Below are 72,089 nucleotides of genomic sequence, written 5' to 3'. Positions count from 1 at the left end.
CAAACAGTACCGATTTAACATAAGATTAATTTTCTACTGCAGTAATGTAATCTCTACAGCTCTGCAGCATGTTGCTTCCTTGTCTTGTCTAATGATGGAGCCCATACGTATTTTCAAGCATTGCATACTTCTGCATCTGGGATAAGGTTAGAAACCTCAAAAATGTCGCAGAAGTATGAAATTGACGATCACTGAGAACATTAATTTAAAAATACTGTTCAAAAAGTACGTATTAAGCTTTTAATGGAAGAAATTAAACCAAAACCAGTCGTCTGCCAGTATCTAAATCTTCTGCTAAATTAATTACCAGTGCTGAGATAAAGTATTGATAGTTTTGGAGTAAGAAATGGAGTGTCCACAGTGCCGACTTAACATTGAATTAATTTTCTACTGTAATAATGTAATCTTTGCAGCAAATGTTGCTTCCTTGTCCTGTCTGATGATGGAACCCATACGTACAGTATTTTCAAACATTGCATGATGATTCATCTGGGACAAAATGAAATCCCCCACAAATCTCGCAAAAGCACCAAATTGACGATCAATAAGAACACTGATTTAAAAATAGTGTTCAAAAAATACATATGAAGCTTTTAATGGAAGAAATGAAACCAGAACCAATCGTCTACCAGTATCTAACTTCTCTACTAAATTAATTACCAGTGCTCAGATAAAATATTGTTAGCTTTGGAGTAAATCATGCAGTGTCCACAGTGCTGGCTTCACATTTCATTAATTTTCTACTGTAGTAATGTAATCTTTGCAGCAAATGTAGCTTCCTTGTCTTGTCTGATGATGGAACCCATACGTATTTTCGAACATTGCATAATTCTTCGTCTGGGACAAGATGAAAACCCCCAAAAATCTCGCAAAAAACACCAAATTGACGATGAATAAGGACACCAGTTTAAAAATAGTGTTCAAAAAGTACATGTGAAGCTTATAATGGAAGAAATGAAACCAGAACCAGTCGTCTACCAGTATCTAACTCCTCTACTAAATTAATTACCAGTGCTCAGATAAAATATTGTTAGCTTTGGAGTAAATCATGCAGTGTCCACAGTGCTGACTTCATATTGAATTAATTTTCTACTGTAGTAATGTAATCTCTGCAGCAAATGTTGCTTACTTTTCTTGTCTGATGATAGAGTCAAAAGGTATTTTGAAACATTGCATTAGTCTTCATCTGGAAGAAAATAAAAATCCTCAAAAATTTCGCAGAAGTATGGAATTGTCGATCAGTAAGAACATTAATTTAATAATACTGTTCAATATGTGCTATGAAGCTTTTAATGGAAGAAATGAAACCAAAACCAGTCGTCTGCCAGTTTTTAGCTCCTCTGCTAAATTAATTACCAGTGCTGAGCTAAAATGTTGCTAGCTGTGACGTAAGTCTTGCAGTGTCCACAGTGCTGGCTTCATATTGAATTACTTTTCTACTATAGTAATGTAATCTTTGCAACAAATGTTGCTTTCTTGTCTTGTCTGATGATGGAACCCAAACGTATTTTCAAACATTGCATGATTCTTCGTCTGGGACAAGATGAAAACCCCCAAAAATTTCGCAGAAACAGCAAATTGACGATCAATAAGGACACCAGTTTAAAAATAGTGTTCAAAAAGTACATGTGAAGCTTATAATGGAAGAAATGAAACCAGAACCCATCGTCTACCAGTATCTAACTCCTCTACTAAATTAATTACCAGTGCTCAGATAAAATATTGATAGCTTTGGAGTAAGTCATGCAGTGTCCACAGTGCTGACTTCATATTGAATTAATTTTGTACTGTAGTAATGTAATATTTGCAGCTCTTCAGCAAATGTTGCTTACTTTTCTGGTCTGATGATAGAGTCAAAAGGTATATTGGAACATTGCATGATTCTTCATCTGCAAGAAAATAAAAAAAACCCAAAAATTTCGCAGAAGTATGAAAATGTCGGTCAGTAAGAACATTAATTTAATAATACTGTTCATTATATGCTATGAAGCTTTTAATGGAAGAAATGAAACCAAAACCAGTCGTCTGACAGTATCTAACTCCTCTGCTAAATTAATTTCCAGTGCTGAGATAAAATGTTGATAGCTTTGAAGTAAGTCTTGCAGTGTTCATATTGAATTACTTTTCTACTATATAATGTAGTCTTTGCAACAAATGTTGCTTTTTTGTCTTGTCTGATGATGGAACCCATACGTATTTTCAAACATTTCGTGATTCTTCATCTGGGACAAGATGAAAACCCACAAAAAGTCTCGCAGAAACTTGACGATCAATAAGGACACTAATTTAAAAATAGTGTTCAAAAAGTAGGTATGAAGCTTTTAATGGAAAAAATGAAACCAGAACCAGTAGTCTACCAGGATCTAACTCCTCTGCTAAATTAATTATCAGTGCTCATATAAAATATTGATAGCTTTAGAGTAAGTCTTGCAGTGTCCATAGTGCTGACTTCATATTGAATTAATTTTCTACTGTAGTAATGCAATCTTTGCAGCAAATGTTGCTTCCTTGTCTTGTCTGATGATGAAACCCATACGAATTTTAAAAAATTGCATGATTCTTCATCTGGGACAAGGTGGAAACCCCACATAACCTCTCAGACGTACCAAATTAGCTATTAGTAAGAACATTAATACTGTTCAAAAAGTACAAATGAAGCATTTAATGGAAGAAGTAAAATCAAAACCAGTCGTATAGTAGTATGTAGCTCCTCTGCTAAATTATTTACCAGTGCTCATATAAAATATTGATAGCTTTAGACTAAGTCATGCAGTGTCCACAGTGCTGACTTCATATTGAATTGATTTTCTATTGTATTAATGTAATCTTTGCTGCAAATGTAGCTTCCTTGTCTTGTCTGATGATAGAACCCATGCGTATTTTCAAAAGTTGCATGATTCTTCATCTGGGACAAGGTGAAAACCCCACATAACCTCTCAGAAGTACCAATTGGCTATTAGTCAGAACATTAATACTTTTCAAAAAGTCCAAATGAAGCATTTAATGGAAGAAGTAAAATCAAAACTAGTCGTATAGTAGTATCTAGCTCCTCTGCTAAATTAATTACCAGTGCTCATATAAAATATTGATAGCTTTAGAGTAAGCCATGCAGTGTCCACAGTGCCGACTTCACATTGCATTAATTTTCTACTATAGTAATGTAATCTCTGTAGCACTGTAGCTAATGTTGCTTCGTTTCATGAGAGTTGGCGGCCCCTTTCTCCCGGAGCTAAACTTGTGATTTAATTATTCTGGTACAATCCAATTAGGCCTATGAATCGGGGGATGCTTCATTAAATAAAGATTAAATTAGTGTTGTAGTGGGAACATGTAAGTGACAAGGAGACACAGGAACTATCTTCTAAGTTAAGTAGTGTCAAATGTATGCTTGCACTGAAACACATTACGGGGATGAGAGTCTCCCTTAGTGTTGATTTTATCTGACAACTCATTTCGAAAGCCTTTATAGTAACTGAAAAGTCGCTTTTACAGCGAGGAAGTGTTCACTGATAGTAGCAACAGTAGTAGTGTTTTATTTAACGATGCTATCAATTGCAGAGAGTATTCAGCGTCAAGTATTATCATGGGCAAAAAATGGTCAATGATGTTTTCCTCGAGCCCTTTACCACAGCCAATATTCTTTTATGTGTCAAAATCTATGTCACGCCACCCACAGCTTTACTTCTCTATAAAATTCATGCTCGTCGCCCGGGTTTGAATCCACGAATCTTGGATGTAACGGCCAGCTTGGAAATCGCTACTGATGTTGATATATTCGAAGAAATAACTTGCAGTTCTTTGTATTCTTTTGTCAAATCATTTATTTACTAGCGTTCAATAGCCTAGGTTAGAAGGTTTAATTGCAGTCAATTTTACTAAAATATTTGTAGTTTTTATTCAACTATTCTCTTCACCTGTATTATTCATAATCGAACAGTATCATTGCTACATGCTCTTATAAATATAACACCAGCAGCCAATGTCACCTCCCGTTTCCTGCAACATTGCGGAATACGCTCAATTATTGGTAGACCATCGGACCAATCACAGGAGGAAAACCAATCAACCAGCGATCGACAGGAACATAGACAGCGTATTCCGAATCTCACCGGACCGGTAGACAACAATGAGGTCACACTTCAGCGAAATAGGAACAAAGCTGCTATAAGGTTCGATGACTGTCATGGCGGCTGTACAAGTTGTTGTTTGTGCTACACCAGCAAGATTTTGCGAAATTTCCGTACTGTCATCTCGTTCAAAGAAAAGAAAGCATAAACAATTTATTTCCTGAACCAGTAGTAATAACTGGTCCGTTGACATGTTCGCTCATAAGCCATTAACATATTGTTTTTTACGTTTTGCTCATTACAAACAATACAGCAGAACACACTGCCATGACACAACAGTGCACGATGTCATTCGTCTGCTAATTCCCGCCCTATACAAGAACCAACCAGATTCACCGATGGCGGCTGATGGAGACTGCCATCACCTCTGCAAGCTGATGGAACCGGTGCGACACCGGTGGAGCATCAGTGACGTCATCGTTGAAATTCGGAACACCGTGATGCCACCAAATTGCTCAGCGCTGAGATTCCGAATACGCTCAGAAGAAACTATAAAACATCACGCCAACGGTCAACAGTGTTGTCAATTCCGCGGTTTTCCCGCTAGATCTGGCATTTTTCTGTGTTTGTTTAGCGGGTAAAATTGATTAAATTTGTATTGCTGATACTGGAATTTAGCGGACACTTGTAACACTCACAGCGGCAAAAGAAATTAATTTTACATTGACAATATAGCAATTTAGCGGTTTCTAAACTGACTCAAAGCGGTTTTTTATGGATCTAATTGGCAACTCTGAGTCAGTCAATAAAGTGTACAGCTCTAGAGATGATCCTAGTATGTTCGTCGAAACGTCAGCTTCTAGAAACAATGACAATGCGACAAGAACCCAGAAACCTATCAGCCATATGTATGTATGTATGTATGTATGTATGTATGTATGTATGTATGTATGTATGTATGTATGTATGTATGTATGTACCATATACATAGTGTTTTGCCAAATAGCAGGTATTTTACTGCAAACCCAGCATTCTGCAATCTTTCCTATTTTCTGCCTTCCTCATTGTCTCCGCACATCATACTTATTATCTTAATGTCATCTATCATCTGATATCTTCTTTTGCCACGAACTGTTCTCTTAGTAAGCAGTTTCTTCTCAGCCAATTACCTAAGCAATTTCTTTTTCTCTTCCGGATCAGTTTCAGCAACATTCTTCCTTCAGTCTCTCTTTCCAACAAAGCTTTATTATTCTGTCTGTCCATTTCACAGGCTGTATTTTTCTCCATATCCATATTTCAAATACCTCTACTTGCTTCTCTTCTTCTTCGTAATGTCTACGTTTCTGCTTTATACAATGCCACAATCTACATAGAGCACTTCACTAGTCTCTTTCTTAGTTCTTTCTCCAGACATCCACAGAAGATGCTCCTTTTTCTATTAAAAGCTTCCTTTGTCATTGCTATCCTCCTTTTGACTTCCTGGCAGCAGCTCATGTTATTTATAGTACACCCCAAGTATTTGCAGGTGTCTACTTGCTCTACTGCCTCATTTAGTATTCGCACGTTTACCGTCATTTTTGTTCCGCCAAAACTAACGCTCTTATTGCATCCAGCTCCTCAATTGCATCCAGCCCTTCAAACCAAAGGAGGTTTTTGGTCTCATTTACAACCTTCTTCCATTCTACTTCTGAAACTCGCTCATTTAACATAATGATTATTTACTTGCTATCATATACAATGCTGGAGCCTCAGCTTTAATTCTCCTTCCGAAAGAAACCATTTTAAGGATTTCTGTAGGCTTTAAAGGCCCCTATGCTGGATTTGAAACCATGAACCCCAGACCCATTGTTAAATATGGTAATCACTAGACACTGGAAAGAAGGTCATGTTGGTTTCTTTCTGTTTAGATTCTAATCCATTTCATTCATAAGCTCACCGATCCATCGTAACTTAATTAAGACTCGGAGTGTATTACACCTGGTGACTGCTGGTTGTTTTTACAAGAGCCCTAGTAAACCATAGTTAGAGATAACGTTGATAAAAGAAACGCCCCAAATATGCGTAAATGATGCTATATTAGTTAGGTCTCACACCACTTGTAATAAAACATAGTTAAATTTGATAAAGAAACATATTCCATTAGCTATGTGTGAAATGAAACTATACGGCGTAAAAATTTGTTTGTAGACTGTACAGCATGAGGGCTTAAAACTACACCTTAAGTACGAGTATCTTCTGTAATATTACTGGTATCAATGAGCTGTTTTTGCTAGATATAAGGTCATATAACAGCTTACAAATCTAGCCTGTAGAGAATAAGTAAAAAAGAATATTTTCAGTACAAGGTTTATTTTTTAATGGAACAATAGCCATAAGTGTATCAGAAATTACGCTAAATAAAATTAAGATAATATGGCTTTTTCAATAGAAATAGTTAACGAAATGGATTTTTTATATCAATGGTTGAAAGGAGAGAAACTGAAAAATGCTGAAAATCCTTATTTTATGGAGGACTTCAAAAGTTAAATAGGCTAATTAATTTTTTAGATAGTCCTTCCGTAATGACTTTTCAATTTTCATTTCAGTATTGAAAAGTCATTGATTTCCGCATTCATAAATCAGCGTGCTTAGCCTAAAAGTAAATTTCTGTGCCTAAAAGTACTTTTAAGCACGCTAATTAGATATAATCACAGTCTAGTATATACAGTCACGAAGCTTGAGTTGTGAGGGTGCTAGGAGCAATAGATTGTACCAGTACTATTTTGCATTGTCTGTAATAAGACAATATTAGCGATCCTAGTGGTTAGCAACTATCTATGGATGCATATTTACTACGTATTGAGCTTCATGACTGTATATACTAGACTTTGATATAATGAAAACATAAATTTCAGATATTTATTTATTATAAAATGTTCACAACACAATTCATTTAAATTGGAAATTACAACATTTGGAGATTTGATACGTACATTATTTTCTTCTCGCAGGACACAGTTATGTTCTGTAGCAGAATATTGAATGTCATTATTGTCATTATTTATCACTTTCGTTGTAATAATTGTATATTCCCACCACCTCCGTGGTGTAGGGGTCAGCATGTTGGTCTCTTACACAGAGGGCCCAGGTTCGATTCCCGGTCGAGTTGAATTTCCTGGTTGAGCTTTTTCAGGGTTTTCCCTCAACCGTAAGGCAAATGCCAAGAAATTCGGGCCATAACATCCCTCATCAGTAATATATCTACAGACGCTATCTAGTTCACAACAATAGAATCAGTCTCAATAATAGTACACAGGCCTTCGGAATTCACCGAAAAAGATTAACTCGCGATATGACCAGAGATGTTAAAGCAAGTATAAATTCCAGCAAAAGAAATTGTATATTCCAAAATTACATGACAAGCAGAACTCCACTCAAACAACTTCCAAGCAACCAGCAAAACAATCACCATAGCTTACTACAGTGGTCGTCAGCACTCGCTGAAATGGATAGAGTGCATGGAGGGTAAGGAACTCTGCTCCGTCGTGCACAAGGGATAGAGAGACAGCATACCCGCCAGTAGCCACGAATGCACCCTAGGGCAGTGTCTTGTCCGCGGGTAAGAGATGCTAGCTCGAGCGTGCAGTGTTTTGATGGCCGCTGGCTTACTACATATCCGAAGGCCGTGAAATCTACCTCTTTCCATACGAATTTAATACCCTTTTGTCTTTAACATCAGAAGTTCGAATCAACAATTTTATTCTCTTTAAAATATAAATACATTAGAGATTCTCGAGCGACTGTCTAAAAAATCTTATATGAAACACGTGCGAAACTTGCGTTTTAAGCACTCGCCGTGTTGTCCATCTACCCTTTTTTATTTTTTCCTCCTTTTCGTTTCTCTTTTTCTGTTTTCCGCTTTCTTAAACTAGGCGGGACTCGAACCCACAACATTTCGGACCAAGCGATTGAGCCATCCAGGCCGGCTTCTCCCCTTCGGGTGGTGGACAATCTTCACTTCTCATGCTTAAAAGCTTTCATTTCGCAACTTGTTACATACATAGCTGTTGAAACAACATCGTGCACAGTCTCACAAAAAGTGAAGTGATGTATTTTGAAACCACATTATGCACGAATTCCAGAAAGTGAAGTAATTACTGTAATTCTGAAACCATATTATGACCTTTTTCCAAAAAAAATGAAGTAATCCATATTTTGGAGCCATCTTATGCACGGTTTTCCAAAGAAGTGTGCTGACAGTATTTAAGTAATTTATTCTTCAATCAAGAAAGTTGTAATAGCACTATTATTTCCATTCATTGTAGAAATGTATATTATTACCTATTTTACTTTTATTACATATACTTTAATGTGAACACCCCTTGTCACTCTGCACACATAGAGCATATACTGGGTGTTCATTTCAAAGTGTGTCATGACGTCACTGTTGTGAGTCAGCCATTTGAAGCGAGTTTCAGCTTTTATGTCAGAGAATTTGACTATTAATCAAGGCGTTCAATCTGAACTTGAACGTATAACTTGAACGTCGTAACAACAAATGGCGGTCTGTACGGTCTGTGTGCTACCATAACCTCTTTCGAACTGTGTTTTGCGCGGGCAAGTCGTACGCAGGGTATTTGTTATCATCGGTTGCGTACGGCAACATTCCACAATACAAATCAAATGCTCCGTGTCCATGTTGACCGTCGAAGTTAATGTCAACAAATACGTAAGGAATCGTCTTGACTTTCTCCACATATCCCGGCAGTAAGAAAAAAACTCACCTCAGTACGTGTTTCCAAACAGTTCACATTCCTGCCACTAGAGATGTTACCGTACGTATCGGTAAGTACTCTTCAGAATGAACGCCGTACTTGCTAGGCAACTTCTCTGGCAGATAAGTAATTCGCCTCTGTGGAAGTATAGGAAGATTGAATTCTCAGGCTCAACGACTAGCCTTATGATGGCATACAGCGAGCCATGACACACTTTGAACTGAACACCCAGTAGTCTACCGAAGAGTGCCGATAGCTCGCAAGCCAAAATTATACAGCGCTTCTATTATGTGCTAACCGCTGGCGCGGTATTTTATACAAATTGAAAATGGGTCACAGTTCTGCCATCTGATCGCAATATGCGGAACCCAAATCACATAAGTGAAGTGGGTAGGCATTAGATACATACGTACAGTACATACTTGGGAGGAAGGGACGCTGAATCATACATCCAGCGCAACCATTTACCAATGTCAGTGCTACTTTTTATATTCATGTGTTGTAATGTAGCGTTGTAATCCATTGCTAACGAAGAAGACACACGAGGAATAGTCACGTGTAGAAACAGGACGCCATTTTATGTGCTCGCAACAAAAGATAAAGGATATCAGTATTATAACAAGTTACTTTATTTTATGTTGCCACACACATAGGCCTAACTTAGAGTTGCCAACTTTTTTTTTTTTTTTTGAAGAAAATACGGGAGACTAAGGAATCGACAAAATTTCACGTAGTAAATAGACAAAATATTCGGTTCAGTTACTGAAAAACAACTTTATTCTACATTTTGGCAGCTAGGCTTAAATTAAGAGTATTTTGAGACAAATTTTGTCTCGCATTATAGTTGAAGTCTACAGCAGTTTGCAGCTCTGATTTGATTAAATGTGTCGTGTTCATGTTTGGAACATCTGTCCTATTATTGTTCACAGATGAAACACCCTCTTTGTATAAGCATTGCTACTTGGTATGCTTAGAACAAAACTAGTCTGTTTTTCTAAATTTATAACATCAACACTGTTCGATTTTAAACGGGTGACCACTGAAACCCATTCTTAGCAAGCATTACGTTCTATAAAGACTGCACATTTTAATGCATCTCTTGAACAACAAAACGTATCACATAAATAATCATCATTCACGGCAAAATAAAATGTTTAGAATAATAATTATTACATTATGCAAAAATAAGGGAGAAAAATGCTCGAAGAGAAGAATAATACGGGAGCTGGGAGATTGTTAAAAATTAGGGGCAAATACGGCAGATCCCAGGAAATACGGGAGGGTTGGCAACCCTAGCCTAACATTAAATTATTTTCCTTGCGCGCAGATGACCTCTTTACATTATCGGCTTTCCCGCGCAGTTAGTAAAAAAAGTAATCCTTTCGCACCCAACCGAATCTTTCTATTGCTATACTTACCCAAATATATCTGTACTAACAATTTCTTCCACACCACAGATCCTTTGCTTCAGTACTTTCTGACTTTATAATATTTCATCTTGTATGTAACCTCAAAAGAGTAAGTTCAAGGGACTTAAAGCAGGTCAGCGAGAAGGCTAGTTCCTGGCCTTCCTCTACAAATCCATCTACCAAGAAAATACTCATTTAGGTTGTCGCGTATGACGTTAGACGAATGTGCTGGTTCCCCATCAAGTTGATCGATAATGTTTTCGTTGTATTCGAATTGTGGAAGACAATAAATTTCCAGCATAGCCAGAAATGAACTACTCGTTACCGTTTCCTGAGCAGAGAGAAATGATCCGATTACTGCTGGAAGGCAAATACTTGACGAGGCTCTCAGAGATCATTTATTTTCCTTTATCCACTTCTGTATCGTAATAATTTTGAACAATTTGTCTTTGACTTTCTTTATCGTACTGAATTACAGAGAGAGTAGGAAATTTTTCGTAGGTGTTCAACGATAGTAGAACACACAGTTTAAAGTGTGACCACAGTCTAGTATATACAGTCACGAAGCTTGAGTTGTGAGGGTGCTAGGAACAATAGACTGTGCCGGTACTATTTCGCATTGTCTATAATGAGGCGATATTAGCGATCCTAGTGGTTAGCAACTATCTATGGATGCATATGAGTACGTATTGAGCTTCGTGACTGTATATACTAGACGGTGGTGTGACTGTGACTTTTTTGCATTGACGACCGACGTCAGATTTTTTTTAAAGGAGATTTGGGTGATCACAACTTAATCAAGATAGCCGCCTTTTAATGAAATTGTGAAAGATTTTGCAAGCCCCACAACACGAAGGAGGCTTTTATTAGAAAAGTTGTTAAATTTCCAACATGATGTAATATAATTTATTGTATCTACATACTATACTATGAGTCCCAGCGAACATTGCCGATATTTCTGTCGGCTGACCAACAGCAGATGCCCCCGCTACCCACTCTGAAAATAAATTTATCTTATTTAGCTTTACTTACAGAAACAGAAATAATACACAACAAATTTCATAGCCACAGCTTAACACACCATACAAGCAGACTTATCTTTTGATTGGAAAACTCGAGCATTACGTGTTCCGTTATTAATTCCACACTGTTACATCTCGCCCATTCTTAAAAAATGAAATTCCTTAATTTATCGTCCTTTAGATTGTCTAGATATTCATTTATACAGGAACATCATTTTATTTTTACTAACATTTCTAATATTAACCTGGCTCTACTTTTGGATTAACTGTTGAGAGCCCTGTTTCTTACCCCCTTTTACGACCGGTGTTTGATGATACTGGAGTAGAATATAGACAAATCACTCTACTAGGTATAGGAGGGAAGAAAAGTAGTTTGTTAATTTCCATTAGGTTTTCTTTAATCAAAATACAGTACAGTATTAACAATAAGTGTTTTCCTCACGAACTGAGCTATCCATGCGGACGTATTCATTATGCAAATTCTACAGCACATTAGCGTACAATAAGTGTTATTGAAATCAGGATAAAATCAGTGAAATGTGTCGTAGTTTCAGTGCAGTGAGTGAGTTGACAGCGAAATGAGTGTAGTGCTGAAAGGTACGTGTGCAGGTATGAACATATCATACTCGTGGATTTTAGTTCGAACTTAGGATTAAGATACAAATTAGATTTAGTTTGAATGTTATTTTAAGTGATCGTGCTTCATTTAATTTAGGATACTCTCTGTTTTTATTATTATTGTAATTATTTATTATTATTATTATTATTATTATTATTATTATTATTAATTGTATTTTTTATTAATTGTGTTTATTGTTAATTGTTATTATTAAGTGTAATTAGTTACCATTGCCATCGGGTCTATACCCATTTGAAGCGTGAATAAATACATACACATACAATATAGAGAGTGAATTTAAATTGAAAAATAATCATAATATGAGTATTTAAATACATTTTTGAAAATGATGGTTGTTCATTTCGATACAGGCTTCAGTTCGTTTGTGCATATTATCGCACTGTAGCTTATTGTACCTTATTCCAATTACCAGTTTCGTCCTTCGTACCAGTAACTCATGTTGAAATATTTCTGTACCTACTCTATAAAAAAAAGTACGTATCTTTACGTACTGTAAATTCAATCTTCACTTCTGCCCGTCGGAAAAAATTAAATTACTCAGACATGCTATCTACTGTCCGTCCAAGTGGTTTTGTCGCAGAGTCGTAGAAAGGAAAGAAATCACGAGACATTGCTCTCTTAAATTGAAGGAGCATATCGGGAATTAAATCAGTGGTTTTCCCAAAACAAGCTATCAAACAGTTTTTATCTCGAAAAGGAAACAAAGCGAACAAAATTGTATTAAACTTTTTGTTTTAAATATCTCAAGGTATAATCCCCTGAAACTAATGACATTTCTTACCTTTCACTCTGTACAGTTGAACGTAAACACATGCAGTTTGGGCTATTTTAGGCTCTCAGAAATTTGCTATTTATAAAAACGGAAAATCGTAATTTTACCAAAAATGACAAAATTTTATCTGCGTGTAACCTTAAAAAAGTTTAAATTTATTAGCAATAAAGTGATATGGTAACATGAGGACTAAGTGGATTGGAGAGCTGACGGTGTCACAATGTTTTAAGCAGCTGGTGAGGACGCAACCAAACCAAGTTCCGCCGGTGTTTAGCGGCGTACACAAGGATTTATTTACCTTTCCCACTAAACTACATTATTATGAAGAACTAAAAGAGAATAACTGAAATTTGTAATGAAATGTAGCCCACTTTAACTTGTGATTAAACTTAACTACTTGTTCCCCCGAAACAGCTTGCGATTGTCGGATGTTTTCTTTCGGCGGCGTCTTGAGCAGCTGGCGCTTGGGTGTGACAACTTGTACGTGTCGAGTCCTCCTAACGACAGAGGAGGAAGCTAGGAAGCATCAAGAATGGAAACTTGGCACCGTATCAGAACCGGGAGCCCTGCCAACCCACCCTCCGACCCCAGCTGCACATGGCAACAGCTGGCCCTTCCAAAATCTGCCCCCACTCACTCCACGCCCAGTCCCTCTCCCCTGTGTGTGTGTGTCTACACGTGAAGTGATCTACCAAAATCCTCTTCCATTAATATTACGGATCCCGAAAGAGGGGGAGAACAGGGAAAAACTGGGTCAGTTACACCAATGCATCATCATATCATGGAAAATTTTTGAAATTGTTCTAGGGCTGACCCAGTGCGAGGTATTCTTTAAATACATTGCATTGCACTGTTGGTAGGATTTATGGCGGGATATGCCATAAGAGGATCACTAGAGTCAATGCTATATATAATTTGAGTGGACCGCTTTCACTGACATGAGGTAGTAGAGGACTTCTTCCAGGATAATTTGAGTAGAAATTGTTGTTAGTCAACTGTTAAAAGACAGGTCTGGACCTCACAAATAATACCAACATGGCGCCACTGATGAGGCAACTAGGCCAGGAGATATTGGGGTAGGTTGGCCAGTTCTTTTCACCTAATTTCAGTTAAATCTTAATAATTCTTTGATAACTTTCCGCTCAAACATTGCTGTATATAGATGACCAGATTATTCTACCAAAATAAGACAATTTGCAAAGAGCAGTATATACATTATTTAACTAGCAAAAAAATATATACAGGATGAATCAAAAGTCTGGAACCATTTATAAATATCTTCCATATGCTTGATTTTCGATTCCTATAGGTGTTACCAGTATTTGTAAGACAAAATGCTCTACCAGTTACACATTCGATTCTAGCCCTCAGCTATCTTGAAAGCCGCCATTTTTGATGCAACTTTGAATTTTTAAGTTGAAAGGGGGTCATGTAAATACTCAAAATCATGTGAAATTCCCCCCCCCAAAAAAAAAAACAAAAAAAAAAAAACAAAACAAACAAACAATGGTCCAATCTGTTTTGAGATATCTCTAATCGTTTTTAAGTTATTTAAAGATAACTGTCATAATGACACAACATTAGTTACTGCATCTACGGATATTTTGTAATATGGTACAGTACTAAGGAGGCTTTGGAAAAGGTATTTTTATGCAATTCTGGTAATTAACTTTAGGCCTTTTTGCAGGGATTTTTTTCATAAGAATTGAGCGGATTATATCTGTAGTGCTCGGAGAAAGTGACATAAGTCAGTTTCCACAAACCTTTTTCGATAATTTATTGACAACTTACACTGGTTTATGTCGATTTGATGTTTTTCTGTATGAATTATTGTAATGGGAGAAATACTTGTGTATTTTTTTCCAAGAGAGCAGATGTTCCGTAGGTTGTCAATAAATTATCAAAAAAGGTTTGTGGAAACTGACTTATGTCACTTTTCCCAAGCACTGCACATATATATACATATATATATATATATATATATATATATATATATATCTCGAAAGGAACAATAGAAGACATTAAAACACATTAAGATTATTATGCGTTTTGTAATTAAGTAATCTACACGTGCTACATACCCTGCCCATCTGAAACGTCTGGATTTAATTTTTCTAATTATGTTTGGTGACGAATACAATACGTGCAATTCTGCGTTGTGTAACTTTCTCAATTCTTCCGTAACTTCATCCCTCTTAGCCCTAAATATTTTCCTATGTACCTTATTCTCGATCACCCTTAACCCCTGTTCCTCTCTCAAAGTGAGAGTCCAAGTTTCGCAACCATACAGAACAACCGGTAACACAACTGCTTTATAAATTCTAACTTTCAGCTTTGTTGAGAGCAGACTGGATGACGAAAGCTTCTCAATCGAATAATAGCAGGCATTTCCAATAATTATTCTGCCTTTAATATCCTTTCGAGTGCCATTTATGTTTGTTACTGTTGCTCCAAGGTATTTGAATTTTTCCACCTTTTCAAAGGATAAATTTCCTTTTTTATGTTTCCATTTCGTACTATATTCTGGTCACGAGACATAATCATATGCTTTGTTTTTTTTGGGGGATTTACTTTCAAATAAAGAGTGGTGGCAAAAAATGGGCTAGTCTTGTTGACTAGTCAGAGATACTTCCTGATCATCCCCATAAAGAGACTGTAGCTGCCATAAGGATTGCCACAGGACACGACTGCCTGGCGGAATATTTATATAAACTGGGTATTTTACCATCACCTCAGTGTGTCATTTGTAATGAGGAAAATTCTGTTATGAATTGGGAACATTTAAATGTTTGTAAAAAAACTTGTACATCTTAAATCCTCTACGGGGACTTTGCACTGGTCTGACAGAAACCAAATGGTGTTGAATCAATCTGGTTGAGCATTAAATACATACATACATACAGGGTGCGTCAGAAAGAACGGATGGATTTCACATGGCAAGAAAATTGTAAAGATTCATCAAATCAAAAATTTATTGTTATCAACATATTCACCAATACATGCAGTTTATTTATGGAAAACAACATTATCCATATGATGTCCTTGGCTTTCAATACAGGCATCGAGGCGTTTTCTGATGTTCGCCATCACTTTCACAGTCATAGCTGGTGCAATTGCCACGATTTCTTCACGAATCGCTGTCTTCAGTTCGTCCAGTGTATGTGATCGATGTTTACAAACTTACGCCTTCAAATGGTCCTAAAGAAAGAAGTCGCAGGACGCGAGACCTTACCGTAGCCTCGGACAATCTCAGTGCAATAGAATTTCGTCCAGGTGATTTCTTCTTTAATGTTGAACCTGTGATACGAAATGAAGCCACCCACCGCAAAATTGTATTCCGAGTTGGAATCCTAGCGTGACATCCGATGTCGAAATGAGTCCTGAGTGGCGATCACAGACTCTTCATTTTTCAAAAATGTCTCTACGATGAAAGCACGTTGTACACCAGACCAACACCATATTCTCAACTGAAACTGCATTCTATGGCTGACCCAACAGTCATGGTCCCCCTCACTATATCTCTCTCCTCGTTGCGTATCGATAGTTTGAAATCCATCCGTTCTTTCTGACGCATCCTTTACATACATACATACATACATACATACATACATACATACATACATACATACATACATACATACATACATACTTTCAAACATATCTCTTTACTAAGCTTCAAGTAAAATTCCTGTTTTTTTTCTAATCTCTTTGAATTTTCTGCTAACATGCACAGTTATATTACGTCCACTAATTAGGCCTACGTGAAATCCGGCCTGTAGTAATAAGTCTCCATGATTTTGGAAAGTGTTCCTGGAAACTGTCGTTACTTGTGTTTGGTGGCAATCTACAGCGGTTCTAGATATTATCTGACGCATTTCCCTGCGTCGAGCGTGATAATGTGCGAACTGACTGTGTGACGTTGAGTTGTATAGAATGCTGTCGCACGCCGTGGGGGAAGTTTTGAAACTCAATGAGTGTCTTAGCGGTCGCTCATCATGCGTGTAATTCGTCGTGACTCGGGTAATGTGCCGACGTGACTCCGCGCCAAACTGACTGCTCCGATACATCAGCGAATGTACTGCGTTCCAGGGTTGCCACAATCGCTGCACACGGAAGGAAAGTGACAGAAGATTAATCGAATCCCTATAATAATTATTTTTTTATATAATGTGGTGAAGTTAAGGCCATCAGGCCTTCTCTACAATACCACTGGAATACAAAAAATTCAAATTATGGTTTTATTTAACGACACTCGCAACTGCCGAGGCTATATCAGCGTAGCCGGTGTGCCGGAATTTTGTCCCGCGTGAGTTCTTTTACATGCCAGTAAATCTGGATCTGCTAACATGAGCCTTGTACAATAATGAAAATTCGTATGTATCAGGGAACGGATTTATATGGACTAAAAATATATGAAATATGTAAATATATATGTAGTTATTTTTACCAAAATATGGAATTAAATATGGATTTTTACCAAAATATGGAATTAAATATGGACTTAAAATTATAAAAAAATGACTATGTACGTTAAATATTGGTACATTTTAATCAAACTAAACAAAAAATATAATGGACGTACCTTATCTTCCAATGTAGTTTCAACAAAACACAATTTTTATTGTCTGTTACCATAACAATAGGTTACAAACATTTCTTTCAAGTGCTGAAAAGTGAATCTTCTTCTATTGTCTCTGAGGATAGATTTATACTGACTAAAAGAGCGTTCGACGTCACAAGAAGTAACTGGTACATAATTCAATTTCACAATGTCTGCTGGGGATAAGTCCAAGTTAATCTTCACTGTTGATTCACCACTCATCACAGCAACAACCTTTTGTAGTTCTTCATATCCAGGGTTTTTTGAAAGTACAGTGTCCACCTTAGCTCTTACTGCATCTGCAACTTTACCTCTACCACGATTCAGTTGTTCCACAGTACTATTTATAATTTCAAAACTTTCAGATAGTGAAAGGTGCCTATTTTGGAGACTTTTGAGCGTTTTTATGATGCATGAAAATGTATGCTGAATGTGAGCTAAGTCATTCTTCACACTTATGTCACAGGTAACTGTTTTCGCAGTATCAATTGAGACTGCATCTTCAGAGTCTAATGCAAGGAGAACATTGTTAATAGAGTCTATATGTTCGGCATAATATTCAACTGCTTCTAGCCATGTATCCCATCTAGTTAAAATTGGCTTTGGTGGCAATGGAATTTCAGGGTACATTTCTTTCAACACGTTAACTCTACTGGGAGCTTTGAGAAATACTTTTTTCACTGATGAAATCAACAAATCTACTTTAGGGAAATTGTCTCTGACCACTTCTGCCACACGATGAAATGCATGCGCCACACAAGTAAAATGAGTCAATTTAGGATATACAACAGATAATGCTTGTCCAGCTTTGACCATATAAGGGGCAGCATCGCTAATAAAGAATAACACATTATCGTACATAATACCCTTTGGCCACAGCATACCCATAGCTTCGTTGAACAGTTTAACTATAGTTTTGTTATTGCACTTTTCTAGAACATCACAATGTAAAAGAATTCGTTCAGAATATTGTTCACTTAACAAACCGATAACTACATTACCAACAAGTCTACCTTCTTTGTCGGGAGTCTCATCAATGGAAACCCAAATTGAACTATCTTTAATTTCATCTCTTATCTTCTGTATTGTCTCATCGTAGATGGATGGAGCATACGTCTTCCTAAGTGTTGACTCATCCGGGATTGTATGTTGAGTATATTTTTCAAGGAATTCCCTGAAGACCTTATTCTTTAGTTTGTAGAGAGGAATATCAGCAGAGATGAGAGAACGGCACAGGTCGATGTTAAACTCAGATCTTACATTCGATGTTGTTGGTTGTGTTAAAAACAATTGTCTCTGCTTGGAATTTAGTTGTTTGTTGGCCTGATGTTTACTAGTTGTAATGTGTTGTTGCACCAGGAACTTTTGTGTAGATGATACTGCACACTGACACAAATTACAAAATAATATTTTATTGTCAGTTGATAAACCATCTTCTTTAAATTCTGAAATGTAACTTGTTAGTTTTGATTTTAAATTGACTGAATGACGTACTTTTGGCATATTTACCGTCTTTATAGTATGATTTACAAAACTGAACCTATGTGTACTCTGACTGGCATTTAACTGTTGAGCTGCACAACTGAAGTCTGTTAAAAATTTTAAATTAAATTAATACAGTTTTGTAACTTACTTTCCCATTGTTGATAGGACTGCTAATTTTCAAATAACTCTGATGTTAAAGGGATTACTGAACATGTGTTTAAATCTCTATTGTTGAAATGTATTTTTAAAAGTTAATGGAATTTTGTTTTGTTTTATTGTTAAACCTAATATAATATGGACTGTTTTATATGAAATATGGAAAATATATGGAAATTAACGAAAATATGTACTAAACTCTAAAATATGGAAAAATATGGAAAATAAAAGTAGGATTTTTCAACCCTACACATTGTGAAACATAAAGATAATGCAAAATATAAATTATATTAGCTTTATAAGTAAATATGTATTTACATATAAATCCTTTCCCTGGTATGTATAAAACACTGTACTTCTACTAGGCCTGTATGAAAAAAAAAATATATATATTTTACAATTTAAAAAAATATATATATATATATATATATATATATATATATATAATTTAAAGTAGTGTTATTCACTGTGCAGTTATGAAGCTTTTCCCTCATAACTCATAAACGTTTTAACTTTTTCATGTTCTCTATCTTTTATTTCATTGATGAAACTCGTGTTTACAATATCATGCTCTTTCAACTCAATAAATATATTTTTTTTATTTTGTGTTAAAAGAAAATACTGATATGTGACCATTTTTTAAAATGAATTTATATTTTTTCAGACTATCTATCAAACGTAGGGAAGTGATTTTGCATCAAATTGTAGATATGGCATGCATAAATACACACAAAAAATTTCATCACAGAATGCTGGATAGTTTTTCAGTTATGAGGGAAACTCTCCATCACTGCACAGTGAACTGCCACCATTTTGAATTTTGAAAAAAATAAAATAAAATAATTTTTTATATCGTAAAAATATATATATATATATATATATATATATATATATATATATATATATATATTTTCATATAGCAGAAGGACAGTGTTTTACACATACTAATTTTTATTATTGTACAAGATACAGTAACAGAGGGGGGAAATGTTGAATATTTCCAAAATTTTACTGATATAAGCTGTACCTAATCCCTTAAGCACACTTAAAAAATGTCATCGACCTAGGTCGGATCGAACCCGCAACCTCGAGCACGGAAGACCAGCACTATACCACTAAAATACAAATAAACAAAAAAGAATGTAGAGAGAATAGTAAATAAGAAAAGGAAATAAAAGTTCAAATACAAAAAACAGAAATGCAAAAAAGAGAGGAGGAAAAATAATACAAGTACAAAGATAAAATAAAAAAAAATACAAAAATACTAATATAAGACGAGTATCTCAATTGCCTAATATATTTAGTAAATAAAGCAAATGACTATACATATATGTAGGCAACTGATTTAAAGAGAAAGAAAACAGTAACAAGTCATATGTAGGGCTAGGATTTTGATGAAATTGCATCTTTTTTCTAGTAAGCCAGAAACATAGCTGCTTTAGTATTTATATGTTATGTGATAAACTAAGTGTTTTAAGACATATTTGTTAGGGCATATTGTGTATTTTTTGCCTGTTTCAACTCATAAAATCATTTTTTGTTTTATTCGGTCATTTTTTAGGCATTTTCATTCAATTTTGGCCATTATTAATGTAAAATAATGTTTATTTCCTTTGATATTTTCTCTACATATTCTGTACATTAATACCCATTATTTTATATAATATTTTAATCGTTTTTTGTACACACATATAGCCATTTTAACGTAGTATACCCCATGTAATGGACCAGTCCAACCACTCCTTCAATATAGACTCCTCTGTGCCTGTTAGCTTGGGATAAGAGTGGCCTTGTGGTGGACTACATGGAAACTGTATCAGGTAAAATAATTAATTAAAGTGTACTACTTAGAAAAAATTATGTGAAACTAAATAAACTGAAATGTTGGTACTAGAATTTAATTTAATTAGTAGTCTATGTATTAAGTAGTACAAAACCTCTTTTCCTACTAAGCCAATTATGGAAGATCAATTTTTAGGGCATTTTTAAGGGAATTTATGAAAGATTTTTGGGTCATAAATGCGTTGTTTTAGGACTTTTTTTTCATGATTTATAGGTCATCAAAATCCTAGCCCTAGTCATATGTTTTGTAATACTTACTTACTTACTTACTTACAAATGGCTTTTAAGGAACCCGAAGGTTCATTGCCGCCCTCACATAAGCCCGCCATCGGTCCCTATCCTGTGCAAGATTAATCCAGTCTCTATCATCATATCCCACCTCCCTCAAATCCATTTTAATATTATCCTCCCATCTACGTCTCAGCCTCCCTAAAGGTCTTTTTTCCTCCGGTCTCCCAACTAACACTCTATATGCATTTCTGGATTCGCCCATACGTGCTACATGCCCTGCCCATCTCAAACGTCTGGATTTAATGTTCCTAATTATGTCTGGTGAAGAATACAATGCGTGCAGTTCTGCGTTCTGTTGTAGGGATTCGTAACAAGCTGTTTTTTACGGTGATGGGTTGTTAGCCCTTCGCCCAACCTCCAAGCTGGAGGACCACCCCTTATCGGCTGTCCACTACTGCTTATTCAATATATGTTTCGTAATATTTTGTAAAATATCTAATACTAGCAATAGCTGTACCTGTTTCTTTACAAATTTCAATAAAGTGATATAGCCTACGCCATATAACAATGCTGCACATAGGACATAAATTCTGCTGTGACGTCAAACTCTCATTGACAAAGCAGCATGTGACATTCTTCTCCTTATGACATTAATTCCGATGTGTGAATTTGCTCTGTAGAGCTGAGGCATGTTGACCCGGCTGTCAGCTTAGGATTCAAGAATGCTCCCCAATGGCCACCCGTCGGATTTAGAAAAATCTACGAACATAGGGCGCACATTTGGTCGCTAAGAGCCTACGCACAAGAACGTGTTCCGGGTTCGTTTCCTCGTGAGCCAAACTTACCATTTATACTTTTCTTGAACTATAATTCAGTATAAGTACCAACATGGGACACAAATCGTGGACCGATATCAATGCTAGATTAGCAACACCATCATACTTAGGAAGGGTGATCATATTAGGAAATTTAAATGTAGAAAACAAAGAACGGACGTGGCAAAATTTCCCTTTGTTAACTGCAAAATAGTAGACTGGAACAGCTTACCTGCGGCAATCTTTCAGGGTGGTCCTCTTAAAATCAATACATTTAAGGAAAGAGAAGATTAGACTGAAAATGTAATTGGAGGTGCAGTGTAATTATTTAAGTTGTGTCATGTAACTAATTGAGTTGATATATAATTAATTAAGTTGATATGTAATTAATTAAGATGATATGTAATTTAGTTTATATGTAAATAAATTAAGGTGATATGTAATTAAGTAAGATGATATGTAATTAAGTTGGTATGTAATTAATTAAGGTGATATGTAATTATTTAAATTGGTAATAACTGGGTGAAATAGAAGTACTTATAAGTTAGATTTACTTTTGCTTATCGTAGGCGTTATTATAGAATAGTTTTTATTTATAGTCCTAGGTTTATTGCATCTACTATTTATAGATTTACGTTTATTTTATTTTATTTTATTTCATTTACGTTTATTTTATTTTATTTTATTTTATGTAATTGTAATTATTGTATATTATACATCACTGCCACCGGGTGTATACCCAATTGTAGTGTTAATACATACATACATACATAAATGAAATCATTTTAATATGCATTCATATACGATGATTACAGGAAAGGCATTGTTTATAATCTCAAAAATTTTACTTGTTCTGTCTGTTATAAGTTGAAGTAGTCGTATTTAAGTAATTCTGCACACATTTGCTTAAAGCAGCTACATATTCATGCCTCTCTGATGTATGTAATGGAAGGGGAAAGAAACTGACCACCCTACCGCATCATCTCCTGGCTTAGTTGCATCATGAGTGATGTCTTATTGGTGTCACTTAAGAAATTCCGACCTGTCTCCGGATAGTTGACTAAAAAAAAAGAAGAAAAAAAAAGGAAGCAAAATAAATCATACTTACATGCACATTTTTGCTTCTTTTTAGGTTTTCTATTCACTCCCCAAAGTTTTCCCTCATATCAGTTAACACTCTGTATAGTAATCCTTAGAAAATGAGTCTCTTATCTTCTCTCCATTACTATCTACCTATAACCTGGAGGCTTTTAAAACTTAGAAATTTCGCAACGAAAAGTGGAAATATTTCTGTGTACAAAAATTAATAGTAAATGTTTTTCTATAATACTCGTACTAGCAGAACTGTTCAATGTGTCCAACAGACAAAATATAGAAGAAAATCTTGGTCTTAATTGGGGATTGATTGGTTTTGATTTCAAATAACGTCCCATTTAATTGTTCGCTAAAATTATAATACTTTATGTTTGTCATTCCCAATTGCCAAGCATCTTTATCCTTCTATAGGTCTTCGTCCATCTGTCGAGGTTTAACTGTCAGCTTCATTCGACCATGCAACGCATTTGGAAGTCTTTCTTGTTTTCTCTTCCTGGTGGAGACCATTCAAATATAATTCTTGAAATTCTCTCATCCGACATTCTTCTCTCGTCTCCATACCAATGTAAGCCCTTAGTCCAGTCTGAGAGATTCCTCAGCATTAATTCTCCTTCCAATGTCAGAGATCCTTCGCTGTTATATCCTTGACACACTCTTTCTTGGAGTGAGTTGATCCATCTCAACGGCTGGTCTTCCAGGTTGGGAGTTATGCTGTGAGCTAGCTCCCCACAAAAGCAAGAAATAATTGCTAACGGATGTCCACTAGTCATGTTGATCTGACAGTGTTCTGCAGTGAACAACTTACTTTACTGACTTACATTATTACTTATTATAAGTAATCAAATGATATCTACTCGCATTAAATCAGACGATCGAAGAGTTACACATTAGTCAGTACTGTTGAAAATATTGGTGAATACTGCGTGGTTCATTTTGTATTCTGTGCCTTATATCGTTAATTTTTCCCTCTGTTAAACACGATAGAGCTTATTTATATATTGTAGGCCTATACTTTCTGTGTGTAGGAATACCGCGTGTCCGAACTTTTTTCAATAACATAAAAATTATTTGTCTATCCCGAGATAATTACGACGAAATTGCTCTTGCAGTATTCTCACCACATTACACAGTACTACACAATAAACCACGCAAAGATTATTAAACGCGTCAAACTAGCACCACACTCACAACTCAACTGCGTACGAAACCCTTTATCAGTATCAGTCGCGACGGCTGACATTGACTACGCCGGAAACACATTTCGACCAGTTTCAGCTGTTTCCGATCAATTTAAGCAGTGGACATCCGATAATATTCCTAGAGTAAGGAAAATAGGAACAACGATTCTAAGCAATATTGGCCCCAAATAAATCACCAGTTCTTGTAGTAGGTTCGGTTGTGTTCATTCACTTCTTGCACTGAAGGCTTCAGATTATCGCCACTTCTGAATTTAATAATTTTTGTTGCCTTGTGCTGTGCCCGTGGTATCGGTCGTTAGCGCCAGTGATTATTGCATGAATGTATAATTTTATTGTTTTGAAGTCGTAAGAAAGTTGAAATGTTTCAAGTTTTTTTTATTGTCGAAATTAGCTCATAGAAAAGGCGGCGCCCGGTTTTATATCTATCTGCGTGTAACTTCCATTTCATTCTTTAATTGCGATCCTTTTGAATATAGAGAAATTATTTCCTGGAAAATAAATTATTTATGGTTATGTTTCTCTCTTACTGGAGTTGTGGCTGTAACAGCAATTTATTCATGTTTTAGTATACATCCACGTGCTGCTGCAGCTAAAGTACTTAATTATTTCTCTAAGCTTATGATGCCGGCTATCCGATACCCCCTTTGTTCAAAAGTGAAACAAATTTAACAGGCCCCAATCAAAATATTATAACACAGTTGTTGTTGATACTTTTAGATGATTCAAATACGGTCAAGGATAAAAAAAAATTAAAGCATGTTAAACTTGAAAATTAGGGAAAGGTTTACGATGAAGTTCTTAGCATAGGTTTCGCCAGGAGAGAAGTAACGTTGTGGGTCCCGTAACGTAGATTACAGCGCCTGATAGAGGTTCCAGGCAAAAGCTGTCGACCATTTCTATACCACGTTGAATTTAGACACCCGGAACCTCTGTACGTGAAAACTTAAGTTACTAAATTATAAACGAACTCCGAACTCATGGCACTTGCCTGCACGGAACAAGTAAACCAGCAGGAAGGGACTGTTAGACGTGGTGGTATAGTCCGCGTCACCGTTTTTGGCGTGTGAAATAAGTAATGGGAACGTTAATTGCTAGTGTCTTACCTTTACCATAGTCAGTCTGACAACTGTATTTGACAAATGGCTGATGCGACGTGTATAGGAAGTGGTACCATTCTCAACTGCACTAGCAACATGCCCACAAACTGGGCATTATATTCTAGGTCACACGCCAAAAATGCTGTAGTCCTATTTTCCTAGCAGAATGCACTGAGAAGGTATTGGAGTGGGGGAGTAGGTTTTACAAAATTGTAATAGAAAACACAGTTCCATGAAACTAAAGTATAGTTTGAAATTGTAATATTTATTTTGTTTCACTCGTGTAGCTACATTAGGCATTGCAGCCCGAAAGAGCAGATGCTCGTGCTTGGGCACAGTTCAGATCAGTTATACAAAATATATCACAAAATTAAGAGAGTTCATTGAGCACAATAACATTAATAAATGCTAAAATACATACAGCATGTAATAATAGGGTCTATATACAAATAGAAAATACAAAAGTACATGAATATTAGAGTATCAATTTTTAACTCAATTAGCTTAAACAATTAAATAATTAATCTGATTTGTTTCTTAAATCTATGTGTGTTAAGTGTACTTAGCTCAGGGAAAGCTCTAATTAATGCATTATATATTTTGGGTCCAAAATTTCTGCTGTGTTTTAATCCAGCAGTTGTGTGGCATTTGGAAGTATTTAGAAAGAAACTGTAGTTTTGTCTCGTATGGTATTCATGAGGATCAAGTTTAAATTTATTGTGATATTTATGGAAGTAAATCAGCAATGTTTGTTCATAAATTTGTTCTAGATTTGATACACCAAATTCCTGAAAAATTAATTTTGTTGGATAATCAAAAGGTTTATATAGACAAATTTTGATAATTCTTTTTTGGAGCAAATTTAAAGGATGGAGAGTCGAAAAAATTGAATAAATTGAATAAATAATAACCATAATAGTATAATGTTTATTTTTTTTATTTTAGTTGGTTATTTTACGACGCTTTATCAACATCTTAGGTCATTTAGCGTCTGAATGAGATGAAGGTGATAGTGCCGGTGAAATGAGTCCGGGGTCCAACACCGAAAGTTACCCAGCATTTGCTCATATTGGGTTGAGGGAAAACCCCGGAAAAAAACCTCAACCAGGTAACTTGTCCCGACCGGGAATCGAACCCGGGCCACCTGGTTTCGTGGCTAGACGCGCTAACCGTTACTCCACAGGTGTGGACTAGTGTAATGTAACTGAATAAATAATAATCATATTAGTATAATATAATACTAAAAATTTAAGTAACTGATATATTGTGGTCGGGTAGTAACACAGCGCTAAAGACAACTTGACCCAACAGACAACTTCATTGTAACCCAACCCCCGAAAATATTCCAAAAAGTGGGATCGTTCCTAACGAAGACGAAAGTGGGTTTTTAGCCGATTGTGTTTTTTGACTCATTTGGATTTACAAATCACCGATCCATTTGGAGAATATCACTTTTGTATATGTATATTCCAAAAATATACTTGCAACTTGCATTTTGATAAAAGGCTTTATGCTTATTTTTTGTTTCGCGTGCCCTTAAGGGAGTGCGTACTGCAGTTTGATAAACGCTGACCTAGAGGGTAACTCCACGCCCTGTTACGGAATAGGCTACATCTTGAGAGGCAGCAAGTGACTGCTCCAGTCATCCAGTCTGCTTTGCTTTCATGCAGATTAAGTGTCGTGCTCGACTCCTGGATGAATGAATGGCTAGATGGATGGAAGGCTGGCAGATAGGCATGCAGAATTCCTTTTCCTACCTAGTCAGCAAACCGGAATCTTATTGGATTTCGCCCGTGTTCCTCCTCTTCTTCCTGATGTTACAGTCCCACGAGTAGAGCGAGACGCTCCTAAATCCCTGCCTCTCCGCTTTCCTTCCTTTTCCGTTCCTTCGCTTCGCTGAGCAGAGCCCGTCTCTGTAGTTGCTAGGTGACACGGGTAAGGTAAGGTGAGGTACCTACGTAGCTCCTGCGACGTGACGCGACGTCCGTTCTAACAGATAGAATCATCCACGGCACTGCATCTCGAAATTGCAACTTGTGTTCTCCGAACCAACGGTGGTCCGGAGCTCTGGCTTACAGAGAATAGCAGGAATATGACGCATGCTTTCTAAATTATTCGCTTCACACGTTTAGCAGTAATTCAGTTTCTGCAATAATAATAATAATAATAATAATAATAATAATAATAATAATAATAATTGACGTCGTACACAATTTTGTCCAATATTCTTTTGAGAAGATTAACTCCGTACGTAGATGAAATTATTGGGGATCATCAGTGCGGTTTTCGGCGTAATAGATCGACTATTGATCAGATTTTTTGTATTCGACAGATAATGGAGAAAAAATGGGAGTATAAGGGTACAGTACATCAGTTATTCATAGATTTCAAAAAGGCATATGACTCGGTTAAGAGGGAAGTATTATATGATATTCTTATTGAATTTGGTATTCCCAAGAAACTAGTTCGATTAATTAAAATGTGTCTCAGTGAAACATACAGCAGAATCCGTGTAGGTCAGTTTCTATCTGATGCTTTTCCAATTCACTGCGGGCTAAAGCAGGGGGATGCACTATCACCTTTACTTTTTAACTTCGCGCTAGAATATGCCATTAGGAAAGTTCAGGATAACAGGCAGGGTTTGGAATTGAACGGGTTACATCAGCTTCTTGTCTATGCGGATGACGTGAATATGTTAGGAGAAAATACACTAACGATTAGGGAAAACACGGAAATTTTACTTGAAGCAAGTAGAGCGATCGGTTTGGAAGTAAATCCCGAAAAGACAAAGTATATGATTATGTCTCGTGACCAGAATATTGTACGAAATGGAAATATAAAAATTGGAGATTTATCCTTCGAACAGGTGGAAAAATTCAAATATCTTGGAGCAACAGTAACAAATATAAATGACACTCGGGAGGAAATTAAACGCAGAATAAATATGGGAAATGCTTGTTATTATTCGGTTGAGAAGCTCTTATCATCCAGTCTGCTGTCCAAAAATCTGAAAGTTAGAATTTATAAAACAGTTATATTACCGGTTCTTCTGTATGGTTGTGAAACTTGGACTCTCACTCTGAGAGAGGAACATAGGTTCAGGGTGTTTGAGAATAAGGTGCTTAGGAAAATATTTGGGGCTAAGCGGGATGAAGTTACAGGAGAATGGAGAAAGTTACACAACACAGAACTGCACGCATTGTATTCTTCACCTGACATAATTAGGAACATTAAATCCAGACGTTTGAGAGGGGCAGGGCATGTAGCACGTATGGGCGAATCCAGAAATGCATATAGAGTGTTAGTTGGGAGACCGGAGGGAAAAAGACCTTGAGGGAGGCCGAGACGTAGATGGGAGGATAATATTAAAATGGATTTGAGGGAGGTGGGGTATGATGATAGAGACTGGATTAATCTTGCACATGATAGGGACCGCTGGCGGGCTTATGTGAGGGCGGCAATGAACCTTCGGGTTCCTTAAAAGCCATTTGTAAGTAAGTAATAATAATAATAATAATCAGAGACCGGAACTTTGGCAGAATGCCTTTTTGAATGTGTTAAATCTATCTTCATTTTGAAAGTAAATCTGTACGAATTATACCTTTGTCACAGTTGGTCTTTTCTGCCTTTTTTAAATATGAATGCCTAATTTAAAACTAAATGCTTTTTTGACTTTATTTGATTATTTATCTATTATTTGTTAATTTATCATTAAAAATTGCCTACAGGTAGCCTATATTTTAATTTCTTTCTATAACCGCTACAATGAAAGTGACTTCACCCAATGTATATTATTGTCTTTCAGTCAGTTCAGATTTTCTTTGCAACAATGAGTGCTGCCGTGCAAAAATGTATATTATCGCCGCGCTCTCATGCTTAACATGTCGGCATCATACAATAACGTGCGGTGTACTTTTAAAACATAATTTTGCCGACCGATTGTTGCTCTGTAGGTTTCACTCTCAGCGTCACGTTGTTACGTCTACTTCCTCGATAAGAATAAGCACTAGTTTGTTATATTGTTAAATGGCTATAATAATAATAATAATAATAATAATAATAATAATAATAATAATAATAATAATAATCAGAGCCCGGAACTTTGGCAGAATGCCTTTTTAAATGTTAAATTTATCTACATTTTGAAAGTAAATCTGTACGAATTATACCTTTGTGATTGAAACGTCACAGTTTTATGTTGCCCTTTTATGCCTTTAATATAAATGCCTTATTTACAAAATAAATGCTTTTTTGCCTTTATTTGATTATTTATCTATTATTTATTAATTTATTATTAAAATTTGCCTACAGGTATATTGTAATTTATTTCCATAACCGCTAAAATGAAAGTGACTTCACCGAATGTATATTGTCTTTCAGTCAGTTCATATTCTCTTTGCAACAATGAGTGCTGCCGTGCAAAAATGTATAACAGCGTTTTACTGTAATTATTTATCGCTTGTGTTTCTTTGACAAGGCAACAATGAGTGCGGGTCTAACGTTATTTTTAACGGTTATTTTTCTTTCAGTTTTCATTGCGACATTGTTGCTAGCTAAATATTTCATATCGCAACATATCAGTACAACCAAACACAAAAATGCACTCTCCAAGGCTACTGGGAAGAAGATTTCTTTGCTTTCAAGAATAATTGCAACATCGAGTCGAAAATCTCAATTTGCATTCGACTTATGTAAAGCTTTTCTTGCTGCCGAAATCCCTTTGTGAAAAGTGCAAGGTTGTGGGTCTAGTGCAGTAATTGCCTTTTCCTGCCTATTTTAGCTATTTATGATGCCTTTTTGCCTGCCTATTTTAATTATTCATAATGCCTAAATTTCCGGTCTCTGATAATAATAATAATCATCCTCATGATCAAATGCTCTTCGGATTAGGCCGTTGGGCCTGTTCCGTCTCTTGGATTCAGCTGGTCGCTCCAACGCTTCTTCGGTCTGCCGATGTTTTGCCTTCCTCTTGATGTGTAGTATAAAACCAACGGTCACAACATCAGACAGCAAATCCTACTCCCATGTCCAAGAAGGCAAACTGCCGCGTGACCCCTGGGCAATGTAGCTACATAGCATATAGCAGACGGGAGAGGGTGAGAGTGAGTATCCGGCGCTCTAAAACCGGACATTCTGACTAAGGGAGCATACCTACAGAAAACAGGCAAGTTTAGAGGCCTCAAGGTGGCAACCCCACCACTAAACTTACTCAACAAAGGGCTGGTTACCTATTTTGAGGAAATGTAAACAAACTCGAAAACTCCAGGATGATGCAAGCCGGACGGATAGCAAGATGATGATGATAATAATAATAACAATAACATTAATAATAATAATAATAATAATAATAATAATAATAATAATAATAATAATAATAATGCATCTCATTATTTTATCTGGTAGAGTTAAGGTCTTGAGATCTTCTCTTCCACTCAACCAGGTCTACAGTTAATAAGAATACTGAACACATGGAAGACAGAATAAGAAATGAAGCTGTGTTGGAAAGAGTGAGTGAAGAAAGAATGATGCTGAAACTGATCAAGAAGAGGAAAAGGAATTGGCTGGGTGACTGGCTGAGAAGAAATTGCCTATTGAAGAATGCACTGGAAGAAATGGTGAACGGGAGAAGAATTCGGGGCAGAAGAAGGTATCGGATGATAGATGACATTAAGGGAAGTAATGTGGTCGTATTTGCGGATGTTGGAAATGAAAGGTATGCATGGATTATTAACGCGTTGTAATCTTTGGGCTAAATTAGAATTTTAGAATGTCGCAGTAGTCAAAATGTGGCAGCACCAATGTTTGTATGAGAATTCTTTTTAATTGAAAGGGCAGAAAAATTTTCAGGCGATTATTGAATATAGAATGGAGAAGACGGTCTTACATGTGTGTGTGACTTGGACATTCCACTTGAGGCTCTCATCCAAGTACACAGCTAAATATTTAACAGAAGGACTGAATGGGATTATGGATTCATATAACTTTACAGAATTTATAATAGCGGATTTTAAAATGCATAAGGGCCGTTGTTGCTCGATTAAAATTTCTTGCGACTTATTTGGATTCAAAGTTAAGTCGAATTTTGTGGAACATGCTGATATTTCATCCCTCTCTAGCCTCAGCAAAATATCTGGTATGCGACCACCCGAACGACACTACATAGTGTATATATATATGTATGTATGTATGTATGTATGTATGTATGTATGTATGTGTATATATATATATATATATATATATGTGGATGGACGGACGGATAGACAGACAGATAGATAGACAGACAGACCTCGGTAGCGTAGTCGGTATAGCGCCGGCCTTCTGTTCTCGAGGTTGCGAGTTCGATCCCGGCCCAGGCTTAAATGCGACAGGCTTATGTCAGTAGATTTACTGGCATGTAAAAGAACTAGAATTATTTTATTTTAACTAGAAGCAATTATTTACATTCGTCCATATGAATGCTTTCATGTGTTCAAATGAACTTTTCGGACCCCGAAATACCATTGGAATTAGTAGACCACCCAAGAATAAAATATTCCTTGACTGACGACGTTGAATCTGAAGTTGATGACAAAAATTAAGCTTGAGATATTCGAAATTGTTTCCACAAACACACATTATTTTCCTAATACGTCATAGAAAGTTACGTAAATAAAACTCCAGATTTTTTTTAAACTAAGCTACCGGCGTAGCTCGGTCGGTTAAGGCGCTTGCCTGCCGATCCGAAGTTGCGCTGTGTCGCGAGTTCGATTCCCGCTTGGGCCGATTACATGGTTGGGTTTTTTCCGAGGTTTTCCCCAACCGTAAGGCAAATATCAGGTAATCTATGGAGAATCCTCGGCCTCATCTCGCCAAATATATCGCTATCGCCAATTCCATGGACGCTAATTAACCTCGTAGTTGATACAGCGTCGTTAAATAACCAAGTAATTTTTTTTTAACTGTACCGATAATATAGTATATTAATTTATTGTGGCCTATATTATTATTTAATATCAATTATTATGATTTGCAAAACAGTAATGCAGTAGCGTCGCATGTCGGTATTTGTTCAAATCAGTACTAACAGCCAGGTAACTACAGGCCGAGGCACAGTTACTAGTTGAAACATAGATAACTATTGTTGTATCACCACTTTAAATCATAGATAATTCTGTACATACAGGTAACTGTCTTTCAGAAACGGGGATGATTGTAGTGAAGAAATTCTGTGAAAAAGATACAGTTCTTCACATAAACAAAGAAAATTCAGGAAGATCGAGGACGGCGAAGAGACAAGAAAGCATTGAAGCTGTAGTCATCATTCCAGGAGACCGCAGTTGGTGATCAACTTGACGATGCTGCTGGGTTTGAGAGCACGATACTCGAAGATCTCGCTGCATTGGGAATCAAAAGGCACGTGAGTTAGAATTACAACCCTCTGTGAGATTTGTTTATCATTCACTTAAAACTCATCGCCTTGGGCCAAGTTTGACTGGCGAATCTGAAATCCATTGGGCAACCAGTATGGTAAACACAGTACCACCGAAGAAGGCCTACAGCATATGAATTTTGACCATCAGAAATGAGAAAAATTATAAAAACCTCAAAACAGGACCTATCTTAATGCACAAGAATTGTATTATACTGCTTAGTTGCCGCATGTAGTACTAAAATGTTATATTAAGTTTAATATGATGAGTTAGTATTTGAATCTAATTTCTACCTGGGCTTCCTCGAGCATGAAGATTCAGAGTCTGTAGAGTAGACAGTCCCTACCATATTAGACCCATACAGTATAGTTATGAAGTTGAGGCGTCTCACCAAACCCTCTTAATATTTAAATCCCCAGCAAAGAGGGTTGATGCTTCTGCTTGCATTGTCATTCTTGTTATTTATCGTAACTTATGCTTCGTCAACCGTTAGTGACTTCGTCCGTAACCCCTGGCAGGGTCCCTGAAGGGAAAGAGATGTCAAGATCAATATAATTTATATCTGTTTCGAAAATATAAATAAAACATACTTTCAGTATTTGCACTGAAGGGGAAGAAGAGAATGAGAACATACGAGGAGAAAGAATAAGGAGGGAATGAAGAAGGGGAATAAGACGATCATAGAGTGTAAAATGAGACAGGGAAGCAGAAAAAGAAGTGAAGCAGGGAGAAGAGAAAAATGCGAAGATAGAGGAAGAACATAATTGGGAGAAGAAAATATGGACGACTACACGATGAGAAAGAATAAATTGAGACTAAATAAAATTATGTAGAGGGGGGGAAATTAAGAACATGAGGAGGTGAAAAGGAGTATGACAATGAGATGGAAGAGGTAGAAAAGTAAAACAGTGTGAATTAGAAGTTGAGAGAAAATAAAGAATATAAAGAAATTAGAATAAAAGAGGATGGGATGAGAAGGAATAAAGATGAGGAAGAAGAGAAAATGAATAAGAGAGAGGAAGGAGAAAGAAGGAAAAATGCGGATGAGGAGGAGAATGAGAAATTTTGAGAGAGGAGAGGGATGAGAATATGAATGAGTAGAAGGAAGAGAATGTGAAAGTGAAATAAAATGTGGATGGGAAGGGAATATAAATATGGAGGAATAGGAAATAAATGTGACTGAAGAAGAGAACGAAGGGAATATGAATGAGGAAAAGGAAGTAATTGAGGAGTTCGGGAGTAAAACATGGTAAGTGAAGTTTCAGTGTTTTGAAATTATTGATAGGTAAACATTTATGCAACAGTTTCTGTAGTTACCAGGAAAGTAAAATCTGTGTACTTCTGCCAACTGTTGAGATGTTGGAAAACAAATTACTGCATTAGACGCAGAATGTAAGATACCATATTATACGCTACATATATCATTTTTTACAAAAATGTCAATTACCATGTTTTACGCCCGAGACCCTCAAACATATGAAGAGAATGTGAATTAGAAAGAGAATAATGAGACGAATGAAGAGGGGTGGAAGAGACTATGAATGACAAAGTGAAAAGAAATAAAGTTATGTGAATGAGGGGAAGAAAAGGGAGAATATAAATGAGGAGGAGAAAGAAGAGAATTTGATTAGGGTTGAGAAAGTAGAATGCATATTTGCTGTAAAATATGAACTTAAAATACCGGTACGTACTTTGTTGTAAAATTTTAACTTAAAATATCGGTAAAACTGTAACACAGGTACTGTTCTGAATGAGATGTTTAAACCTATATTACAATAATTTCTGCTGTAAAATTTAACTTAAAATCCTAGTATTACTGTTGTAACACAAGTACAAGTGTACTTCTGAATAAAGTTTTTTGAAATATTTGTCCTCTACTTTGTGTAAAGGATGTTGGCATGCATTACTAGTCTAAGGTAATTATCAGACTGACTTCTATCAACTTCAAATGGTCTATATGTTTTTTTAATTGCAGTGCTGCTGTGAATACCGTATTGTATAACAAATTGTCAGTTTCACATAAATTGCACACAATTACAGTATGTCGCACTTACATAGACATACTGCCTTCCGAATTCCTCTACCTACGTCGGTACTTTTGCACTTGTTTTAGGCATCTTTATTTTGTCTAGCAGTGCACAATATCAAACATTGCTAAACTGAAGTTGTATACTGTACTTGTTTATGAGTAAGAAACCTGTTGTAGAGCAATCCTGCAATGCGCGCTATTTGTTGTGATTTTGAGCACAGTCAAAGGGCATGTACCGTATTGTATACCCCGTGCACTCTCATACTCATTCCAATGTTGTGAGACTAAGAAAATGGGCTTTAATTATGATACAATAACTAGGTGCATATAATTTATTTAATAAACTCTCAGAATGTTTATTGGCAACGTACAGAGTTCGGCAGAAAGTAGGCCTACTGATACATTTTAAGTCTTGATAAATAAAATATTAGCACACCATTACACAGAGAAACATATAAATGATCAAAAAGTCTGGGAGAATTTTATAGAAACAGATTAACTTATTTTTTTTAAAGAACATCCTTCAAATGACCTCCATTACAATTGGGACATTCTCTTACCCTGGAAAGTACATAATTCATGGAATTCCACAGTCCTCCCTGGGCCACAGCGATGATAACTTCTCGAATTTTTCTATTTAGAATTTCTATCGTAGCTAGTCGAGTCGAATACACTCGATTCTTCAGAGTGCCCCATAGTTAAAAATCAGGAACATTAAGGTCCGGAGACGTTGGTGGCCATGATAAGTCTCCAAATCTAGAGATGATTCGTCCTGGAAATATATCGCGTAGAACATTCATGGAAATCCGGGAAGCATGGGACGTTGCTCCGTCTTGTTGGAACCACATATTCCGAATTATTAAACGGCGCATTTCAGAGCGACGTGGACTTCGAGTGACTGCTGTTATCACTCGTTCTGTGTTTTCAGGCGTTGTGACGTTATGCCGGTGAGGAACATGATACTCATATCGTACTGAACCTACTAAACGCCAGTTGGTGGTGACCCACTGCAGTATGATATTACGAGAAGAAACATTACGGCACTGGAATTGGTGACGAAATCTTCGTTGTGTTTCTGTAATGGAGTTATTCTGTGAAAACAGATCGACACAAGCAAGACGCTTCTGAATCATCCAAGGTTCCATTGTTGACTGTGAAATAAATTGACTCTGAATCAAACTCCCGACATTCTTTTCGAGCTTGAAGACTAGCGGACGCGGTAAAATTTAAAATCAATTGCATTGCGCCAATTTGAAATATTTCAGAACTTTCTGCCGGACCCGTTATAAACACTCGATGAAGAACATCTTGTCACAAAGCTTACATCAACAAGGTAGTCAAATTCTTACCATACTCTCTTCAACATAATGAATTTGTTTTCGCAAGCTGCTGAACTCAAAACGATTTGCCTTAAGGGGAGCCTGTACTTCCATATCTTACAATGTTAAATTCCTCAATTTTGGGTACACTTTTCTCAGAAGTTATAAAAGATACAAATGTAGAAAAAATAGGGCATATGCAGCATACCTTTATGTATGCAATCGGTTAAATAAATCTAAAATTCCACTGAGCGGTTGGCAAAGAAAACAAATTTCAATGACAACGTTTTTTGCATTAAGAATTACTGCAAATTATTTTTTTTATTTTTGCTGAAGATAGAAATAATCTTATTCTTTTTTAACCTACTGTGTAAAGTGCCATCACATTGATATTGTATATTAATTTCAGCCTTCTGGGTACAATACTTTCTAAGAAAAGTGCACCAATGTCACAAAAATAAGAAAGTACAGAAAAATGATGTCAAAGTTTTCATATCTTGCAATGTTAAATTCCTCAATTTTGGAAGCACTTTTCTCAGAAGCAATAAAAGATACATATGTAGAAAAAATAGGGCGTATTGAACATACTTTTATGTATAGAATCGCCTAAATAAATTTAAAATTCCGCCGAGCGGTTGGCAAAAAAAATTATTGATAACATTTTTTGCATTAAAAATTACTGCAATATTTTTGTTGAAGATAGGGCTAAAAGCTGACAATTAGAAGAAATAAAATCATGTCACCATGTTGCACATATTAAACTACCGAAAAAGTATAAAAACCAAAATTTCATTTTTTGTCAAAATTCTGTTACAGACTCCTCTTAATAAGTTTTTCGAAACTTAGAACGTGAAAATTTGAAAGTGAATACCAAATGACGCGTACCATGTTGATTTTTTATTAATACTTAATCCTATGAAAGTATTACTATCCTTTTGAAACAGGTGTATATTTCGGTTCTCTTTCTTTCGTTCGTATCAGTTTACTTTCTCTTGTCTCAACTGGTTGTCCTGTATCATTCGTGCCACTTTACCACATAATTCAAGCGCTTGTTCGTTACGAGCATGTTTAGTAGCAAAAAAGCTTCTAATGTTGTATAAAACTGTAAGTTACAACATAAGTAAGACCAGAATAAGTTATTCCGCATTCATTTCAGATCGTGCAATGGCAAGTCAACCTTTCTTCTGTTTCGTTGAACTGTAATTCAGTGTAAATTGTCTAAGCATTTCTTCCCTACAACCTGAGTTTCTGATCCACCTAGTAATTTCATCGTCATGCTCCGTTTCTTCCATTCAACTAGAAATGGGGTCAATTTCTTTGTGTAACTCTTTGTTTCGTTTATCACGAACCTGGAAAGAAGACATCACATCTCAACGACGCTCCAAAACTTGCACGTCCCTTCATATTCATAATGTCATACGACGTATGAGACCTCCGTTATGAGGCGCACTTCAGAAATAAAGACGCAACTCAATCTGAGACGGTACATGTATTACGTATGTCATATTTGTTTATGCGGAATGGAAGTAAATCCGTCGCAGCAATCTTCTCTTATGCTATTATAACGTATATTGTTCTTCGCCGTCACCGCTGCTGTACAGTACGATTATTTAGAACTGACAGTCGCCGGATTTGTGCGCCTGGGTCAGGCGAGTCCATTTAGTTTGGGTTAGTCACTCGCTTGTCTTCGGAGCGATCGGATGTCATGCGTGCGGTAGAGCGGTATGTTTCTAGTACAATTAAGCTGTTCTGCATTCCTTTACCGACCGCTAGCCCTTATCTCTACTCCGGAGCTCTCCCCACTATTACAATTACTTCCCCTCTTTCGCGTCGCTGAGCTGTCAGGACTAAATAATCGTCGTCGTCATGATCATCATGATCAACAACAACTACTACTTCACTTGGGCCGATTGATTGGTTGGTTTCATCCCTAGTTTATCGTAATTGCAAAACAAATGGCAAATAATCCCGCGACAGTTTCTTGGGATTCATCTCATCCAAATGTCTTTTAACAAAGATAATTATTAAATCTAATGATAAAATATCAAATAACGGTGAAATAAACAGTAGTGACAACTACACCTTTTCCAGTTGTATTTCAGAAAATATCAATTGTATTTCAGAAATTATCAAATGTATTTCAGATTAGTCAATTTAATTTCAGAAATTATCAATTTTATTTCAGATTTGTCAATTCACTTTCATATAGTATCAATTGTATATCAGATAGTATCAAATGTATTTCAGATTTGTCAATTGTATTTCAGATGGTATCAAATGTATTTCAGATTTGTCAATTGTATTTCAGATTGTATCAAATGTATTTCAAATTTGTCAATTGTATTTTAGATGGTATCAAATGTATTCCAAATTTTTCAATTGTATTTCAGATGGTATCAAATGTATTTCAGATTTGTCAATTGTATTTCAGATGGTATGAAATGTATTTCAAATTTGTCAATTGTATTTCAGATAGTATCAAATGTATTTCAATTTTGTCAATTGTATTTCAGATGGTATCAAATGTATTTCAGATTTGTCAATTGTATTTCAGATGGTATCAAATGTATTTAAAAATTTGTCAGTTATATTTCAGATGGTATCAAATGTATTTCAGATTTGTCAATTGCATTTCAGATGGTATCAAATGTATTTCAGATTTGTCAATTGTATTTCAGATGGTATCAAATGTATTTCAAATTTGTCAATTGTATTTCAGATGGTATCAAATGTATTTCAGAAAATAAGCACTGCATTTAAGATTACATAGTCACTTTTATTTCACAAAATAAATATAGGCCTACTTAAGATTTTAACATGTAGTTTAAAAAATGGAAAATGGATTTAAAAAATCAACTTTATTGCATTTTAGCGTCCGACAGGCATATTCACCATAACTAAAGCTGTAGCTTGATGAATTGTACTGTGATGTACTGCACGAGCATAATCACCACCAACAATATTATATGTGTTGCTCCATCAATTTTATACTCTCTACAGTAGGTAAATTACCCTACAACACCAGGAGCTATGACGTCAAGAATTCCAAGATGGGTTTTTACGTACGTCTTCACTTTACACCAAATGATCTCGATTGGATTTAACATTGGAGAATAAAGTGGCAACCGTAACTTCTGAAATACAAATTATGGTTTCTGAAATACAATTGACAAATCTGAAATACAATTGACGTTTTCTGAAATACATTTGATACTATCTGAAATTGAATTGACTAATCTGAAATACAGGGACATCATTTTATTTTTACTAACATTTTTAATATTAACCTGGCTATACCTTTGGATTAATGATTGGGACCCGGAAACACCGTTTGCTGCCTCATTCCACGACTGGAGTTCGATGATACTGGCGTAAAATACAAACAAATCACTTTACTAGGTACAGGAGGGAAGAAACGTAGTTCATCCATTTACGTAAAGTAGGAAATATCGCGATTTTGAGTGTGATAATTTTCATTAGGTTTTGTTTAATCAAAATACAGTACACAGTATTAACAATAAGTGTTTTTACTCACGAACTGAGTTATCCATGCGAACGTAGGCTATTGATTATGCAGTGCATATTATACTGTCTATAGCACATTAACGTACGATATAGAGAATTAAGTTAAAATGAAAAATAATCATAATATGGATATTTAAACATATTTTTGAAAATGGTGGCCGTTCATTTCGATACAGGATTCAATTCCTTTGTGCCTATTATCGCACTATAGACTATTGCATCTACTTCCAATTACCAGTTTCGTCCTTCATACTTAGTAACTTATGTTGAAATAATTCTGTACCTACTCTATAAAAGAGTACCTTACGTACTGTAAATTCAGTCTTCACTTCTGCCCGACCCGAAAATATAAAATTACTCATGCATGCTATCTACTGTCCGTCCAAGTGGTTATGTCGCAGGATCATAGAAAGGGGGGCATCACGTGATAGTTAATTATTTAGCGAGGCCATTTTATTTAAGTTATTTTAAACAGTTGTATAATATTACGTAGACGTCCAATTAATTCCTAACAGAAATTAATGTTTTCAGAAAAGAGCTAAGAAACCCCAGCCACTAGTCTTTACAGTGGAGCGAGTAGAAGCAGGTGGGGGAAATCGGGATGCGACGTAGGCAAACGGACGACAGTACCTGTGCGAAAATATGATTCAATATTGGAAGTTTCTGTCACTGGAAAACGCGAACATAATTCTGAAACGTACTATAATCACTAACTCAGTACTGCGGCCTTGGTTCTGTGTGGAGCACAGTTGGAACTTCTTTAGTAGAAGGGGTGGGAGTGAAGTACATTCAAAAACTTAGGTACAATAAAAGTTGAAGTAAAAATAAAATGATGTCCCTGTACAATTGATACTATCTGAAATTGAATTGACTAATCTGAAATACAAATGGCAAATCTGAAATACAATTGATACTTTCTGAAATACAACTGGAAAAGGTGTATTACAGATTTTCGGTAATTATTACGAATCCTTTTCACCCCCCCCCCCCACTATTACGACATTATGGCCAAAAGGAACATTATTACGGAAAAAGCAAAGTGATCAGTACAATATACGTATATATTTTTTTTCTTCAGAAAAGAGGAGAAGAAATGTGTAAAGGAATTTGTAATTGAGATTGCATTTCGTAAGCTTGCAGAACATGTGCATATTTAATACAAAAAATAATATCAATTACATGTTAGTCCGATAAGCGTAAATATTGAAAATGAGTATACATATACTGTATATTTGTTTATTTCCGTTTAGTTACTTAAACCTTTATTATAAAGCATAAAGTCATTAAATTAGGACATAAATGTGGAATTTATTGGTGAAGCTAAATGAGACGAACGTTTTCGCTATGAAATGGCATCTTCAGGTCTCGTACTAATAGTTACTTACTTACTTACAAATGGCTTTTAAGGAACCCGAAGGTTCATTGCCGCCCTCACATAAGCCTGCCATCGGTCCCTATCCTGTGCAAGATTAATCCATTCTCTATCATCATATCCCACCTCCCTCAAATACATTTTAATAATATTATTCCATCTACGTCTCGGCCTCCCTAAAGGTTTTTTTCCCTCCGGTCTCCCAACTAACACTCTATATGCATTTCTGGATTCGCCCATACGTGCTACATGCCCTGCCCATCTCAAACGTCTGGATTTAATGTTCCTAATTATGTCAGGTGAAGAATACAATGCGTGCAGTTCTGCGTTGTGTAACTTTCTCCATTCTCCTGTAACTTCATCCCGCTTAGCCCCAAATATTTTCCTAAGCACCTTATTCTCAAACACCCTTAACCTATGTTCCTCTCTCAGAGTGAGACTCCAAGTTTCATAACCATACAGAACAACTGGTAATATAACTGTTTTATAAATTCTAACTTTCATATTTTTTGGCAGCAGACTAGATGATAAAAGCTTCTCAACCGAATAATAACACGCATTTCCCATATTTATTCTGCGTTTAATTTCCTCCCGAGTGTCATTTATATTTGTTACTGTTGCTCCAAGATATTTGAATTTTTCCACCTGTTCGAAGGATAAATCTCCAATTTTTATATTTCCATTTCGTACAATATTCTGGTCACGAGACATAATCATATACTTTGTCTTTTCGGGATTTACTTCCAAACCGATCGCTTTACTTGCTTCAAGTAAAATTTCCGTGTTTTCCCTAATTGTTTGTGGATTTTCTCCTAACACATTCACGTCATCCGCATAGACAAGAAGCTGATGTAACCCGTTGAATTCCAAACCCTGGCTGTCATCCTGAACTTTCCTAATGGCATATTCTAAAGCGAAGTTAAAAAGTAAAGGTGATAGTGCATCTCCCTGCTTTAGCCCGCAGTGAATTGGAAAAGCATCAGATAGAAACTGACCTATACGGACTCTGCTGTATGTTTCACTGAGACACATTTTAATTAAACGAACTAGTTTCTTGGGAATACCAAATTCAATAAGAATATAATTTAATATAGTTAACACAAAATGAACACTTTCAGAAATATCTGTTTTCTTTTCAAATACTCCCTTAAATATAGGCCTACATATAAGCATGGAACAATAAAATAACAACAATGATAAAATAACTTCGGGATTATTAAAATGTGTGTTACAAATGTAACATCAGTAGGTTACAGAGAATAACTGAAGTCCATATTATGAAATATGTCCTGGTTAAATGCAGAAACTAATAAAAGATCTCCTTGATGGTAACTGAGTATAATGTTATAAATGCGTAGGACGGTCTTAATGGTTACCCAAAACAGTTACATGACTTAAAAGTAAGGCACACAGTGTATAATCTATACTAATAATAAATCTGTAGCCGAAATGATTCTGGTAATTTTTGATTTTCCAAAAATAATTGGTCCTAACATATATAATTAACCATCATGAAACCGAAAATCGCTTTTTTGAAATTTTTGTTTGTATGTCTGTCTGTCTGTCTGTCTGTCTGTCTGTCTGTCTGTCTGTATGTTTGTTACCTTTTCACGCGATGATGGCTGAACGGATTTCGATGAAAATTGGAATCTAAATTAAGTTCGTTGTAACTTAGATTTTAGGCTATATGACATTCAAAATACATTATTTAAAAGGGGGGTTATAAGGTGGCCTGAATTAAATAAATCGAAATATCTCCCTTATTATTAATTTTCATGAGAAATATTACATAACAAATGTTTCTTTAAACATATTTTGCGATAAGTCTTATTCCTTGAAAAATTTTGATAGGACTGATATTTAATGAGAAAAATGAGTTTTAAAATTACAATAACAACGCCATCTAAGGCGCTGTACTGAAATAAAAACAAATGACTTCGTCTATAAGGGGCCTTGGACAATGACAATCGAAAGCTATTAAACATAACCTCAGAGAATGTGTGTTTTTATGAAGTAATATCGGAAGCTAATTAATTGTTTAATTATTATTTCACCATTGGAAAGTGTAGTTCCTCTAGATGGACATAATTCTACAATGTTATTACAGTAACTTCTGAAACATATATCAAGTAATATAAAGTATACACATTAAAACTAAATTATATGTCAATCTTCATTAAACTATGGTTGCATGTAATAACAATTAAGAAACACGTTAAAGGAATTGTCATTGCACCAAATGATTGCTCTCTGAACCAAAATGACCGCATTTTAATTTTTTAAATACAATTTAAATTAAGTAACATATTAAACGATTTATCCTTCTATCAAACACGAATGTTCCCTGGATCAAATGCCCTATTTTAATTATGTAATTACTTTATATTTATTTCTAACGGGTGCAGCGGAGCACACGGGTACGGCTAGTGTAATATAAATATCCTGAGTATCTTCATCAATATCCAATCATTTGAGAAGCAATCTGGTTGTACATGCTGTTGCTCACAGAATGAATTGATTTATCTGCGAGCAGCTTTACTTTTTCTCAGCGTTGCTGGGAATATTGTGTTCTGCATTTTATTCTATTAATGTCTTGTGAGGTCATGATGTTTGTCATAATAGGCCTATCTCTGTCCAGAACAATTTACATGTTGTTTCCTAAATACGATTACAGAAATGTTCATTTTGTTTATTATTATTATTATTATTATTATTATTATTATTATTATTATCATCATCATCATCATCATCGCTATTATTAGCATAACTTTTACGCAATATCTACAATATTATGAATGTCATTGTAAATTGCTTAAAATAAAAAAAGTTTTTTTTTTTTTTTTTTTTTTTAAGTGGTTAGGTATAGCTTACAGCAGTAAAATTTAGGAAATATTCAACATTTTTTTTCCTCCATTACTGTATTTTGTACAATAATGAAAATTGAAAATTAGTATCTGTAAAACACTATCCTTCTGCTGTATAAAAAATATTTTTACGATTTAAATAAAATTATTAATATATATTTTTTTTTTCAAATTCAAAATGGTGGCAATTCATTATGCAGTGATGAAGCGTTTCCCTCATAACTCAAAAACAATCCAACATTCTGTGATGAAATTTGTGTTACGTCTTTATGTATGTCATATCTACAATATGATGCAAAATCACTTCTCTACCTTTGATAGATAGTCTGATAAAAGATATATTCATATTTTAAAAATGGTCAAATATCAATATTTTCTTCTAACACAAAATAAAAAAAAAATATTATTTATTAAGGAATGTACTTGAAAGAGCATGATATTGTGAACATGAGTTTCAGCAATAAAATAAAAGAGAGAGAACATGAAAAAGTTGAAAAGTTTATGAGTTATGAGGGAAACGCTTCGTCACTGCATAGTGAACTGTCATCATTTTGAATTTTGAAAAAAAAAATTATACATACTTTTTTTTAAGTCGTAAAAATATTTTTTCATATAGCAGAAGGACAGTGTTCTACATATACCAATTTTCATTATTGTACAAGAAACAGTAATGGAGGAAAAAAAATGAATATTTCCAAAAAATTTACTGCTGTAAACTGTACTTAACCCCTTAATGGTGCATATATCCTGGATTTTAAGGCGATAGATATGATTTTTAGAACTTACACAATTTTTATTCAAAATTTGTGAAATTTAAACTACATAAACAGACCTACAATACTATCATATGTAGAAAATTTGGTGCCAATACGGCTAATAGTTTTTGAAATTGTATTTTTAAATGTATTTTATATTGACGTCACTAAAAAGACTCCATGCGTAAAAGCTTTTCAAATGTTTAGTTTATATTTGCTCAAAAGATTGAAAACAGTCAGGGGAATAAAAATTAATTAGGTTTTTTAAACTCAGTCTATATATAGATAGTCACAATAAATTTTTCATGACAATTTTATCATTACAGCATATTTAATCTAGATGCAATATGAATATGCCCCGAAGGAACGTAATATTATTTCATACAAATGCTAATTAAATTTTGTTTATCAACATTTAATTGACCTATGTGAGAAGTTTCAGATCAATCTGACAATAACAGTTGTGCAAGGTGCTTTTTTCAATTCAATAAACTGCTTAAAAATTTAAAGTGGAGAAAACAGTATAAAAAAAATAAGAAAAAAATTTTCTCTGAACTCACTCACGCAGCATATGTTTGGTCACATTTTACTATATGGTATGATAATTTTAATCCTTAAAGTGGCAGTAATCGTGATTTATAATTTTGCTAGAAGTACCGGTCACGATCAAATCGTGATATAATTTCCATTTTGCTGTTATTCTCCAGACGGCAAAGACCACTGCTGTGTTCTACTAAGAGCATAGAGCAGGTGTGCAGAACCAGTAAGTAGGGAAAATATGACGTCAGTCTCACTCTACTTCTATTGGAGATGATCGACTTCCGCGTAGAGTTGTTTACATTCTTTGCCCGTGCATGGTCCATCAGTGGCGGCACTGTAATTTTCAAAAAGGATTGTAATAAATTCATTGTATTTATATTGCGTTATCTCGTTTCAAGGTTTACAATTATACTAGATTTCCTGTCGGTAGTTTCTTTGAGATTTCTTTGCACCTAGCCTGCTTTAAACTTTCGAAAACTTTCCTCCTATCATCACCTACGGAAACATAAATTTATAGCATTTAAGTAATGAACCTTGGAAGTCACTATTAATTTCAATTCAAAATGAACACAACGAGTGACGTCCTTAATTTATCAGTATATAAATAAATAATCAACATGCAGTTCTTAATAATGAACTTACCCGAAAGTTTGTGCATTCCATAATTCTTAATATGGGCTTTGTTGAAATGTGGTTCAATATTGAAATGGGTAGTACACAGTAAACAAGCAATTCTTTCGTCTTCAACAGCAAAATAATCATATTCCCATTTCCTTTGGAAGTAGTATTTCTTCACGGGTTTAGATTTTGCCATGTTCCATTTCTCTTTAAACTGCAGTACGCGTATTGTGTATTTATTTATTTATCTATTTATTTATGTTTATTTATATATTTACTTATTTGGCTGGAGTGCGTTACAATGTTGAATGACAGCATTGACATCCGGTCATATAGCTATCACTCACTTATCAACGTACAATTTATTTATCGTCATATTACTAGTAAAACTATTTAAGACCAGTAATGCAAGTTTTGTAAAAACAGGAATTGAAAAATCATAATAAATTTTTCAAATAAAGTAATTGGTTTGTTGCTTGCATGCAACATTTCGGACTTAATTCCATTTTAGTAGAATACAGAGCACGGAAAGACACACTTATTTTACACAAAAAGTGGACTTAATCGGCTTTACTAGTAATAGGTCAATATATAGGTACATAGATAATCTTCTTACATTATATGCACACATATATTTTTAAATTTATTTTACATGTCTTTGACCTTATTTATGTCCGTCATTCATTTTTCTCTTACTTTCTAAAAGTATGTTCCTAAGGATTTTATTATCTGTTCATTTGTAAGTCTTGATATCGTATTGCAGCCTTGGCGAAAATGTAATCGTGCGCCGAGCCACTGTGTAACTTGCAACGTGCATAGTACCTATGGAAGGGGGCGAACATCCGAAGGGGAAGTGAAGCAACTGTCTGACTTATTAACGGATATTCATTTGCCTTACGTCAAGCACTTAAATATAATTTTATACAGTACAAGGCTACAAACTAGCCTAATATTTAATACGTGTAACGAAGAAAGAAATGAACAATAAAACATAGGACAAATTATCACAACCTAAAATTAACTGTTTTCAGAATGTCTCTGCGACAAAGTTTCAAAATCAGGAATTATGTCACATACTGCCAGTTGTAGTTGATCACGAAGGTGTTTGTCTGTGACTCGTGATCTAAATTTGGTTTTTACTATTTTCATTGTTGAAAATAATTTTTCACAAACGTAAGTTGTAGCGAACATGGCTTCAAAAGAGCAAGCGAAAGAACGAAGCTTCGAATATTTATTTTTTGGCAAAGATTTGAAAAGTTCAACATTTGTCAAGTCCTTACATCTAGCTTTCATTTAACATCACATTGTAAATCTGTGAGTTTAAATTGAAGATCTAACCGCATTATTCGTACATCTGCTGAAAAAGGATTGACGTACAGGTATAATAATAATAATAATAATAATAATAATAATAATAATAATAATTTATTTTATTTATTTATTTATTTATTTATTTATTTATTTATTTATTTATTTATTTATTTATTTATTTATTTATTTAATGTGCTGTACAACAGCCAGTGGCCAATTACAGTTCAGCACAAATATAACAAAAACATAAAACAAAAATAATTATTACACATAAATATAATTACAATTACAATAATGACGATGAATGGATAACTAAGAATACTATGAGACAATGTTAATTGAGTATAATGCCTAAAAGAATACATAAATGATAAATCGTTGCCAAGAGCAAACAAAGTCTATACATTGAAGGGATCGAATTCGCAGCCATGCATGTTGGCATTTTTAATGCATCTGGAGACTGGTGAAAGAAATTTCGAATTTCTAATATAGAAAAGTTTGTGGGCTCTCATATCTTTTGTTGGAATACGTAAGGTAATATTGTTTAAGAAAGAGTCACAGGATATATCACCTTTGAGGACTTTACAAAAGAACAGATAATCTAGCTCATGGCGTCTAGCATATAGATTTTGACAATTAAAATATTCACATTTTCTCTCATAACTATACCCGGAATTAATGGGCAGAAATCTGAATGAACGTAAGGATATAAATTTTCTTTGTATATTTTCTAATTTAGCCGAGTCCGTAGTTGTAATCGAGTTCCAAACTACAGATGCATATTCGAGTTTCGATCGCACCAATGTATAGTATAACATTAAAAGAGAATCGGGCGTGGAAAAAGAATAAGTTATTGACCGTATTATTCCTAGCATTCTGATTGCGTGATTGTAAATGTAATCAACGTGACTATGAAAATACAATTTACTGTCAAAGAATATTCCCAAATCTTTTACGCAATCCGTTCTGTTAATTAGTACATTATTTAGATAATAATTAAATTTCAGTGAAGAAGTTTTTCTAGAAAAGGTTATTACATTAGTTTTGGATACGTTAATTGTCATACCATTGTCTTCCGACCATTTAGCGACTGAATTAATGTCACATTGAAGTGATTGACAGTCAGCACTACTTTTGATTGTACGAAAAATTTTTAAATCGTCTGCAAATAATAAACAGTCAGAACTTATTCTTTTGCATATATCATCTATGAATATAATAAATAGGAGAGGTCCTAAAGTAGATCCCTGCGGGACTCCGCAATTTATATTATACGAATAAGAGTGTATATTAAACAGTCTTACACATGAAACTCTATTACTTAAATAATTTTCGAACCACTTTACGTAGCTTACAGAAAGGCCAATATTTCCTAACTTATGAAGAAGGATATAGTGCGGAACTACATCAAAAGCTTTGCTGAAATCAAAATATATTGAATCAGTTTGTCCCTGCGTTTCAATTATTGGTACAATAATAATAATAATAATAATAATAATAATAATAATAATAATAATAATAATAATAATAATACTTAATATTTTAATGTTTTATCAGTAACATGTAGTACAATGCCGTTTTATGTTATACAACCATTTTCTTCGTAACACTTGTGAACAAAATATACATTCAATATACTCATCATATTGGCAGGAAAAAAGTACGTCCTCCCATCCTACTTGAAACTTTCGTTTTTGTAGAGGTACATGGTTTCGAGAGAGACATTGCGACGATACGCCACTCGCAGGTCAGAGACAAATACAAATGGAACGGAGTTCGACTCCAGTGAGTGAGAGGGTGGGGGTTGTGGGCGGTAGGAAGCAAGAGAAATGCATGCGAGCCACAATGTGCTCGTGAGTCACATTTTCGCCACAACTGGCGTATTGTATAACTGCCGCCGCGAGAATGAATGTTGATGCAGCCGAGCGTAACTAGAACGCTATGACCACACTAGTAGAAAAGGTGGATGGGGTAAGAAGGTGTAGTAAGGTAGTCACTCTGAGGAGCTACAGTTCTGCAGGTCTGGCATAGAGGAAGGTTCAATAGAAGTTAAAATCTTCTATTAACTTTACTTAAATTAATACACCTAAATCAACAATAAAAATATATAAATCCTAATACCCAAAAGAAACAATAAATAATTTAATGACAAGGGTAAAAATCCTTTTGGAGCGGTTCACAGTTCAAGGCCACTTGAATGCTTCTTGAATGTGTCTCGTTTTGTAACCCATTTTGATGTATTTTTGTGTAAATTTACTTGGCTTTTTTACATACTATTATGTCAAGGAGGTCGGCACTAAGAGGGTTAAACAGTCTCAAATAGACCTACAATTGTGGTCATAAGAACAAAAAAAAAAGTGATTTTCTTAATTTTCCAGCATTATTTCACCATAATGCATAAATATTTTGCCATTTTTAGTGCATATGAATCCTCCCCTTGATCATGATACTAATATTAATTTATAGGTTTTCGTTTAGGTTACTTGGGCAATTATTCGTGGAGAAGAATTTGGAAGAAGTTCTGTAGCTGGCGAAGAACGTAGGCTATCTAAAAATAAGCGGACGAGAAGTGGAGGACATGGCTCTTCGATTTGGCGCCGTGTGAGCTGTATCTCGAGGGTAGAGTCTGTCCGGTCCGAAATGTTTATTTAAGTGGGCGCTGCTTGTCAGCTATTCCTCGTCTGGGAGCACTCCGCAGTCTTGACATTTTCATTTTGGGCTCGGCCGTCTCGTGGCAGTTCTTTCACATTCCTTTTTTTTTCTTCTTCATCTTCTTTGGAAGAAAGAGCGACACAACGCTCTCTTTTTTATTTATCCTATAAAGGTCAGCTGCAAATGTTTCAATGCTTGCTTTCTTGCCTTCAACTTCCGATGAACGACGTTTTATTGTATTTCCAGAGTTATTGCTGACACATGTATGGACTTACACAATGATAAAATATCGATACTTATTACAAGTAATAAATAAACAAAATAACTGTTATTATTAATACTACAACAGTTACTAATACTGCTACCACTATTACTGGCATTGCTACCACTACTTTTATGACTACTATCATTACTGCCAATACTACTACCACTATATTTAAAACAGAAATGAATTTAAATGAGTTGTACTCACTAGAAATTACAGGAAAACCAAAAACGAGAAATAGTAATTTGCCGAGAACCGCAATGCATTTCACAGTATTGAAACTTAACAAAATGCGCAAATTTTATTTATTAAATTACTTGTCATTATTATTATTATTATTATTATTATTATTATTATTATTATTATTATTATATTCTTATTGAATTTGGTATTCCCAAGAAACTAGTTATATTAATTAAAATGTGTTTCAGTGAAACTTACAACAGAGTCCGTGTAGGCCAGTTTCTATCTGATGCTTTCCTAATTCACTGCGGGCTAAAGCACTTTACTTTTTAACTTTGCTCTAGAAATTTCCATTAGGAAAGTTCAGGATAACAGAGAGGGTTTGGTATTGAACGGGTTACGTCAGCTTCTTGTCTATGCGGATAGCGTGAATATGTTAGGAGAAAATCCACAAACGATTAGAGAAAACACGGAAATTTTGCTCGAAGCAAGTAAAGCGATAGGTTTGGACGTAAATCACGAAAAGACTAAGTATATGATTATGTCTCGTGACAGAATATTGTACAAAATGTAAACATAAAAATTGGAGATTTATCCTTCTGTTGCTCGTAGGATCTACGTAAAGATTATTTTTTGGTCCTACAGAATACATCTGTTATGGTAACAATTAACAGTGCATATTACTGTACAGATTACTGTGCATATTACTGTGGAATCCCGGCAACCCACTGAGTGCGCTCCTTGTATAATGGCAGTTGACTTAATATAAAATGTCAACATATATGCCCAACTTGGAGTAAGGCCACAAAGGGAAAAACACTTGAGGAGAGGAGTTCGATCCGGTGCTGTGGATTGGACTTCGGCGGTAGCTCAATTCTGAGACGCTTGGTACGTAGAACCAAGGACCCGGATTCGATCCTCAGCGCCGGAGCGAATTTTCTCCTCTAATATTAATTGTTACCATAACAGATGTATTCTGTAGGACCAAAAAATAATCTTTACGTAGACTCCAAGTAGATATTGAACAGAGTAGGCAATAAAGGGCATCGTTGTCGTACTTCTCTCCCTATTTCACTTCCTTCTGACATTTCTTTTCTGTCCTGATTTTGACTCGTTTCATATAAACGTTATTGAACAGCCTCTTCCCTTTCCAATCCACGCCAATTTCCTTTAGGATTCCTATCAGTTTATTGCAATTCACTCTGTCAAACACCTTTCCTAAATTCACAAATACAACACGAGTATACATTTCTTTATTCTTCTCTAGATATCTTTCGCTGATTGTTCGTAGCAGTCCAATTGCATCTCTCGTACCTTTTCCCTTCCTGAAGCCAAACTGCTCTTCTTCCAACTGCTCTTAGTAGAATGTAATTAGAAAACCAACAGATGCCAAAATATTTCGATATGCAATGCCTCTAAACCGCTTTATTCTCCACAAAATTCGCAAATAGTAAGTAGTCTGTTTCTTAAATATTGTACTCCAACCAGGAGAAAGTATCAGGGGAATGAGACGCAGCGGGGTAATGCTGTGAATGAATGTTGATGTCATAAGATGTCATAAGGTCACACACGTATCTCCATTGGCTAACTCTCAAAGCACAAACGATAACACTGATACACACATATTTATACTACCCTAGTTACAAAATTAGATCACGCTTAATTTCCTTGTCTTTTAATCTCTCCATATAGGAAATAACATATGCAGGAGAGCGCATGTTTTTAAACTGACGTTATAACGGTAATGTTATCTATCTACTTCGCTCCAATATATGACGCAATAGTAAGCACAGTCCTTCCACTGTTAATCTCCTGGTTGGAGAATAGTAGAAACAAACTCTGGTTCCTTTAGTTACGATTCTTTGAGACACTTTCATCTCGTTAGTGCAGAAGTACACCACAACAATAGCGGACGATGATTAAAATGAGGGACTTGCGACTGGTATTGCCGTTACGTTTAGCAGTACTCAAGCGCCCGACGTGCATATTAGAGTTCTCTGTGATGAAGGACATCCAGACAGACGGCTTTCATTGGATACAGTTTCACTTTTCGTCCATCTCATAATACGATTTGTCGTCGTTAATCTCATCTGTCTCATTTTACTGGTTTATTCATATTAGATTTCCATTCGTTAGTGTTCGTTAGCATCACTTCATCACGTCGTTGTGTCCGCAGTGCTGCCTAACTAACAGGGTGACGTACTGCAGCACGAGCTGTCATCGGAAAGCTAGCCGAGAAATATAATAGAGCTTTGGAACGGACTGATATGTCTGCGGACCGGTTTTAAATATTTAGATATTCACCTGATGTTATGACACGTTCTCGCAGACCACGACAACCTACCACAGCCTCGTTTATTGAAATTCATACAAGTCTGTGTATGCCCTTTCGTCTCTTGTCTACACAGTGATTTTGCAAGTCTTTTGCATTCTATACCGATAATATGTGATATTGTATCGCAATACGATTTGACATTTGAGTCCACATAATTGTAATCTATGTTATGGTTTATGTCGCCCTGGGTCTCTAGTATTCTGCCATTCTCGGAAAATTTAAGCCTATGATTTATGTCGCCCTGAGTCTCTAATATTCTGCCATTCTCGGAAAATTGAAGCCTATGATTTATGTCGCCCTGAGTCTCTAGTATTCTACCATTCTCGGAAAATTTAAGCCTATGATTTATGTCGCCCTGAGTCTCTAATATTCTGCCATTCTCGGAAAATTTAAGCCTATGATTTATGTCGCCCTGAGTCTCTAGTATTCTGCCATTCTCGGAAAATTTAAACCTATGGTGTATGTCGCCCTGAGTCTCTAGTATTCTGCCATTCTCGGAAAATTTAAGCCTATGGTGTATGTCGCCCTGAGTCCCTAGTATTCTGCCATTCTCGGAAAATTTAAGCCTATGTTTTATGTCGCCCTGAGTCTCTAATATTCTGCCATTCTCGGAAAATTTAAGCCTATGATTTATGTCGCCCTGAGTCTCTAGTATTCTGCCATTCTCGGAAAATTTAAACCTATGTTGTATGTCGCCCTGAGTCTCTAGTATTCTGCCATTCTCGGAAAATTTAAGCCTATGATTTATGTCGCCCTGAGTCTCTAGTATTCTGCCATTCTCGGAAAATTTAAACCTATGTTGTATGTCGCCCTGAGTCTCTAGTATTCTGCCATTCTCGGAAAATTTAAGCCTATGATTTATGTCGCCCTGAGTCTCTAATATTCTGCCATTCTCGGAAAATTTAAGCCTATGATTTATGTCGCCCTGAGTCTCTAATATTCTGCCATTCTCGGAAAATTTAAGCCTATGATTTATGTCGCCCTGAGTCTCTAGTATTCTGCCATTCTCGGAAAATTTAAGCCTATGATTTATGTCGCCCTGAGTCTCTAGTATTCTGACATTCTCGGAAAATTTAAGCCTATGGTTTATGTCGCCCTGAGTCTCTAGTATTCTACCATTCTCGGAAAATTTAAGCCTATGATTTATGTCGCCCTGAGTCTCTAGTATTGTGCCATTCTCGGAAAATTTAAGCCTATGATTTATGTCGCCCTGAGTCTCTAGTATTCTGCCATTCTCGGAAAATTTAAGCCTATGATTTATGTCGCCCTGAGTCTCTAGTATTCTGACATTCTCGGAAAATTTAAGCCTATGATTTATGTCGTCCTGAGTCTAGTATTCTGCCATTCTCGAAAAATTTAACTAGTAATGGATAGCGAAATTACAATAATAATTATCGAATATGTAACTTGTGAAACGTCAAATAGAATATCGAAGTGATTACAGTGCAAATTGAAGGGAACAATGGAATGCATTAAAATAAATAAAGTTCCTATTATGCGTTTTGTAATTATGTTCATGATTCATGGTTAACCTGCAAATGCCCTTGCCTGAAAGAATCTGTAGTTGTGAAATACCTGGGAATTATTGTTGATCAGCACTTGAAATGGGATAGACAAATCACCTTTTTATGTAACAGAATCCGTAAAACAATTTACAAATTTGTAAACCTTCGCCATTACTTGCCTACTCATGTATTACGTTTGGTTTATTTGGCTATAGTTGAATCTGTTGTCCAATATGGTATAACTGGATGGGGAGGCATTGCAAAAACTGCTCTTCTTCCTCTAATTATGTTGCAAAAACGTATAATCAAAATTTGTTTGAAAAGAGGACTGGATTAGGCCTATCCAACAAATTTGATCCATTCCGAATTAAATGTTTTTAGAATTGACCAACTTTATAAATACTCTTTAATGAAATTCTATCATAAAAATAGAATGAAATTTGTAGCTCAGCCACATGATCATAATACAAGACGAAATGAATTTCTTAATTTAGTTGAACCTAAATGTTTCACATCTGCTGCTTTACTACACAGCACAAATTATGTTCCACGTCTATATAATTCGATAAAAAAATTTCATCCAGAATTGACTACTTTAAGCAATTAAATTTTCAGATCCAGAATTAAAAAAGTTATATGACAGACTTCCCTATATTATATTATGTACCATGTATTGTAAAACGGGTTTATTTCTATCCTAAGTATATTTTTTCTATGTTATCTTGGTTACTATACCAACATGACCTGTACTAATTATACTACTACTAATAAGTTAATATTAATCTATCACCAATCTCAACATCGTCTCTTTTTTCACTCAGTTATTACTAGTATTATTATTACTAACTTTATTATTATCATCTTTATGTGACCTTTTTTCTTAAGTATTTTGTCTACAAAGTATGTATATTTATGTAACGGAACTGTCCCCGAACACGAGCTTTGCTCTTTCGGGGTACTTTAATGTAACGTTTTTATGTATAAATCTAAATAAATAAAAATAAATTAGTGATTTAGAATGGATTAATCTTGATCAGGATAGGACCGATGGCGGGCTTATGTGAGGGCGGCAATGAACCTCCGGGTTCCTTAAAAGCCAGTAAGTAAGTGATTTAAAAAATGCTTATGGTAGAAAATTGTCTAAAGGAGCAGATAAATAAGTTTTAAAGTGTTAATAGTTATCACGATTGGTTTAAAGTAAAACCAGACGTAAGTGCAAGTTTGAACCAATAAATTACTGAGATTTGTGATAGATTAAATTGATAGATTATATATGACTACTTTTTGTATTTAGATAATTTTTAAGTTATTAAGTTCGTACTTTTGTGAACTAATATCAATAATATGTTCATGGTTAATTAGAAAATTAGGCTGCGTAGTTTGGCAACAGCGCATCGCTGACTCACGTACGAAGTCACACATGCAATCGGACTGAACAACTGAGTTCTGTCCCTCCAGTCACTCCAGTAGGGTTGTTAGATTTCCTAATGGCAGAAAATAATGATATGTGTTAATTTTTCCATTTAATCTGCAAGAAAATTGTCCACTTTATTGATAAACTGCAAGAGGATAAATCATTTCTGATCAGTGTATCTAATGATAAGAGTAAAAAAGTACGGATAAAGGCCCATTTACAATGATAATTAAACATAACCGTAACATAAACACAGAAGTTTGCGGCCAGGTTAACAAATGGGATCATTCACAATGATTCACATAAACACTGACATTAACATTGCCGTTAGACGTTAACATGAAAGTTTTCAAACACCAAACTTTCATGCTTATACTCATATGATTTGCAAACAGTATACAATCGTGACGCGTTGAAGTATACGACAGAATATGAGGAAATGACGTCGTTATTATGTTTCCATGGTTACCCAGTATCTTTTCAGTTATGTTTACATTCCCATCGTGAATGATGCATGACCACAGTCTAGTATATACAGTCACGAAGCTCAATACGTAGTAAATATGCATCCATAGTTAGTTGCTAACCACTAGGATCGCTAATATCGCCTCATTTCAGACAATGTGAAATAGTACCGGCACAGTCTATTGTTCCTAGCACCCTCACAACTCAAGCTTCGTGAATATATTTTATACTAGACTGTGGTATGACTTCTTGATTTTACCGTAACGTTTACATTTTTAAGTTAACGCTTACGTTATGTTTAATTTTCATTGTGAATGGGCCTTAGTAGACTACTTATCGAATAACACATTAACATTTAGAGGAAAATTATTATTTTTTCTGTCAAAAGTATTCATTTGGGGCTAATAGGGTATCATAATTTTTTGTTATGCTTTATCCAAGGAATAGATAAAATATTAAAACCTGCAGTTATAACTTCACCGTCATTTATTTATTTATTTATTTATTTATTTATCTATCTATTTATAGTCTATAGTTTATAGTCTATGCTTGGCACTTCTAAATTTAACAGGAGACTAAGTATTCTCTATGGCCGGGTGTTTTGAAAGTTTTGGCAACAGGAAAATTGCCGCGACCACCAGGGATCGAACTCTGACTGCAGTCAGTTTCTCTGTCAACTCAGCTATCCGACTGTCAAAATTTAAAGAGGTAATTTTAATTAATTTATCTTACTTTCAACACAATCTTAAAAATTCTGGCACTGATATATTGCACAAGAAATATCTTTTTTCTGCATCACTGCCCACTGCCATAACCTCATCGTAGATGTTGTGTGTGTGTCCACCATTTTGTTCTCGTACAAGTATAACTCGTCCGAGGAGAGTGGAGCGGCTAGAGTAATGTGAACTATCGCGATGAAGCTATACGAACGCAGAGGAAGTACAAGTGGCACTCCGGGCTGCAGGACTTCACTGGCCTTGGTCGAGTAATAACAGCCTTTCTTCAGTGTTGAATACTACAGTTCTGAGTTCGTGTTCTGTAATAACTGCAACAGTGTGTGCGATGGAGTCCTTCAACTCCTCATTTGTCGTAGGTTTACTCAGCAACACTCTTTTTTTCAGATAGCTTCACAACCGATAATCTGCTGGGTTAATTAATATCTGGCGTTCTTGCAGGCCAAGTTACATGAAAGTGCCTATTGATATGACGATCATCAGAAAAATCAGAAACAAAGAAACCCGTTGTCATGGTGATGCAAAGAATCCCAATTAATGTGTAATACGCCATTGCCAAAATGTTTAAGATTGTATAGAAAATAAAGAAAATATGAACAATGAAATTTTGTTTGTTACGTTTGTTTGAATACAAGTGTTTAACGAGCACTGCTTTCAACAATAGTAGTCTACTAATATCGGCCCTAGAGTTTATAACAAATTAATAAAGAAATACCCACATAATTTACCTCCAACAGTTTGACATTTAAAAATATTGTAAGCAGTTTGTTATGAATAATTTTTAATTTTAAATGTTATTTTATTGTAATTTATGCATGTAAATTTATTATGGATCGAATCCTTCCCTGAGCACGAGAACACTCTCTTTCACGGGAGTATACTAAAATTTTGTAAATTTACAGTTTCTTTGTATTGTATTTTTCTCGCAATAAACAATCAGGGTGCGAATTAACGGGGGAATGCGGGAGATTCCCCCCCCGTTGGAAACTTATCCCCCTCTCATAAATTTATATCAACATCCCTGCCAGGGATAACTTCTATCCCCTCAAAAAATATAATTATTTTAATACCAGTATAGCACTTTATAAAGTGTAAAGTAAGCAAAGAGAATAATATTGATGTATTATCATCACTGGCAAGCTGATAACAATCAATTACACATCTTATCTTAAGCCTGCTCATGGATATAATTATTATTATGATCAAGATACAAGACATGCAACTCAGTGCGACCAAGCGTTGAGCCGTATCGAATGCTGTTGAGGTCGCCTCTGTCGCTCTGTTGCCATGTTTGTGTGTATTAATATAAAAGGAGTAGTGCGATAAATAAATGCGTTTAGTTCGGAGAAATTCCGATATGATTGGACGCTTGTACTGTTTAGCACGCCGCACTGTGTACTTAACCCAGGCTATTGTATGCATGATGATTAATTTATGATATGTGAATTAATGATGGCGAAATGAGTCCGAGGTCCAACGGCAACAAGGTATTCTCTATCTAAGGCAGCGGTGACCAAAGCGGGTGTCGTGATTGCATCGTGTAAACACAGACGTTCAAACGGGTACGAGGAGTTTCCTGTACATTGCTGTTTTTTTCATTCACGTATTGAAGGCAAGCAGTGGCGGTATCATGTCGCTCTACAAACTTTGTCTCTACAAGCAGTAAGAGGTGGTTTCGTAAAGAATGAGGAGGAGAACTTTTTTGTTGTTATGTCGGACAAAATGTAATATGTTTACTTTGTTCAAAGGTTCAATTGTGAGTATATAGAAACATTAATTGCCACGTGAATAATGTTTTATTATTATTATTATTATTATTATTATTATTATTATTATTATTATTACTGACCACTAAGTATGTGTTTCTATAATTCTTCTGTACGTGCATGAATGTTGATATTTTTAGATCTTCTCCCTAAAAGGATAAAGTTATTATGTTTTATCTCAATTTTAATCTTCTTAATCTTTAGACTGGGGTAACTATTTATTAGTTATTCATTTACTAATAATACTGTAGAAAAACTGATTCAATATTATGTGCCACCGAACTGTTAAACTCCAGGAATTGACGTAAGTCTCAAATCATAGCCAGGAAGAGAAAGATGAGATAAATGTAAGGAAGTCAGCTACCTAATGGGGTTTGAAATATCTCGTGCTCTAAAGCCTTTTAATAGAACAGAATTTCTCAAAAGAGTAATTATTAAAATAACTTAATTAACTTGTCCATAAGAAGTTTTTAATTTTGAAAAACTACGAATTTCTGGACCAAGTATCGAGGGAAGAATTTAGAAAATTCCTGATTATATTCAAGAAAAAGGTTTAAAAAAGAAGCAAGAAAAATCGTATATTATTCACTGGCTCTTGATGACAGCAGTGACATTACTGATGCAGTAAAGCTTGAGATTTTTATCCGCGGGATTGATCAAGATGTTAGTACAGGAACCACCACTGGTTGTAGTTTTCATGCCAAGTACCTTTCCTCCGTCTCCTTACTTCATAGGCTGTCTGTCGCATGTAATCACTGCAGCTCGAGTTTTGGCCACCGCTGATCTAAGGATTCTATCCCGCTCTCATCAGAAATCTTAATTCGCACCCTGCAAATAATAATAATAATAATAATAATAATAATAATAATAATAATATTATTATTATTATTATTATTATTAATTAATTATTTTTATTTATATATTTATGTATTTATTTTTTTGTTTGTTTATTTGTTTATTTATTTATTTATTTACTTCCTTATTTATTTACTTACTTATTTACTTAATTATATAATTATTTACTTAATTAATTATTTACTTATTTACTTAATTATTTATTTAGTTAGTTATTTATTTAATTATTTATTTATTTATATTTATATATATATTCATATATTTATTTATATACATACATATATGCATTTATTTATTTATTTATTTAGTTATTTATTTATTTATTTATTTATTTATTTATTTATCGATTTATTTATTGATTTATCGATTGATTTATTGATTTATTTATTTATATATATATATATATATTTATTTATTTATTTATTTATTTATTTATTTATTTTCGAAAAACTTTCTATAAATTTCCAGAACAAAAAAAAAAAAAGAGTTGTTCTGGATAATAGTAGAATTTGTAACACTATGTTGAAAATTCGTATGCAATAGCCTGGAATGAGATATGCTACATGACCCTCAAGTTCTGAATTCTGAATGACGTATAAAAACCTCCTAGAAAACAGAGGATGGTGATAATAATATACTGTACAGGCCAAAATGTTTGTTGTTCTACATCTGTTGTTCGCGTGTAATGAATATTGTGGTTGACTATTGTTGGAGTTAATTCCAATACAAGAATAGTGCTGGGTAACCTAGTGGTAATATTGTGACAGGCACATTGTTCTAACAGAAAACAATCGCATAGAAGTAATCAGATAAGTCATTCAGAGAGTGAGCCCATTACGTCTGTGCTCTCGTGTAATTATAAACAGAGTGGCAGAGTTCCACCGGACGGTTTATGGCCAGAACTCTTTTATCTCTATCCCGTACACTAAGTTAAATGCAGACCACATGCACTCCGGTTCGCAGTAATGATAAAAACAATGGTAGAGCAGAAGTCGCCGGGATCCGTAGAGCTGCGAGTAGATGCTCTAATATTCATCCGCATATTTGGGCGACATCCAGGAATATACATATATATTTTTTTCTTCTTTTCCATCGTACCGTCGAGAATAATACATCATGCAAGATAAATACATTTGACAATTCTCTGCATTATATATTTTTTTCCTCTTCCCTCCGTCTCCCTTTTCCTTTATAGGCTACATAGGAATCTCATACACGACAGAAAATGGCATTTTCGTTTTGCTCTATACCGCAGTAAATGCACCAATGACTAATATTTTGGATGGCGGTGGTTTACGAGACACATAAATGGAACTCCATTTAAAATCCATTTTCTGTTCTTGGAGAATGCATATATAGATATAGCTTTTCAGTGTTCTCTAAGCCATCATGAAGTCTTCCTCGTTCTTCTTTAACACCTCATTCACTTCTGTTAGGGATGTTCCTCTCGCTCTCTCTGTCTTCTTTCCATTTCATATCTCCCCTTCTCGCTCGGTTTCGACTCCCTCCATCTATTTCCAACATTCTTTTTCGATCTCTTTTTCCTGCATGCGTTGATTTTCAAAGCTCCAGCTTCTCTTTTTTTCCCCCTCACCCTTTCTTTTCGTTTCCGATTGACACAACTTAGGCCAGATTCAAAAGTTTGTACTTGAGATATCAAAGAATTAACCAGTATCTTAGCCTGCTGGCATTGCTTCCTTAGTCGCACTTCTTAAGGTGTATTGCTAGGGCGTCAGCGTTTTATTCCGAAATGTAGGTTGAAATTCCAACAAAACTCAAGTGAAATTTGTGATGGATAAAATGATACTGTCAGCTACATACAGCGTTGCCAGATATCCCGATTTGGCTGGACATGTCCCGATTTTCATATAAAAGTCCCGAGTCCCGCTTCGATTCCAGGTGGGACGCAAAGAGCCGTATTCATAGACATTTTTAGCGCGGGATTTCGGTGGATTATCAGCGTTTTTCGTATTCATAAACCAGTGTTAGCGATAGGATATGATTTGAATTCTGTATTAGTAACCAGTGGATAGCCGGGGTTAGCTTAATACGCTCGTAGCGCGTGCTGCGAAATGTCTATGAATACCACCCAAAAAGTCCCTCCATTAGAAAATTAACATCAGTTGTATAATTTGTCTTTTTCCTAGTAACTATTTTCTACTCTGCCTAAATAATAATTACATTAAATTTAAATTAATTTTTTTAACAATGTAGGTTTGTACATTGGAAAAGAACTAATATTTTGGCAAGTGTAAAGTTTGTGACAGCGAATTCAGTTGTGAATATAATATTTCTGAACATTTAAAAAGAGACGTTCATCAAAATGCATGGCACAGAGAATGGAAAAAAGTTTAGTTTAAAATGCTAAAGTACAGTGATAAATATGTAGGCTATATAAGCGCTGTGAAAGTATACTGTATGTTAAATGATGGGTTTAGAGCGGTAATTATGTTAAGTCACAAAATAAATAGGAATTTAGCTATCAATAAATTTTATGTCATTGTAACCAATGAAAAATATTGAAATCTAAATATTTTGTCACATGTGATGCTATCTTATGGAATTTATGCTTTACAATTAATAATAAACAGCTGGGGAAATCTATGAGACAGAATTACTATTAAGTTATTGAGTTAATAATAATTTGGCATAACATAGCATTGTCAGAAGCTCTTCAGAAAGACGCCAGACAAATGTGGTGTAACTTATAGCCAGATAAATATTGTTTTGCGCTTGTAAACCTGTATCTACAATAAATTTGTATTAAAATTGCAATTTTGATATTCATATAATTAGTTTCTTCAACTGCATGCAAAGGGATCATTTTTAATCAATTTTTGTAGTCACGAAAATGTCAATTCTTCACACATTCATATCACTCTTCCTTTAAGACAAAACGTAAGTACCGTATGTGATGGAAGAAGGATGTCCCTCCTTGGTAGATTTAAAATCTGGCAACCCTGGCTACATATTATTATTATTATTAGAGACCGGAAGTGTAGGCATTATGAATCATTAAAATAGGCAGGCAAAAAGGCATCATAAATAGCTAAAATAGGCAGGCAAAAAGGCATTATAAATAGCTAAAATACGCAATAAAAGGCAATTACAAAAACCTTGCACTAGACCCACAACCTTGCACTTTCCACAAAGTGATTTCGGCAACAAGAAAAGCTTTACATAAGTCGAATGCAAATTGAGATTTTCGACTCGATGTTGCAGTTACTGTTGGAAATAGTGATGAGCAGAAAATCACTGACCTGTGATTTTATCACGGTAATCGAAAAATCACGATCACACCTGTGATTAAACAGCTCTTTAAACAGTGATCACAGTTCGAGAGCTAAACTGCTCACCAGCTGAACAGTTCACGTTCTTTGCTCATTGCGTGCGCTGCGCTCAACCCCGGGCTATAAGCTTGAAACGGTGGAACCAAAAAGGTGTACTAGTATGGCCGCCAAATTACCCATAGTTCACCTCTTTTTCCGGTGTGTTGAATAGCTGTTATGTTCGTAGTATTACAATTGCGACTTCTGTTTTGTGTTGTAAATATTTTGAAAGTCTAGTAAAATTCAGCGGGTGTTATTTTTATAAAAGCTAATATTCTTTTCTGTTGGTGAATATAGTGAACATCACTAAATGAAAGTAGAAATGAAGTGTTCAGTCCGTAAAACGGTTCAGTCCATGGAACAACCATAATACCATAAAGCTACAGTGAAATGTACATTGATATAATAATCTGCTAATTTACTCCTGTTCTCTCCACATCCATTCTAAGTAATTTACGTAAGACAAAATATAATTTTTGAAGCTTCATATGTTAGATAGAGCATAGGTGGACATATTGTGCTGTTGAGTCTAATTTTTTTAATACCTGGCTTTCTAAAATACCGTAAGTTACTACACAGAAGAGTACATTTTTTTATAGTACAGGGTGAAGGTCAACCATGACAAATATAATTACTTAAGGTTGTTCGACAATAAAATAATATTATAGGCTGCAGTATTTTCAAAGAGTGTAGGCTATTACTTTTATCATGTAGTTTCTACATGGCCTAAAACTGGTAAATTACATTATTTTTTTAAATATAGGCTATAAAATATTTTACATTTTTATATACAGTACAAAGAATATATACAGTCCTGTTATAATGCTAAATTACATCTTTAATGATCAATTGTTTTATTAATAACTGTTCAGAAAAGTGTAGGCCACATTTTTATATAGGTTATGTAGTAGGCCTATCTTGTATATAGATGGACCATTATACGGCCTAACACAGTACTAAGTTATATAGCTATACTTTATCATGTATAAATTTAGAGAAAAATGTGCATTTGTTGCATAGGCTATAGCCAGTACTTTTCTTCTGGAGAAGAAAGTGCTGGAATTCTGTGTAGAATTATAACAGACTGGGAGGTGAATACTATCCAATGTCGTTTTTAACCTCCTTTTCGCCCAACTTTCTTGGTGTGTCAGAGTTTGATGGCAGTTCTGATGATGTTGAAATTATATAAGGAACTTCTTTTAGAGTCTCTGGATTATGGTGCCGAACCTCAAAGGGAAGAGAAAAAAACTAGACTAATTTGTATATGAAATCTTATAGACTATAATTAAATGCACTATACTTCATCATTGTTAAATTCTAAATATATACAGGTGGATGATATGCTTACATATTTAAGTCTTTCCACATGCAAAGTTGTAACTGCATTTTATTTCAGTCTAACACTAGAGCAAGGAGAGGACCTGTCAAAACATGTTTCCAGGAAATGTTGCGAACAAATAACGCTTCTTGCCGTTGGCTGCCAATTTGGCTTATTTATAAATTTTAGCCATTCATTTTCACGACTTAAATCTTTCGGAAATCTGTGAAGAACGTAAGCCATAATGGTTAGGCCTACATACTATTATATGAATTCCATTCATTATACATAAATATAACAATATAATGCTTGGATATTTTATGAAAGGTCACGGCATTTCCTGAAGATTTTGGTTTAGCTGTTACACCACAAACGCAAGAACTAACCATTATTAAAATTTGAATTGGACATTAAAATTCGCTATGTGACATAACAGCCTGTAGCAAAATTAAATACTTGACGGTATTTCGCGGAGAATTATGGGACAAAAGGTGTAGTTTGACGTCACATCCGTCCCATCGCTTCCAAGCATTTCCCCTTGGTTCCCTCCCGCCTTTCTTTTTATCCTCTCAGGCTGCGCTGCTCTGCTTATGCCACCTAGTGACAACACTGGGAACAACTACGCCCGCGAACTGTGAGCGCTCGATTTTAACAATACATTCAGTGTAGCCAACTCAGTAGATTTCAGGCTGATCCTGGCAGATTTCAATTTCTTAAAGCCGGAAAATATATTGTCAGCCGACAGCCCAAAATCTGGCAGGTTTTTACATTGCTTAATTGATTCCATTATTTCAAGCAGTGACATTATTAATTGGCTACACTAATCAACCAGTAAAATTACAATAATAACAAAATTTTACCAAATATGATAATGATTTAAAAATAGCAATGTTTCATTCATCTTCTGAGTGATGTGTGAATTCACACACACACACAGTCAAAAATACTAATTTTCCATTTTTTCCCTTATAATATTTCACTTCAGGAATAGTGGACAACATCAAATGGAAATCATTATATTGGGTAGCCAGACGACAAAAGGTTCAGTTTGTCTACAGCATTACATTAAATGAATGAATAAATAATTAGATGAATAAATAAATACTGTCTTTTAAATCTTTAATCTGTTTTTAAAATGATGAAACGCCTGTATTTACATCTCAGTATTGTGCTTACACTTGACTTCTGTGAAGTACAAACACATAACCTCAACATATTCTCGCCCTCTCCTACCATGCTCGAAATATCGAGAGCACTGAAACATCGCAGTGAGATGCTGTGATGAGCGGGGAAGAATGAACTGTTCAGTGTTTACCTCGAATTAAGTTCGCAGTTCAATCACTGTTTCACTGTCTAAGAACACCGTGATCATAAATGAGCAATCACAGGTCGAACAGTGATCACAAAAGAGCAGTTTATCTCATCACTAGTTGGAAACAAAGAAACCTTCTTCCCAGCAGCCTTGGAGAGTGCATTTTTGTGTTTGGTTGTACTGATATGTTGCGATATGAAATATTTAGCTAGCTACAACAACGTCGCAATGAAAACTGAAAGAAAAATAACCGTTAAAAATAACGTTAGACCCGCACTCATTGTTGCTTGTCAAATAAACACAAGCGATAATTAAAACGCTTACTGTTGTACATTTTTGCACGGCAGCACTCATTGTTGCAAAGAGAATATGAACTGACAATAATATACATACGGTGAAGTCACTTTCATTGTAGCGGTTATAGAAATAAATTAAAATATACCTCTAGGCAATTTTTAATAATAAATTAATAAATAATAGATAAATAATCAAATAAAGGCAAAAAAAAACATTTATTTTGTAAATTAGGCATTTATATTAAAAAAGGCAGAAAAGGGCAACATAAAACTGTGACATTTCAATCACAAAGGTATAGTTCGTACAGATTTACTTTCAAAATGAAGATGGATTTAACACATTTAAAAAGGCATTCTGCCAAAGTACCGGTCTCTGATTATTATTATCTAACCTTGAACGTGAAATTAAATTATGTTTTATTTAACGACGCTCGCAACTGCCGAGGTATATCAGCATGGCCGGCGTGCCGGAATTTTGTCCCGCAGGAGCTCTTTTACATGCCAGTAAATCTACTGACATGAGCCTGTCGCATTTAAGCACACTTGAATGCCGACCTGGGCCGGGATCGAACCCGAAATTCGGAACAGAAGGAAGCACTCTACCGACTGCGCCATCCAGGCCGATTTGAACGTGGAAAATGAGAAGGTAGAGATTCAAAAAGAAATTAACATGGTCAAGAAATTGAAAAATTGGGGTCAATTTTAGAAGCTGATGAGAAGAGTGTAGCTCAAATTTTTAAGAAAAAAAAACGAGTGAAGGAAGGAATGTAGGCCTAATTTCCATGTTGAGCTCAGTTATTTCGAATAGGGATATTTTAAATAAAACAAAAATTCTCATTTATTAGTCATGGGTACAGAGAGTTAGCCTATATTATACAATTCAGAATCTTATACATAAGACAGAATATACGAAAACAAATTATTGATTTCCGAAAGGAAGTTTTGGCGGAGAGGAGCAAGAAAATCAAGAAGTAAAAAAATAGAGATCAAAGAATTAGAGAAATCAGGGAGGTAGTAGGCCTAAAGAACGCTATTACAGTAATTGAAGAAAGAAGATAGAAATGGTTTGGACACGTGAAGAAGATGAAACATGGAAGAATAGATACCGAAAATGTTGCTGGGGTGGACTGCGGCGTGAAGGAGAAAAAGAGGAAAACCGAAACCACTGAATGGATGGCGTCGGGAGGAATATGACTAGAAGAGATTTTTTAATTGGTTATTTTACGACGCTTTATCAACTGCTTTGATTACCTAGCGTCTGAGTGAGATGAAGGTGATAATGTTAGCGAGGTGAGTTCAGGATTCAGCGCCGAATGTTACCCAGCATGTGCTCTTAATGTGTTGATGGAGAACTCCAGGATAAACCTCAACCAGACGTGTTAAGCATTACTCCAAGGGATGGACAGAAGATCTCTTACTGAACAAGAAATTGAGGAAGAGATATATATCTATGGCTGAGAACCAGACTGTTCTAAGTCCAACTTTTTATAGGAAAGAAATCTGTGTTTCATTGTGTTCCAGTTCTTGTCTGCATACATGAATTGAACAAAATTATAACATTTCTCTCCATAAGGTTGCAATGAAGCTATTCCAAATTGTTTCATGAAGCTTTGAATGTCAGGAGCTTAAAATAGCTCTTCTGAACAAAAAAAAAAAATAGTAAAATGGACTTGGAACAGTCTGATTCTGGGCCATCGATATAGAGGAGCAAAATATATGTGAGTGAAGGATAACTACTGTTTTTCAGAAAAATACTAATAACAAATAATAGATCTAATAATAATAATAATAATAATAATAATAATAATAATAATAATAATAATAATAGGCTAATTAGGTATAGCGTCCACACCTGTGGAGTAACGCTTAGCGCGTCTAGCCGCGAAACCAGGTGGCCCGGGTTCGATTCCCGGTCGGGGCAAGTTACCTGGTTGAGGTTTTTTCCGGGGTTTTCCCTCAACCCAATATGAGCAAATGCTGGGTAACTTTCGGTGTTGGACCCCGGACTCATTTCCACCGGCATTATCACCATCCCATTCAGACGCTAAATAACCTTAGCTGTTGATAAAGCGTCGTAAAATAACCTACTGAAATAAAATTAGGTATAGCCTTTAAAATAGAATATTGGGAATGACACGTAGTAGGCCTATAATGACGTTATATATTGCTTTTGGAAGGCCACGTAAAACTTCGCTGCAAATTTGACATTTAATATTCTTTTCATAGAAACATAATTTCTCCTCCCATTGCGAACGGAAATTTCGTTTCTTCACAATTGACACGGAATAACACTACTTCCGTAGTCATTGCGAAGGTACCAGCGCTATTCATACCACCGTTCCTCTGTAGATGGAGTTGAGGAGAGAAAAGATTAAGTCTTACAGTGCTAAATGCTTGCAGCTCACGTTTGCACCACAACTCACTATTTGGACACTCCTGGCTTAGGGCTACGCTACGAGTCTTGGGACTTATCAGGTATTCGTCTGAGGTTTGGGCCTGGATCTGTCTGGGCTGAGACAGGATGGCCCACCTTTCAGTGTCTGATTCAGGAATGTCAGCTAGTCCTGTCGGACGTCGACAATAATCGCATTATACAGGTGATTTACGAGGATTTGCTGTCCTTTACGGAGCTTATTTCTGAAGACATTTTGAGGAAAAAAGTCACATAAACATAGTTCCTGTTCTCAATATTTTCAGAGTTACACTCATTTAAAGTTGTTTGTAAAATACGTTTTTTCTTTAGTTTGAAGGTAAAAGAATAATACAAATAGAGAATGAACCATTTAGAAGTATCATTTCTTTAATTGGCAAGTATTATGAAGCTAAAAATGTGCTGTGTACTCCTTAGTTGCTTCGTACAGACATTTTTTTTCATTTTTAACTAGAAAATTACATTATTCTTACGCACTTACCACAACTATTATTAGAAATCACACCACTTCAAAGGACTTAATTATTTGCAGTTTATTTGCAGTTTAATTTTGCATCCGAATATACAGTCGTGGAGAGTTTACAATACTTAAAAAAAAAAAAAAATGTCGCCGTCCGCTAGAGTACACTTGGCCGCGCGCTTGTGAACGGCACTCGTCGCTCTACGTAACTGCATACGGCTATCTTTGATTTCCGTACGCTCGCGCTGGCTGCTGACTGCACGCTGACAAAGATCAATCGTTCGCAGCAATGCGTTTCGATAACGAAACGTAACTCTGTAAATATTGAGAATAGGACCCATGTTTATATGACATTTTTTGCTTAAAGTGTCTTTGGAAATAAACTTCGTAAATGACGGTAAATCCTCGTGAATTACTCTGTATAGGGTGCACAATGGCCCAACTCAAGCTTAAGAGCAAGGATACGTGCTGGGTTCAGTCTCTGAAAAGTCAAGTCAATCTAATGACACAAGATCACATCTTACGACAGCACAACAATAGCAGATGACAAAGTCACACACCCAAATTTCAGGAAAAACACTTCACTCCCCTGCCAGGAATCAAACCTTGTTTCACTTGATTTCGAGTCCATACATTACGAGTTGATTCAAAGCGAAGAACTGAAGTGCGCTAACATCCTGTTATAAAGATACGAATCTGGATTATCATATAATTAATGAGGCACATTAAGTCGACGTACTTAGATGCTATCATTTTGGAATGCTGTGTTTTAAAGCATTTTCATGTATCCGACTTTTAATTAGTCGCATGAATTAAACTTGACATTAACATGTGAACCAGAAAGTTATACCATACACCGTTGGTGTCTTTAGTTAGACTTTTGTGAGATTTAGATCTACAACAACGAGCGCAATAATCAGATTCATTTTATATAGCGTCACGAATTTATTATTGCCTTTTGAAAGAATAGACATAATCAACATCAATGCTTGACTCCATTTATAATTTGTATTCCACCACTATTTACTTTAAAGGATTGTGTCTTGTCTCTTCAGGTTCTTGCACCTATAAAAACTTTGAATTTACATTAAATTATCATTCATTTAAGGGAAGAGAATACTGAAATCCTAAAATACACTTTTAAAAAATGTAGCTTAAAACTATCTTTTGACTGTACATAATATATTACAAATAAAATTTAAGCCCTAACTTAATGATATGAAATTTAATGACGCCAGTTTTAAAACTCTGTATTCGGGTATTTAAAAGGCTACGCCCACCTCATTTGTTTTAAATTTACCTCATTCTCAGTCTGATTTAGATTGTTTATTTTATATAATTTAACTTTTCAATAGTTTGGCAACCCTATATCCAATAGTGTTTCGTTTAATTCAGTAGATAGCAAGAGATGGTATTTTTTAGTTATTTAACGACGCTTTATCAACTACGAAGCTATTTAGCGTCGATAAAATTGGTGATAGCGAGATGGTATTTGGTGAGATGAAGCCGAGGATTCGCCATAGATTACCTCACATTCACCTTACGGTTGGGAAAAACCTCGGAAAGAACCCAACCAGGTAATCAGCGCAAGCGGGGATCGAAACCGCGCCCGAGCGCAACTTCAGACCGGCAGGTAAGCGTCTTAACCGACTGAGCCATGCCGGTGGCTGAGATGGTATTATTCCTTCAGTTGCTTTTGTTAGACATGCTTGAAAATTGTCTTGATCTAAAGTGTCGAAATGTGGTTGTTGCATCTTAATAGAAATAGTTATTGCAGTGTCTAAAAACACATACGTAAATAGTGTGTATTATATAGGTTAAAGTTAATGTAATTTTGTGTTTTGTAGTGCATTTGTATATTAGTTACACATCAAGAGCAGGATTAGCAAACAGAACGCTAGACTTTTAAATCATATGAAAACTGTGAGGTACTGCTCAAAAAATAAGGCAGGAAATGTAAAAAAGGTAATAAATATAGTGAGCTCAACAGACAACAGTCTTTATCTGGTCCTGTGTGAAAGTTTATGTCAAGTGACTCTCTACAGTAAGGTCCGAAAGTCTTGTCACCCCCTCTCGTTTGTATGTTGATGTGCATCCATTTTGAACATGTCATAGCAGATATGTGACAATGCTTCATACATTACGTTCCAGCCTCTTTGGTGATCCAGAACATCAGTATGGGCACCATCATTGTCGCGGCACAAAATGATGGGCGCCATGTCCTGTGTGAAATTTTCCACAGCAAAGGCGGTGTGATTTCCCTGAATGCCTCCCTAACAGCTGGCTTCAAATCTTTAATTGTCTGGTATCGATGTTTCGAGACATGCTGCTTAATTATTCCCCACAGGGAATTCAAACCGCCTTTGCTGCGGAAAATTTCACACAGGACTTGGCGCCCATCATTTTGTGCCGCGACAACGATGGTGCCATACTGATGTTCTGAATCACTAAACAGGCTGGAACGTAAAGTATCAACCATTGTCACACATCTACTGTAAATTGAATGGTAATATGTATAGCTCAACTGATGAATTGTTTATGATTATAAATTGAATTAATCTAGTTGATATTCATTGCACAAATTTGTATAGCTTAATGAAAGTATGCTACTTTGTATTGTATATATTTGTATAGTTTTGGCCAATGAATTGTATATGCTTTAAATTGAGTAGTAATCTATATAGCTCTACTGATAAATTGTTTGTGTTTGTAATTTGAACTAGTTTGCATGATATGTATTATCAATTTCTGTATATCACAACTGGTTGAATTGCTTATGCCTTAAATTTAATTAAATTGTTTTGTATTATAATATAGCTCAACTTATGAATGATCGTTTGCGTTTGTAAATTTAATAATCTGATTGGCTATGTATTGTATACTTTTAGTAGAGCCATCGATGTAGCTCAGTCGGCAGACTCGCTGGGCTGCTGATCCGGAGCTGCGTTCGGGCTTGGGTTGGATCCCCCTTTGGACTTTGGTTTCTTCGGAGATTTTCCCCAGCCGTGGGACTGAAGCCGGATGGTCTATGGCGAGTCCTTGGCATCAACCCCTTTGATTTGATTACCTGGTTGGGTTTTTCCGAGGTTTCCCCCACCGAAAAGGCAAATGCCGGGTAATATTTTGGCGAATCCTCGGACCTCATCTCAGCTCACTACATCTCGCCAAAATGTAAAAAAAAAAAAATAATAATAATAATAAAATAAAAAAAAATGTAAAAAAAATGTAAAAAAATTGTACAAAATTGTAAAAATTGTAGAAAATTACTAAATTGTAAAACTATAAAAATTTGTAAAAATTGTAATTGTAATATTGTAAAATTTTCACATGTTCCACATCTTAAAGCTTCATTGCTCATGTAAGATCTATGGAATAAAATAAATGAATAAATGAATGAATGAATGAATGAATCTGCTGTGACATGTTAAAAATGGATGTACATCAACGTACAAAGGAGAGAGGGTGACAAGGGGGTGTAGATGTGTTTTTCCGTAAATTGATTTTTTTCGTTACCATGCTCAATATAAATTGATATAACTCAGAAATTATTAATGACATGAAGCTCAAATCTTGTGAAGATCTTAAACAGACTAATAATTAAAAAGATTTGGCTTCATTAACATTTTGATATTTACATTCAATATGCAAAGAATTATAATTATGCAAAGGAGTGGACTCGAAATCTGAAATCTACGATATTTTAATATCAGTTATAATCTTTCTGTAAAGCATATTAACAATCAAGTGAAGCCTTTTTTGTAGTAAATAATTTTGTGAACCTAATGGCAATATCTGGGGGGGGGGGGGGGGAAACTGAGTTATATCCATTTTTGTAAATAGTTA

This window comes from Periplaneta americana, chromosome 7 (assembly GCF_040183065.1).
Source record: "Periplaneta americana isolate PAMFEO1 chromosome 7, P.americana_PAMFEO1_priV1, whole genome shotgun sequence".
Lineage (NCBI taxonomy): Eukaryota > Metazoa > Arthropoda > Insecta > Blattodea > Blattidae > Periplaneta > Periplaneta americana.
The sequence above is the reverse complement of the archived record's forward strand: the minus strand, read 5'-3'. Positions refer to the sequence as shown.